At 39.6% G+C, this 72,089-nt stretch overlaps 4 protein-coding genes, 1 long non-coding RNA gene and 1 pseudogene across 6 annotated transcripts; 1 reads left to right on the top strand and 5 right to left on the bottom strand.

Annotated features, from left to right (window-relative positions):
* Positions 1-15,115: 15,115 nt before the first annotated feature.
* Positions 15,116-16,889, bottom strand: LOC126617294 (uncharacterized). The gene is made up of 3 exons (XR_007621321.1): positions 16,514-16,889; positions 15,959-16,220; positions 15,116-15,323 (listed from the first exon to the last, which is right to left on the bottom strand). It is a non-coding gene; the product is annotated as an uncharacterized LOC126617294 (long non-coding RNA).
* A 2,188-nt stretch (positions 16,890-19,077) lies between these two features.
* LOC126616512 (TMV resistance protein N-like) lies at positions 19,078-21,106 on the top strand. Its single transcript, XM_050284591.1, has 2 exons — positions 19,078-19,581; positions 20,121-21,106. Exons 1-2 carry the CDS (start codon positions 19,415-19,417, stop codon positions 20,386-20,388), a joined length of 435 nt encoding a protein of 144 aa, XP_050140548.1. The 5' UTR covers positions 19,078-19,414; the 3' UTR covers positions 20,389-21,106.
* A 4,583-nt stretch (positions 21,107-25,689) lies between these two features.
* Positions 25,690-27,029, bottom strand: LOC126615982 (pentatricopeptide repeat-containing protein At2g37310-like; annotated as a pseudogene).
* Positions 27,030-42,889: 15,860 nt separating this feature from the next.
* LOC126614742 (uncharacterized) lies at positions 42,890-45,781 on the bottom strand. 2 transcript variants are annotated; one of them, XM_050282397.1, is made up of 6 exons: positions 45,565-45,781; positions 43,884-43,940; positions 43,735-43,784; positions 43,444-43,652; positions 43,214-43,344; positions 42,890-43,120 (listed from the first exon to the last, which is right to left on the bottom strand). In XM_050282397.1, the coding sequence occupies exons 1-6, from the start codon at positions 45,728-45,730 to the stop codon at positions 43,059-43,061; spliced, it is 675 nt and encodes a 224-aa protein (XP_050138354.1). In that variant the 5' UTR covers positions 45,731-45,781; the 3' UTR covers positions 42,890-43,058. The 2 variants fall into 2 exon arrangements, with proteins under 2 accessions (XP_050138354.1, XP_050138353.1); XM_050282396.1 differs by having other exon boundaries at positions 43,735-43,940.
* A 3,584-nt stretch (positions 45,782-49,365) lies between these two features.
* Positions 49,366-50,799, bottom strand: LOC126616074 (uncharacterized). The gene is made up of 3 exons (XM_050284044.1): positions 50,564-50,799; positions 50,250-50,310; positions 49,366-50,158 (listed from the first exon to the last, which is right to left on the bottom strand). Exons 1-3 carry the CDS (start codon positions 50,686-50,688, stop codon positions 49,679-49,681), a joined length of 666 nt encoding a protein of 221 aa, XP_050140001.1. The 5' UTR covers positions 50,689-50,799; the 3' UTR covers positions 49,366-49,678.
* Positions 50,800-56,397: 5,598 nt separating this feature from the next.
* On the bottom strand, positions 56,398-56,901 carry LOC126617216 (late embryogenesis abundant protein D-34-like). The gene is made up of 2 exons (XM_050285248.1): positions 56,670-56,901; positions 56,398-56,558 (listed from the first exon to the last, which is right to left on the bottom strand). Exons 1-2 carry the CDS (start codon positions 56,899-56,901, stop codon positions 56,398-56,400), a joined length of 393 nt encoding a protein of 130 aa, XP_050141205.1.
* Positions 56,902-72,089: the final 15,188 nt, after the last annotated feature.

The following is a 72,089-nucleotide window of genomic DNA, read 5'->3' as shown; positions in this document are numbered from 1 at the left end:
CATACGTTTTGAAAGTGACATGAGCACCCTTCACCAAATTCTTGGTCATCTTTTCAAAACTGCAGTACCACCAACTCTCACCGGACTTCTCAAAGAACACTGCCTATCATCCTTCCTTCAAGGATTTGAATGGTCGAAGTGGGATTTGGCAAGGCCTCAAGGCTCTTGGCCCTCGACCACTACAACCTGGGCAGCCTGGGTTGTACGAATGGAAAAATTCTTCCGCGAGCAATGGAAAACCCTAGGCATCTACGACGCCATTCACCTTTCATCTATGGACGTCGTCCTAGACAAGGAGCTCCTCCCACTCGATCCCGTTGGTCCACTCGGTCCTAGACAAGGGGCAGACGCCATTCAGCCTTATGTTTCTGGTGTTCGGCCACCAACACCATGGTCCTCCCACTCGATCCCGTTGGTCCCACCATTCTTGATATTACCGCTATTTTGAGGACTTCCCTCTCTGGAATCCCAGTTGATGCTGCCCTCTCTGGGTACCCGTCGAACCTTGACCTGAAGGCGCTCTTTGAGAAACGGGTTCTTAAGACATTGAGCGGTGAGGATCAAGCACCCTCGAAAGAAGAAGTTCAAAAGCTTCAGAAGAACTTTTTCACCTACAACACCCTCTATCTCCATTTTGCCGGCCGAGGAGAAGAGGCTCTGCGAGAAGGGGAACACGAGGCTTTCCTCTTTTATTGGTACAACAAATATATATGTTGTACCAAATCTAACAAGTGCCTGGTCGAGAACATACCAGTGCTCAAAACCCTAGCTAGCGGTCATACTCTGGCACTTAGCTCAGCCGTTCTCGCCCATCTCTTGCGCTGCTTGGCCGAGACGACCCAACACAAGATCGATCCGTACTAGAACGGTCCCCTATGGGTCTTTCAACTCTAGTTGCAAGTTTACTTCGCCTCTCTGCGGCCAGAGATTGCCGATTTCTCGCCTACGGAAGCGCTTGGACCTCAGCTGGCTTCCCGGCCAATACCTCCCCACCAAGCCGAAGAGGTATTTAAATACTTGTTTTCCCTCGATGACCTTTCTGACGACGAGTTCTTGATATGTCGTCGTCGAGAATACCCTTCATCGATCAGGCTTCCTACATCAGCGTGGGGCGCAGACGAAGATGCTGACCTTCGTCAGTCCTAGGGGTCATTCGTGTTTGCCTGCGACCTGCCCCTTGGCTATGATGGTCACCGAGCGGGCTGGGAAGTGTATCATCCTAACTTCCTCGCTCGACAGCTTGGCTACCTCCAAGGTTGTCCGGTCCCCCTTCTCTCCTCACGATCCTTCCTAAGCCATGGACGCGAACCTAGTTCTTCAGAGAATGAATGTAAGGACGCCAGACGGGAATTTCAGGAACAATGCCATAAATTCCGCCTTCGACCAACCGTTCCAGAATCTCTTTGTACTGACACTTTCGGTGATTGGTGGGAAAAGTATACCCAATAGTTTTTTGGTGTTCCAGTCGAAATTGTTCTGACCAAGATCTTCGGCGGTCGACCCAAGAAGGCCTCTGCCCCTTAACCCCAAGGTAACGGTTTATTTCCACCTTTTTCTTTCAACTTTGAACTACTGATTTGCTTTTACTTTCTCAGGTAGTCGGTCATTGAAAAAGGTGGAAGTGGTCGCTGCGGCTGAGGCTGAGAAAAAATTGGTCGTCTCTAAGAGGGCTAAGAGAAGCCGAGCCGGCCATCGAACCTCCTCGGCCCGCCAAACAGGTCAAAAAGCTGGCGAAGAAAGGAGAACGGGAGATTCATGTTATCTCGAGTCAAACTTCGGGAGCAATGACTCCCAGTGTTTCCCCTTCTCCCCCCATCGCCCAAGCCTCGGTGGAGAAACAACCAATTCCGGCCGAAGAAACAGCCCAAGTACGGCCTGCTTCTAAGGTCGCTAAACCAGTTGTTGTTCCACTGGTCGAGGCTGCACCTGTCCTGGAAGAGGCAGTCCCCTTGGCCGAGAAAACTCATCCTGAAAATCCAAAACACACAGCAGTCGTTCTGGAAGAGAGTGACGGGAGCGACGAGGTTCCACTGGCGAGTCGCCTTCAACCACGCAGTCAACCTCCTTCTGCGTCCGAGGCAGCTGTCCAAGTCGGCCCTTCTACGGCCGACCATGGCAAACGACCTGCCGTAGAGCCAGAAGTGATGGCGGAAACGCCCGTTCATCCGCAGGACCAGGACCTCAACATTCCTCCACAGGAAGCCACTTCGGCCTTCGTAAGTACCCCCTACCGCCTTTCCTTGGTTATTTCTCTGCCTTAGAACTCTAAACCAGGAAAATACTAAATGTCAGATGCCTGCCCACTCTTTTCATCAAAAATTCTATGCGCCGAAGGGTGTTATCTATATTTCTTGGCCGCCACAGTGGCCATCGAATGTAGATAACCTCCATCGGCCGCGTGAACTGAGAAGCAGTTTAAGACACTGGGCTCGGCTATTAAGTTCTTTAGGTTCGAGCAACGATCCTGAAGACATGGCCGAAGTCTCATCTCGGCAGGTTTAAAACAAAACCTTCTTGCTATCTTTTTCGTGATTTCCTTGAGCCTAAACTGATTTTTGTGTGCAGTCTTCATGGGAAGTCGAGTTTAAAGCTCTCTTGTCAAGCACTACCGGAGCAGTTGGTCCTTCGACCACTACAACTGAACCCGCTGATTCAACTGCTCTGGTTCGGTTGCAAGAAGTCTTGTCTCTCTTGGCGTCGCAAGTCCTTGAGCGCAAAGGTCTTGATACGTTGGGTGCATGTCTAAACGACCTCGGAGTCGATGGTCAACTGAGCGCCGAGGCTATCGTTCAGGCATCATCCGCCTTGGAGCGAGTTCGGGAAACTTTTAGTGTCTTCGAGAACGCTCTGAGGGCTGAACAAGATCTGCAAGCTCCCACGGTCGTCCAAGACACTCTCCATCTGAAGATTGATGCTTTAAAGGCAAAAGGGGAGGCCTTGGGCGACCTCGACCGTCAAATGGCCGAATTGGCAAAACGAAGGTCGACTATTGCTTCTGAGCTTGCGAAGGATTTCGAGTCAGGCGACAAAGCTTGTTTAACCGAATATGCGGCGAGCACAAAGCGAGTCGAGCAGTTGAAAATGGACAAGAAGAACCGGCAGGCCGAGGTCATAATGGGCGAGGTGCGAAGGCTGGAGCTGAATGCACTTCTTGGAACTATTCTTCCTTCGTCGCCTTAGAATGTTTTGATTGTAACTCATATTATTAGTGAAATGAAACAAGCTTTTATTCTTGCATCTCCCATGTGACTGGGTAATATTTCTTTAAGAACTTTCCATTAATTGGCAACCTGTGAATAACACCGGTTTGATCTTTAAGATGGTATGCCCCCTTGCCGAGGACTTTATGGACGACGAACGGCCCTTCCCAATTCAGTGACCATTTGCCAAACCTGGGGTCTTTAATCCCCACGGGTAAGACAGTCTGCCAAACTAATTCCCCCTCGTCGAACATTTTTGTTTGACCCTTTGATTATACGCTCGCTCGACAATTTTCTTTTGTGCCATTAGAAGGTTGTAAGCGTCAAGTCGATCTTCTTCCAAATCTTCTAACTCTTGTAACATGGCCTGGTTGTATTCGGCACTGGACAAACTACTCTGCTCGATCACGCGCAAAGAATCTACACTTAGCTCGACTGGTAACATCGCGTCATGTCCATAGGTTAGCGCGTATGGGGTGGTCCCTGTTGCTGACCGAGGTGAAGTTCAGTATGCCCACAAGGCTTCATTCAATTTTAAATGCCACAAGCTAGGTCTTTCTTTTATCATTTTTTCGAGGATACTGATCAAAACCTTTTTACTTGCTTCGGCTTGGCCATTCGCTTGTGGATAGTATGGTGTGGACTACTCAAGCCAAATTTTTAAACTTGCTGTATACTCTTTGAACCTTTCAGCTGTGAAAACTGTGCCATTATCAGTTATGATCGTTGCTGGTACGCCGAACCTGGTCACAATATGTTCCTCCACAAAATCGCAAACCTCATTGGATGTTAATTCGGCGTATGATTTTGCTTCAACCCACTTAGTAAAATAATCTGTTGCCACGAGTATCCATGCATGTTTCGCTGCTCTAGAGGATGGTGTGATTTTGCCGATCACGTCTATTGCCCATCCTTTGAACGGCCAAGGTTTGGTGACTGAATGAAGTAATTCGGCCGGGGCCCTTTGAACGGGTCCATGAATTTGGCATTGGACGCATCTTCGTGCGTACTCGATACAATCTTTCAATATGCTTGGCCAAAAGTAACCGTGCCGGCGAAGTAACCAACGCATCTTGCGTCCTGATTGATGGCCTCCACAAACTCCCTCATGTACCTCTGTGACTGCTTGTGCGACTTCTTACGGGCCGAGGCATAACAGTAATAAACCGTCCTCGCCTTTTCGATACAACTCATTCTAGTATGAGACATAATTTGTGGCATGGACCTTTGTCTTTCTGTCGTGTTTGCCTCTGGGATTATCAAGGTATTGCATAATTGACCTCCTCCAGTCGTTTGGTAGCGTCTCGACCTCGCAAACATCTACAGGATCCTCTCGTTCCAACAACGAAGGTAAAGACATTACCCGTGTACGGATGACTTGGTCTCGCTGAAGGACTTGTTGATTAACCAAAACTGGACACGATTGCCGTATAACGGGTATCATTGGTCCACTCGTGCCCTCCATGAGTTGTGCTCCGGAGGCTATCTGAGCGAGTTCGTCTGCGACGGTGTTCCGGCCACGGGAAATATGATTGAATGTGATACCATCAAATGACTCGGCCAAGTAACTGGCCACCATGTGATAAGGCGCTAGAGTACAACTCATGCACCGAAAAGTTCCATTAAGTTGGTTAATCACAAGCTCCGAACCTCCAAAGACGAGGATGCGAGCGGCGTGCAAATCATGAAGTACGCTGAGGCCGATAACAAGGGCTTCGTACTCGACTTGATTGTTGGTACAATCGAAATCCAACTTGAGGGAAAAGAACCAACGGTGTTGGTGGGGAGACTGGAGCACGATCCCCACACCGGCCAATGTTGACGTGCTGGAACCATCAAAATACATCGTCCAATAATTGTCCCGTGCTTCTACCATTCCGATTTCAACATCGGTGCCCCCGAACCCATATGGAGAAGGATGGTGGGCTAAGAAATCAGCAAGCGTTTGTCCTTTGACGGCTTTTTGTGGGACGTACTGCAAACTAAACTAGGATAGTGCCAGCGTCCATTTCCCGATTCGGCCTTTGACTATTGGCCGAGTAAGCATATATTGAATAACATCTGTCTGGGCGATGACCTGCGTAACGGATAGGAGCATATAGTGTCAGAGTTTTGATGCAGTGAAGAACAAAGCCAAACAAAGTTTCTCGACGGGCGAATAATTGTTCTCTGGCGGGTTGAGGTGTCGGCTGAGATAGAAAATAGCTTGTTCTCGCCTAGCATCCGTATCTTGTGCAAGGAGGCAACCCATAGATTCTTCGGCCGCTGAAATGTAAAGCTTAAGGGGTTTATCACGTCGAGGCGGTATGAGGACAGGCGGAGTCGCAAGAGCGACCTTGATTTGTGTGAAAGCCGCTCGATGTTCGTCACGCCACTCAAACTTGTCTGAATCCTTAAGTTTCAAAAGTGTGGAAAATGCCGTCATTTTGCCAGCGGAATTAGCTTTGCAGTGACGAAGAAAATTTATTTTCCCCAGCAAGGACTGGAGTTGTTTTTTGGTCGTCGGGTGTGGGGCGTCAATAATCGCACGAGCTTTGTTCTCGTCTACCTCGATGTCGCGATGGTGGACAAGAAATCCTAAGAAGTTGTCGGCCGACACACCGAAGACGCATTTGGCCGGGTTCATCTTAAGGTTATGCTGACGCATGCAAAGGAAAGATTGCCGAAGATCATCAATATGCGTTCGGTGACTTTTTGATTTGACCATGACGTCATCAATATATACTTCTACGGTGGTGCCGATCATGTCATGAAAAATAGTGTTCATCGCTCCTTGATAAGTGGCCCCGGCGTTTTTTAGACCGAATGGCATGACTACCCACTCGTAGGTTCCAAGGGCCTCCGGGCAGCGAAAAGCAGTTTTATGAACATCAGCATCGGCAATGAATATCTGGTTATAACCGGCATGTCCATCCATGAATGACAATGTCTCATGGTTAGCCGCGGCGTCGATTAGAAAATCTGAAATCGGCATAGGATATGCATCCTTAGGTGTTGCCAGATTCAAATTTCGAAAAGCAATGCAGATGCGAATGGCCCCACTTTTCTTTAATACTGGTACGATATTCGCCAACCAGTCGACGTATCGGGCAGTGCGGATGAATCTGGCATTCAAGAGTTGAACAATTTCATCTTTAATGCCGAGCTGTACTTCGGTCGAGAACCGTCGAGGAGGTTGTCGAAAAGGCTTGCATCCAGGTTTGATACGTAACTTATGCTTGACAAGGGTTCGGTCAAGGCCAGGCATCTCATGATAGCTCCATGCAAAACAGTCTTTAAACTCGTGAAGTAATTGACGGAGTTCAATTTTCATGGTATAGGGTAGTAATGCACTAATAAACAACGGCTGAGGATAGTCGGCAGTTCCAACATTGATTTCCTCTAGAGGATCTTTCACTTGGGGCCGACTGTCTTTGAGTTCGGCCGGTGCGGCCTGAACTTTGTCCAACGATAGGACTGGGCCGTTATCTTCCTCGGCCAGGAATTCGATCAGGTTGATGCCCGAATGCGGGTGCTTAGAAATAGCATACCAATGGGCCAGCAGTCGTTCCATCGTGGATGAAATCGCGGCCCGACGCCTTTCGCTTTTGATGTCAATCATCAGTGGTTGAGAGCAAATTAGCCAAACCGAGTCTCGTCGAATCCTGGTGGACAGTCTCAGCACCTACCTCGATGGCTTTCTGGACTGAGATCCGAGTTGGCCGACCATCTTCATTGAAACCCTATAGGGTAATATAGCCGACGTGATCATCATTATAGCGGGCCTAAATCATGTTGGTTTCAAATGGCTGAGTATCAGCTGGGTGGACCACGACCGATTTACCATCCCAAAAAATAAGGACTTGGTATAGAGAAGAGGGAATGCAATTCGTTTAATGAATCCAATCCCTACCAAGCAAAGCATTATATTCGGTCTTGGAGTCGACGATAAAAAATGCGGTCATGTGATCGCGTCCTGCGACGTTTACCTCTAGAGGGATTACTCCTTTGGTCTGAGACTTGTCACCGACGAAGCTACTCATGGTTATGCCGGAAGGAATGAGTTCGTCGGTGGATCGTCGTAATGCTTTCATGACAGAGACAGGCATGATATTGACTGTTGCTCCGCAATCGACGAAAATCTTGGAGATTGGGTAGCCTTCAATATGGGCCGTGACATACAACGGTTTTAAATGTTGAAGATTAGTCGAGGAGGAACGGGGAAACAAGATGTCCAAGGCTGTTTTAAGTTTATCCTCGCCATTAGTTGGTTCGTCCTCAAGAGTAGTAACGAAATCAACTTATGTTGCCTCCTCGGCGACCACATCGCCGTCCAAGGAACTTGGTTGGTGCGTAGTCAGCTGAAATTCGGCAGGAAGAACATAGACCATGCTGATTTCCATATTTTCAAGGACTGAAGGGCCCATTGAATCCTGGTCGTCATCTTCCGGAGTGGGGAGGACTATATCATTGTGTGTTGGAGCATTTGCGACCAGTTCGCTATGTGTCTCAACACAGTCAAGTGCTTGAGTTACACAATTCGACGTTGTATCCTGGTGACTGTCATCTTCGGACTTGCATACATCTGGCGTCGGATTCTGCTCCTGCCGTATTTGGAGAGCTCGTTCCTCATAGGCGATCCGGGCATTCCTGGTCTCCAGGTAAGCGTCCAGACGTGCCACCCGCTCTATCTCATCGGTCGTTAAACCGAATAAGGAGACGGCCGAAAAGACTTCGAAGTTATATCGAAGGTGTTGAAGGTCTTCGAGAGAAAAAATGGAGCTCGACTATGTCAATGTCCGTGTATGGATCGACCTTGAAGCCGAGAACCTTAGCCTCTCGAATGTGCTGGAATCTAGCTTTTATCGCCGGATCGATGGTTTTTTGGATGATCTGCTCAGCATCGGGGCAAGTTAATGCCAGGTCAAGAGCTTCTTGGCAGGCCTTGGGCAATCCATATAAATCATTGGCGGAATATTTCTTGTGAAATTCTTTCATATATTCTAATGATTTGCCAATGAATGGGGGATGCAGATTCCGCCGAACTTTGATTAGGGGTTCTTTTGACGGTAATAGGGGCAGTTGGCTTTCGGCCTCTTTCTTGAGTTGCTCGAAACGAGCTTTCATTTCCCGGGGCTGAAGAAGAAGTTTGATACGCTTCTCGGCTGCTTCAATGGTAGTTTCGAAGTCTCGATTGGTTTCCTTTTGCCCTTGTAATTCAGCCATGATTGTTAGGGTTGGCCGATCATCTCCACTCCCTGCTGTCCCTTTCGGCTGCCATTTAGTGGCCGAAACAGGCTGGGCCACTTGCCGTCGAGCCAAGCAATCTATTCGCTAACGTCGACGTTTCTGAGACTTGGATAACGCGGTATACATACCAGTGGGAGAATTATAGCTATACCAACGTTGGTCGCGCTGTTCAGGCGGCTTGAAGCTTTTTGGATTTGTTGATGAGCTTGAGCTACTGGAATTACGTGAATAATACTCCTCGTTATAAAATGGTGCGTCGAAATCAAGGTGCCGTCTGACCGAGGTAGAGCCACCCGTCTGTTGCTTAGGGCCGAGCCTTTCGAATACTTTGACACGCTGGCCTTCACTTGGTTATTTTGAAGGTGTTGTTGAGATCGCCGACTGTTGCCGAGGCGTTGGCGTCTGAGGCAATTTCTCCTTGGGCTCGGTTAAGATAACGCGTGCTTTATAATTGCTGCACAAGACTACCGGCCCGCCATTTTCTTCATCGCTGGAGTCTGACATGGATTGAACTATGGCCGATCTTGAGAATTCGGTAGGTAGTGCATTGGAAAATAGATCAATCTTGAGTCGAGGCTGAGAATTTTTCTTTAGGATGTGTTGCACTAGGGCAAGCTCGATCTTCTCTTTCCCTTTGCTTTTGGGCAAACGGGCGTCTACCATGCCAACTGTTGCCAAAGGGAATGGGTCCGTATCGACCGTCATGCGTTTTTCAGGAAATTTTAACTTGCCTTTGTCAATTCAGCTCTGGATATCATCACGAAATATGACACAATTATTTATGGCATGCTTGGTCAAGTTATGATATTTACAATATGTCTTTCCTTTAAGCTCTTCGGCCGTGGGAATGTTATGCCCTGGCAGAAGTTTGATGATCTTCGCTGATAGCAATTGATCAAAAATTGCTTCGACCTTTGTAAAATCAAAGGTGTAAACTTTTGAAGTTTTCGCTGTTCCTTCCGTGGCCGAGCGAATTTTGGCATCCTTGGAATTAATTTGAGTCAACGCCTTGCAAATGTATGGTTTATCTATTACTATCTCGGCTGCGTCCACGCTGACGTACTGAGATTCTTCGCCTTCGGTCGAAGCATAATTGACTGTGGGATTTTTGTAAATCGTCCCTCGGGATGGGGATTTCGAGATCTTCTCCTCTCAGAGCAAATAGTCATATTGCTCGACATGATGGGCTAATTCATACATATCTCGAAAGTTTGCCCCCAAGAATTTCTTTTTGTATTCCACATCGAGGCCTTTCAAAGCAAGTCTGACAAATTCGACTTCGGGTATAGGCACTCGGCACCAATTCCTGGCCGATTTGAATCTGGTAAGATAATCCATTGGTGACTCATCAGATGCTTGAGCCATCCTTGATAATGAAGAAACTGACATTTCTATCCCTGGGCGATAGAACTGCTCGTGAAATTTCTCGACCAACTCCTCCCAACTTTGGATGGAATTAGGAGGGAGGTTGATATACCAGGCAAATGCTGAGCCGGTCAACGAAAAGTTGAACAGCCGTATCTTATGAAAGTCACTATTAACATCTCCGCATTGCACGGTGAAACGAGCCACATGTTCCAACGAAGACAGGGATGCTTCACCGGCAAAAAGGCTAAAATATGGGATTTTGAAACCTTTAGAGTATTCGAATGTTTCCACATAAGCTAGATACGGATGGATAAATTTAGGGAACTTTGGCCCTTTTTTCATGGCCGAATCGATCATCTGCTGAACCTCGGTCATATCAACGGGTGTTGCTTCTACTATCTGGTCGGATCTGTCTGACCTACTATTCGATCCTCCTCCTTTTTCCAAGTCAATTGGTTTGAGCCGAGCAGGGATTGACTCGGCCTGTACAATTGGTAACAAATTATTTCTTGGTGGCAAGTACTGGGAAAGATCAAAAGACCTGCCGTTGCTGACCTTACTAACCAGTATTTCTAGCAATCTGGTTTGTGTCTCACTGGTACTGCGTATCACGTCATGCAGTTTATCGATTCCTTGACTAAGAGTCTGTTCAACCGTCTAAGACTTCTCGTCAAGTCGCCTTCGAAGAAACAATCTTGTTGGTGGATCAGAGCCTTCACCACCATCCTCGTCACAATCCTCCACTATCCCTTCATTGAGAACGCAGGTGTTTCTGTTAGGGATTTCTAGACTGCGAAGCTGACCGCCGATATTAACTTCCCTTTCTTGGCGAGTCGCGCTTGTAGACTCAGGTATCACGGCGCTAAGGGGATTCTGCGCATGTGGCATACTTTGTCCTATGTTCTGAATTGGCAAATCAGTTGTTGATTTTCCCATAGCTGTTTTCTTTTTTACCGATCCCGTTTCAATTGGCATGAACTTCGTAGTTTAGCACTGGGTCCCATCGGGTGTGCCAAAATGTTGACCCTAAAAACTACCAAGCCTACGTGGCGCGCAAGCCGAGTAATCTATAAGCTAACTACGTCATTCGGTGAATGTGGGGCGTGCCAACTCGTCGGCCGAGCTCGGCCGAGGAGTAAAATTTGTTGATGTTGCGTTGGGTGCGCCGCTGACTTCTGTGTCTCGCGATTGCGACCGAGGAAGGAACACGTCTCAGCCTCTTGGGTTCTCGAACCTGAAGACAAGGCTACTATTCTTACGAAGTTCACAAATCGTCGTCGTCGGATTCGGTCACAATGATGGTATTCGTCAGAGTAAACTCACGCCGAATCGACACCAAAGTGTAAGGGCATAAATACTCAAAACGGATATATGTCTTAATGATAAACGTGGTTCGGTTGTCTGAATGCCGAACTCTAAATCCCACTTGAGAGTATCCAATCATAAACTAACTCGGCGTGCAATGCGTCGAGCCTGATAAACTGTAACACCTCACTTCGCCGAGAAGGCTAATGAGATGACCTCGACCAACAAGGATTCGAAAATCTTTCTCGACCGAGACTTGGATAGGTAACCAGTCACCCTCGACGTAGTGCTATCTATGCCGACTGAAGATGCTGCGAGACCGGCTGGTTCTACGGTGACAGTGTTATCTATGCCGACTGAAGATATCACTGGTTGCCTCCACAGTGCTGTTTATCCAAACTGAAGGTGTGTCGACGGAAAAGAAAAGGAAAAAATCTCAAGGTTGTTGAGAGAATTTGTGCAGGGCAGTTGTGTGTTGAATTGGAGAGGGCTTGAACAATGCACATCCCCCTCTACTTATAGCATTAGGTACTTTCTAGGTCGAGTTAGAACCTTACTCGGATTAGGACTTCTTCTTCTAATCAAACATCATCTCGACCAGTCATATTTTCACTATGACTTTGAACCCAGTCCTTTATCAAGCCGGATTCACTTCCAGGTTATTAGTATCCTTATCTCGCCGAGACTCTTTACCACGCCAGGATTTCTACTAACTGCAGACTTCTTCCCGCCTCTTCCTTATCCAGGCCGTTCCTTTTCCTACTAGGATTCAAACAACCCTAACCACACGGCCCATGACCAAGACGACCCCTAGGATTTTATAAATAAATTCTGCCGGGCTGAGAATGATTCTATACTCGGCCCAAACCAATATTTTGGGCCCAAACAATTGTAGATGCATAATCCAATCATTTACAGTTTTGTCCATCTAACATTTGACACAACAAACAAGGGACTAGACTCAAGTTCATTTAAATTGATCACAACCAATCTCAACTAGCCCACCAAACAGTCCTAATCTATTTAGGATTTACACTATCACATTGGTAGAATACTTACAACGCCTCATAATTTATGCATAACAAGTCATTGCCCAAGTGGGCCGGCCATAGAAAAGAAGGTTAGTAAGTGGATCGGTATGTATATTAGTATGGTCCAATTGGTATAACACGACCTACAAAGAGCCCACCCTCTCTCGTCGACTGTCGAGCAAGTCTATTCCATTTTGCGCTCTAAAATTTTAATAAACTTGAATTTTTTTTTATTCTTATATTTTCTTATAACTTGTTGCCCTAATTCGTCCAATTATTCTAATAATGTGGCTTATTTGAACAAAATGCGACCAAAATGGTCAACTCCCTCAAAAATTCAACAAAAAGTTTCATATAGAGACATGTACATTTTATTTTTATTATCTTCAAGCGTAATAAGTCATATGTCACTCAGTAGCACTCCTCTTCATTTGGAAGTTAGAGGTTTCAGGTTTGAATTTTGTGGATGACGAATTTCATACCAAATTAGGTTGTTCATTGTGTAGCTTAGTTGAACTCTTCCTCTCTTTAGTGTAAAAATACCAATGTACTAAAAAAATGTAATAAGCCATATAGTGAGAGGGCAAAAAGGAAAAGGAATATATACTCTCAAGTATTTATTTATCACTTGAAGTATTATCCTTGATGAGACTTTGGGTGTTTAAATATCAATAGTAAATTGTATTTAGGATTTCTATGTAATACAGAATATCTTATTGCTTTTTAAATTTGTATTACTGTGCAAGGCAAGTAAACCTAGCAATCGGAAACATATATCACATAAAAATAGAGAAATGCTATGGTCATTGTGAAGGAACCAGAAGGCCACGGTGGCATGATCAAGATCGTCATTGTGGTTGCATGAGCAGATAATCTTTCTATCGTTCTTAGTTCCCGCATTTATATGTTATTGCATCATATTTTGCTTTACTATTTAGCATGTGAGTTTGTTCGTTTATGTAACATATATTGGCATTGAGTTATTTTGTTTTTTGTGGTTATACTAGTGAAAACTATGAAATAACCTTAATCTTATCTGTATCCAATAATTCAAAATTTTGGATGTGAATATGGTTTCTTTCAAGAGTTTTGAATTTTTGGACTTGGGGGTTATATTGTTATTTCACTATCTGTGATGGAAATGTGATTTCGTGTAAGGGAAGGTAATTCGATAACAGCACAATATTTTGTATATATGTGAGAAATCCATTTTCTTGTCTTTTTTTCCGAGAAGAAATGTGATTAGTGGAGCGAAATATTAGAGGGACAAATAAATGGATGATCTAAGCATGAGGGCTGCTGATGCTTGCTATATATCAGTGGTGATGGTGAACTCAATGAACAGATCGTATTTTGGCAATGCTAACTTGGTGTTTGTAGGGTTGATGGTGATGGTGTTTTAGTGTTAAGTGAATTGACAGCAGTTTCTTATTTCATTGAGATTCTACCTTAAGATTAACTTGCTCTTGCATTCTCTTTCTCACCACCAAGTTCATTTTCAAGAATTCGTTAGAATAATCTTCTCTCTAATCAACTAAAGTCAAAGACCTTGAAGCGGTTCGGATGTTGGAGGACATTTTCCTCAAAGAAGATAGTAGGATGTACACAAGGGTATGATTAGCCCAGGATTGGTGCTTCAATAAAACCAAGTAAAGTAGCAAAACCTAGTGGAAAAAATGCTCCAAGTCGTAGGGAAAAATAGTACATTAAAATCAAGCGAGTATACTTCAGGATACTCTCCCTGAGTTTAACATAATTCCAAAGAGAACTAACAATGCTACAACTCGGAAAGTTTATGCATACCAATTCCTTGAACAAGCTTTTGAAATGTCGTATTCGACAAAGATTTGGTGAAGAGATTGGTCAGATTGTCCTAGGAATGGATTTTTGCTTGACTTTAATCTTTTGATGATCTTGTTGCTGATGAGAGAAAAAGAACTTTGTCACAATGTGCTAGGTGTTGTCTCCCTTGATGTATCCCTTCTTAAGGTGTTCGATACATGCTGCATTATCTTCAAAGATCGTTGTAGAAACGTTAACGACAGAAGAAAGTCCATAGGTGCTTCGAATGTGTTCCACAACTGCTCTTAGCTAGAAGCATTTCTGAGTAGCTTTATGCAAGGCGAGAATTTCATCATGGTTCAAAAAGGTGGCAACTAAGGTTTGATTGGTTGACATCTAAGATATTGTGGTGCGTCCAATGGTAAAGACATAACCCATTTGAGAGCGCGCCTTGTAGGGGTCGGATAAGTACCATGCGTAGGCATAACCAACAAGGCAAGAATCGTCTCGAGGACCGTAGAGTGAGGCACATCTCGAGGATTTGTAGGGATAGAATAAACCCAAGTCCGTCGTACGTATATTCAATTATTAATGAAATATCGATAAAAGATTCTACGAAGTCTTTGAATAAAAAAGACAAAGACAAAGTGAGGCCCAATGGGTTGGAGTTGGGCTATTTCCGTTTTTACCTGTTATGGCAAGCAGACATAAAAATGCAGTTTTCCGTCTCATCCAAAATTAGTTTCGCATTGATGTTGCCTGGGCTATTACAAATGAAGTATTTTCTCTAATGATGAGTTACCTCTAGGCCCTGTTTATTGAGCCTTGGATGTTGTTGAATGGCTGAGATTAGTACGTCGGTATTTTTACACTAAAGGAATAAGGAGTTCAATTAAATCACATAATTGACAACTTAATTTGGTATTGAATTCACCATCTACGAGATTCAAACCTAAAATCTCTCACTTCCAAATGAAGAGGAGTGCTATTGAGTGACATATGACTTATTACGCTTGAAGGTAATAAAAATGAAATGTACATGTCTCTATATGAAACTTTTTGTTGAATTTTTGAGGGAGTTGACCATTTTGGTCGCATTTTGTTCAAATAAGCCTCATTATTAGAATAATTGGACGAATTAGGGCAACAAGTTATAAGAAAATATAAGAATAAAAAAAATTCAAACTGAATGTACGCGGATCTATGTACGAACCACTAAATTGGAAGTTGATGGCAACACTCGCTTCCCTTGGTGTCTCATATCCGCCTTCCCTTTGCCTTTCGATGAAGGAGTCACCCCGGAGTCATCGTCAACATCTGCAAAACCTTTGTATTCTTGCTGCGGTGTTGCTTGCGTAGAAGGCTCAACTTCGTCAAACATGTTATTCTAGTAACGTGCAGTAATGGGCTGGACGACAAGCAGCATTCAACAAAATTGATGTTGCATAAGTTAGTACAATCAATTTTTTTTTTAAATGCAGTAAGTTTATTAAAATTGCAAGAACTTGCTGCGGGAGGATATGAAAAGGACATGTACATTTCCTTGAGCAAATATACCCTTCTTCAGCTTCTCATGTGACGGGTTTATATTGGTGTCCTAATGGCAAATTCGGGGCAAAAACTCAAGATTTTATAACGACCTTACTCGTTATAAAAACACGAAAGAGGATTCTCTCCGGATTCTCTTTGTGAGGATCTCGGGGATCCTCAAATTGTATCCGTTCATTGTATATCGTGCGATCAGTTTTTGTCATGTATTGTTCATCTTTAATTTTAAATAAAAGTATTTAAAATAATTTCTGATCGCACAATGTACGATGAACAGACACGATTTAAGGATCCTTAGGATCCTCACAAAGAGGATCCAGATATGATCCTTATTCTAAAAGGAACTTTAACGAAAAGCTCCTGATACTGTTCATTTTAACGAAAAACCACATTTTTACACTAAAAGTCTATCATGGTACTATTCACTTTACCTTTTATTTTGTCATTTTTGTTAAAACTCAAAGTTTTCAAGCTCTTTTTATTAGTTTTCCTTACTCTAATAAAAACGCAACCACTCCCGATCATGAACTCTGGAAGATTCCTCTTCAAAACAATCCAAATACGGTACGACGCCGGGCAGCCCTTGAAGCTTCCCCTTCAATCATGGTATTATTCACTTTATCTTTTATTTTGTCATTTTTGTTGAGTTGACTTGAACAAGGGCAGCCCTTGAAGCTTCCCCTTCAAAACAATGGGAAGATGACGTGCTCCTGAGCTTCAGAGGTGAAGACACGCGCCGGACCTTCACCGACAACCTCTACATTAAAGAGAGAAGGCGTCAATGTCTTCATAGACGAGAAAAAACTTCCAAGAGGCGAAAATATAAGAGACGAGTTGGTGGAAGCGATCAAACACCGATCCGCTAAGTACTAAAATTACAAAAACATGCACATAGTAAGACAAACATTGATCCGTTAAGCACTAAAATTACGATAACATTTAAACAAATAAATCGCAAAGTGTACGTAACTTAAATTGCAAAATTTAACAAAAAAATATAGTCAGATAAATGTTGTCTAGATATGACTTCACAAAAACGCACTATCTCACATAAACTATTTATCCATCGCTCTCTGGGTTAGGTTCAAATCAGGCCGTGCCTTCTCGAATCCCATCACCTTCAGAAGAGCGGGAATTGCAAAACAGAGATGTGCAAGTTCTTTCTTAATTTTTGGCCACCGTGACCTCGAGAAATGTGAATCATAAGTCATGATGGTGCGACATACAAGGTGGATATGATCCAATAATCAGTGGTCACCGTTCACGTGACATAGGATAAATACTTCGTCAACTTCCTCCCATAGACGCTCGTGTGGCGTAACACCTGCAATGCCTAACACGATATTGATCAAGTGCCTCGAAGGCATAAAAACAGGAGCATCTTTCGCTTTTGGCTTCCCCTTGGCCTCAACCATTGGTTTGGTGTTCTCAAAATCCGCAACTTCGTTTTTCAATTTTTCCTAGACCAATGCATTGCAACAAAAATAAAGATCTTCGCACATAAAACAAAAACAAAAGACATGTCCACCTATTTGTAAATCACAATGTATTCGTATTAGGAACAAAAGTAAACGGAATCGAGGGTAAGAATAACAACATAAAACTTACCCAGAAAAAATAGTCAGCAATTGTCCACCGATCTCCAAAAACTTTAGGATGGTCCAATGCTCGCTTCCTCAGAATGTAAAGGCCAACGTCAATGTGTGAATCCTAGTTGAAATGCATAGTAAAAGGCAATACTAAACACTTCTACTGACTTATAATGTGTGAAACAGAAAGTAGTTAAAAATTCAGAAAAAATACTTATGTTGCTGTGCAATCTACCCTCCGAATGGATGTGTGGTAAAACATTGCCGACCCACAGTAGCCAATGTGTATAAGTCCACTTTATCGCTAGTACCACACACAAAAAAGGTTGTTATTCCAACATGGATAGTTGTGGAATATTCAATTTTTTTAATTACCATCGAAAATGAATGTACCTCGGCGTTTTTTTTTTTTTTTTTTTTTTTTGTAGCATTAGAAAGGGGTGAAAGGGTGCACGAGTTACATTCCTTTACGCTTCCGCCACATTCCTTTACTGAGATCGGACAGACCGGCGGGCTTGTTCACTTCAACGGTTCCTCATTTGGCCCATTTTGCTCGCTCACCTCAGTTTCGTCATCTCCCTCTCGAAGATACACAATTTGCCCTTCTCCCAAGTCGCCATCTAATTTTAACTCTAATATATGCATGAGTGATTGGGCGACATCATTTGCATTGCAGGCTGAAACTATCGTGGGCAAGTAGACATCAAAATCTGGAAAAGTAACACCTCTTATCGATACGCCTTTGTCATTTCCTGCAGGCGAATTTTGTTCGGCGGTAGAGGTGTGAGTTGGAGTGAACGATGCATTTAGATCTTCGTAAACCAGGTCATGGCCTTGTGGAGGGGTATCAGATTTATCCAACTTGGTATCCGCCACTTCTTTTTTGCGTCCCGTTGTGTTTGTACCAACTTATTAGGGGTCGGGCTCTTCTGAAATGATTGACCGGCTGATTCGGCTCGTAGATGCTCAACCTTGGTAGCCAAGGCCCTTCCGGCACCCCGCTCGAACTCTAATTCCTCTAACATTGTCGTTAACCGGACCTTCATCGACTGTACGAACTCATCAAACTCTCTCCTTGGAACAAACTCATAATCCTATGTACGAATAATAATGATTTCATCAATTACCCTCGAAAGCGATATTCATTCACAGAAACAGTACAACAATGTGTCTAAATTCAAACTGTAATGTACGCGGATCTATGTACGAACCACTGAATTGAAAGTTGATGGCAACACTCGCTTCCCTTGGTGTCTCATATCCGCCTTCCCTTTGCCTTTCGATGAAGGAATCACCTCGGAGTCATCGTCAACATCCGCAAAACCTTTGTATTCTCGCTGCGATGTTGCTTCTCGAAGAAGGCTCAACTTCGTCAAACATGTTATTCTAGTAACGTGCAGTAATGGGCTGGACGACAAGCTGCATTCAACAAAATTGATGTTGCATAAGTTAGTACAATCAATTTTTTTTTTAAATGCAGTAAGCTTTTTAAAATTGCAAGAACTTGCTGCTGGAGGATATGAAAAGAACATGTACATTTCCTTGAGCAAATAGACCCTTCTTCAGCTTCTCATGTGACGGGTTTATATTGCTGTTCTGATGGCAAATCTGGGGCAAAAACTCAAGGTTTTATAATGACCTTACTCGTTATAAAAACACGAAAGAGGATTCTCTCCGGATCCTCTTTGTGAGGATCTCGGGGATCTTCAAATCGTGTCTGTTCATCTATATTGTGCGATAAGTTTTTGTCATGTACTGTTCCTCTTTAATTTTAAATAAAAGTATTTAAAATAATTTCAGATTGCACGATGTACAATGAACGGACACGATTTAAGAATTTCTAGGATCCTCACAAAGAGGATCCGGAGAGGATCCTTATTCTAAAAACACAACCACTCCCGGGTCATGAACTCTGGAAGATTCCTCTTCAAAACAATCCAAATACGGTACGACGCGTTTTTGAGCTGTTGAGTTGACTTGAACATGGTATTTCTCTATCATTTGGGCAAAAACCACAACCTCTGCCGGCAAAGAAGGATTGATTGATGGATGCCAGGGCAGCCCTTGAAGCTTCCTCTTCAAAACAATGGGAACATGACGTGTTCCTGAGCTTCAGAGGCGAAGACATGCGCCGGACCTTCACCGACAACCTCTACTGCGCATTAAAGAGAGAAGGCGTCAACGTCTTCATAGACGAGAAAAAACTTCCAAGAGACGAAAATATAAGAGACTAGTTGGTGGAAGCGATCAAACGGTCTAGGATCGCCGTTATTGTCTTCTCAAAACAGTACGCGGATTTGAGATGGTGTCTTGACGAGCTGGAGTATATCATGGAGTGTAGAACAAGCAAACGGTTTTGCCAATGTTCTATGATATTGATCCTTCACATGTTAGGCGTCAAACTGGCAGTTTTGCAGAGCCATTTCAGAAACATGAACAGCTCTTCCCTGAAGATAAGGTGCTGAGGTGGAGATTTGCTTTGAATGAAGCTGGAAATTTGGCTGGTGGCAATCTTGAAAACAATGATGGGTAATTCCTTGCACAGTCTACTTTTTGACTTCCTCATATTGAAAAATTGGCGGACATGATCATTTTCCAATCACAGAGTTGATTAGTATTCAGTATGTCGTACATATATGATGGACATGTTGTCACTATTTGATTGCCATAGAGTCGGTATTTGATTTTGATAAGTTCAGCAATTGAAACTTACTTTTTATCATTCTAGTCGATCTACTTTCTTTTCCATACCCTTTTACATCTCTGCATTTACGAATGTCATGTGTTGGCTTCTCAAGGAGGGCTTATAATTTTTCATATGACACATTGCAATGAAAATAAGTGAGAATCTGCAAACGCTGATCTAACTATCAATGTGGACGAATTGAGCTAATCACATGGATCAACATAATTTGCCGTTGCATTTGTTTGAATGACTGTTTTCAGAAGTTGAACAATGTATTTATTGAAATCTTATTCGATTCCAAAATCTGTTATCATACTAATGAATAATGTGTTAGTTGAGTTAAATCCTGGAGTTACATTTACCTTTGTATTTTAACTGCTAGGTATGAAGGACAGTTTATATGGAAATTTGTTGACGACATCACTAGAAGACTGAACAACACACACCCAGATGTAGCCGCCAACCAAGTTGGAATAGATTCTCGTGTACAACCCATCAGCGATGAGTTTGATATTGGAGGATCAGATGCTGTTCGTGTTATTGGAATTTTGGTTATGGTTGGAACGGGTAAGACAACAGTTGCACAGGCCATTGTCAGCAGATTTTGGGCTGGTTTGTTATTGCTGTGCTTTGAAAAAAAACTGCTGTGAGAATAAGCGGCTGTGCTGTGAGAATAAGCGGATGTAAAATAAATCAACAGAGTGTTTGGTAAACTTTTTCGTAAAAGTGTTTTTGGAAAAAAAAAGCAGTCTGATAGTGAGTCTTTTCATTAAAAGAGCACTGTAGCTCCGTGTGCTTTGAAAAAAAACCAGTTTTCCAAAGCTGCAAATAGCTGCTTCAGTTTTTTCCTTTAATTTCAGCTTATTCTCACAGCAGCTTCCAAAATAAGCCATTTTTTTTTTAGTTTACCAAACACCTAAAACCCTCACAGCTTTTTTTCATGGGTGCTTTTTTTTTAAGCACCTCACTCCCAAACCACCCCTTCATCAAAACTTTGAAGGTAACTGTGTCCTTTCAAAAGTGAGGGAAGGGGATATGGTAAAATTGCAAAACAAACTTCTTCGTAATATCTTGAAATTAGCCAAAGTAAAGGTAAGTACTGTCTATCAAGGGACCAAGGAAATAGAAAGAAGACTTGGCAGCAAAAAGATACTTGTTGTAGTTGATGACGTTGATTGTGTGAAACAATTACAAGAGTTAGCTATAAAACATGACACATTTGGTCCAGGGAGTAGAATTATTGTAACAGCAAGAGACGAACACTAGCTAAAGATGCTTAAAGTGGATAATATATGTAAGACACAATTAATGAATAAAGAAGAAGCTCTTAAGCTCTTTTGTTGCCATGCCTTTCCTGATAGTGGTCCTCCTGATCCAGAATTTCATGAACTCTCTTGCAAACTTGTTGATTACTGCGGAGATCTGCCACTAGCACTTGAGATTTTAGGTTCTTCTTTGTGTACAAAACTCAAAAGTGAATGGAAAAGTGCCTTGCGTAAATTGAAAAGACGTCATAATATGCAAATTCACGAAAAGCTTAAAATAAGCTATGATGGGCTGATTGACAATGTCGTGAAGGATATAATCCTTGATATATCTTGTTTCTTTATTGGAATGAACCAGGACTATGTCATGACAATATTGCTTGTACAAGTCTTGCTCCACACGGTAAGAGATGGAGTGCGAGTAAAAATGGTTGCTTTTTTTATCCTGGAAATGTTTTTCCTTCGTGGTGTAGGGGTGTCGACCTTAAGGATGAATTAGTTGTGCCACTAAGGGGTGGTTTGGGAGTGAGGTGCTTAAAAAAAAAGCACCCATGAAAAAAAGCTGTGAGGGTTTTAGGTGTTTGGTAAACTGAAAATAAAGGCTTATTTTGAAAGCTGCTGTGAGAATAAGCTGAAATCAAAGGAAAAAGCTGAAACTGCTATTTGCAGCTTTGGAAAACTGGCTTTTTTCAAAGCACACGGAGTTACAGTGCTCCTTTAATGAAAAGACCCACTATCAGACTGCTTTTTTTTCCAAAAGCACTTTTACAAAAAAGTTTACCAAACACTCTGCTGATTTATTTCACAGCCGCTTATTCTCACAGCACAGCCATTTATTCTCATAGCAGTTTTTTTTCAAAGCACAGCAATACCAAACCAGCCCTAAGTTTATTTAAAGGCGTTGACTGTATGCATCATCTTCTCTTCAGATAACTCCCAATCTGGTGATTATCTTTGCATTTCGTGTTGTGGTTTCTACCCAGCGCAAGGAGTTTTATCTATTGAGTCATAATTTATCCTATTATATCTTCCAAATTATACAGCATAACTCAATTGTGATTCATATTGGTGTCCAGATGAGCATAATTCCCACTCTTTTGGCCTGAAATTATACACCAATAAAATTAGTTAGGTCACCATTTTGGTACATTCCACTCTTAGGTTTGCAAATTCTACAAGCTGAATATAAATGGATGTCTATTTTGACATATTGTCCAATGAACCTACTTCTCAGGATGAGTGGACATCAATGTTTTAAAAGGCAAAGGCGAAGCCAAAGCATTTCATCAATAGCTTCACCTAGACGATATTACAATAATTTTAGGTACTGATGAGAGGCTATCCCATAGGTGAAGTTATCGATCAAACGCCTTGGTTTCACCTTCACCTTTTAAAACAATCAAACAAACATACGTACCAAACAATCAAATTTTTTTTTTTCTAATGCACATCATAATGAACTTACAAAAACTAACACTTTGTTTGGATACAGTAAAATAAAACAGAATTTCACTTAAACTAGGGAATTAGGATGGGAAAGCAGTTTTCCCACGTTTGGCAACCCTGCTGCGAGAGAAACGGCAAATTCCACGGGAAAAAAAGGGGGAAATCGGGGATGAACAATCCCGAGTTTAATTTCCATCAAAATAGGTGGAATTTCACAATTCCAACAACGGAGAGAATCCCAAATCCATCGGATGGAAATCTTGCAGGCGGCAAATTTCATGATTAGGGTGCCAAACTGGGATGATTGGCGCCAAAGTTTACAATAAAAAGGGCTTCACTCTGTTATAACTCACCAATCTTAGAAGGGACGCTCGTGCTTCATCTTCTTCCTTCATTCTAGGTCAGCCTCTTCTCTCTTCTCTCTTCTTTCTTGAATTATTACGGTTCGAATTATTATAGTATAGTCTATCTCTGCGTATAGGTTCAAATCATCAAGTGTATTATGTTTAATGAGTTCTGGTGATACTCATATGCTTGGGTGTTTATTAATTGGGTATACATATTAGTTGCGTTGCTTCGTCTGCGAATATGTGGGCTATTGTCATGGATGCAGGGACTGGCTTCACAGTTGTGAATTTTGGTGATACTCATATGCTTGGGTGTTTATTAATTTTTTTTTCCAATTGAATTGTGTATTCGGTCTAACCTTATCTGGGAAACAACTCAAGTCAAGAATCGGATTATAATCGTCTTGTTAATTAGTTGAATTATGACCGAACCTACATTTAAAACGAAAACAGGTTTATTCCGTTTGAACCTTAAAACTCTCCATTTGAGAAGTTCTGCCTGTGCTTCTGACTTTGTTGTTAGCCCACTTTAAAATATCAGCATCCGTCATCTCCTTTCCTTGGGAGTGAGATCGTAGATTTCTCAAAAGTTGAAGCATATTAAACCTCATCAACTACCATAGGAACGCTGAAAAAAAGATGAAAACAAACTTTAGTATTTGATAACAAATTAGATTTAGCACATAACCAGTTACTCCAGTAGATCTGTTAAGCTCAAAAGCTAAGGGAAAATTACCAAGTATGAGTTTCTTGTTTCCCTGCACTATATCATTTCCAGCTATGTTCACTAGTGAGAATTCTTTGTTCATATATTCAAACAGGTATGGAACATACTGATGTTGTAGACATGCTAACGAGGTTAAAGCGAAAGCGTGCTATAAATGAAGAGGAAAATAGGAAAAAGAGGAAAATTATTGTCGGTACGATTATATATTTTATTGTCATTGTCATGCATTGGTATAGTAAAAGTGTTCTTCTTAAAGAACCTTCAAATGATTGGGATCAAGAAAGACAATCTTTCCTCGGCCGATTGTTTAATGGAAAAGATTCAACTTGCATTGAACAATTACGAGTTAGCAAGAGTGCATTTAAACGGTTATGTGAGATTTTACAAGGGATTGGTGGATTAGTTTGCACTAGACATGTGTCCATTGAAGAATTTGTTGCAATTTTTTTGCATATACTTGCCCACAACTTGAAGTTTAGAGTTGTCGGTTTACACTATTATCGTTCCAAGGAAACAATTAGTCGGCAATTTCACAATGTGTTGCATGCAATGATGAAAATAAGTCAAGCATATGTGAAATATCAACCATGCGTTATTAGTTAGAATAAAAGTACTGCATGTCAGGAAAGTTCATTCACATTTGCACGTGTGCTTTATTGGGATTTTTCTACTTCAATCAAGTTTATCATATTATTACAGACTCATCACATTATTGCAGCTATTAATTGTTGGAACTTTTACTTTGATTATATTGTCTTAGTGAATGCTAATACTCTGATTCTTGATATGCTAGTGATATGCTTGATAGCTGTGATTGATTCTTTAGCAAGGATGTTTACATAAATACTTTCATTAGATTGTGCTGTGAATGCTAATACTCTGGTTGTTGGTCAACTCTGCTTTCTGGTTGTTGGTTTTGACATCTGCTTTCTGATTTGTAGTCATCTGCTTTCTGCTTTCTGGTTCAAAAGATGTGGAAGAAAATTTGGTGGTCTTTGTGTTAGGTATAGGATTAAAAAGAATTTGGAAGTGAGATGCTTAATGGCATTTGTGCTGCATTATCAACCTTGGTGTTGTTTATTAGGTTGGTGAAAGTAATAGTACAAATAATATTGAACATAGCAGTAACCTGTTTCCTTTCCCTTTTGATAGTTGCTTATACCAAGGTTAGGGATATATGGAATCAGCTCGGGAGTTGTTTGAGGGGTTGCCTGTAAAAGATATGGGTGTCATATTTTCTTAAGTAAAATTAGAGTGTAACTATATGCACTCTGTGGAATAACTGCCGAAGACGAAATTTAGTCTGTTTCTGGCATCAATGGTTACTGCAGAATCATTTTTCGTGCACCAACTAGTTTGAGCAATTCTTGAAAGAACCAAACATTCAAGCATTAATATGGCAGCTCCTGCCACCAATTAAATTTTGTGTTTTCAATAGATCAAGCACTGTGGCAACTTATTTCCCAGTTACGTATAGCAGTTGCCTTATTTTCCTTTTACCCATCTCCTTTGGCTTTCCTCTTGGCAGTCATATGAAAGCTCTTGATATCAATCCAAACGACGAATGGATAAGTGTAAGCAAGCACTCACAGACTAGACCTAGCTTGCCTTCATACCTTATTTTACTTTTCCCTTTGCGTCTGTAGTTCTGTTTCCTTTTGATAATGCTCGCAACATATTATGTTTCAAATGGCCATCTCCACAGATATATATCCTTTTCTAATTTTTTTTCTGCAATCGAATAATCTGATACGGTGATTGGTGTATTTCGTATGAGGGAGTGATAGATTTATAACCATTTTAACTTTTGATTCAAATTTGTATTCCTCTATTTAATACAAATTCTAGAGAATATCCAAACAATGAAATTTGGAATTCCCGTCATTTTGTAATTTCTATGTATCCAACATCCAAACGATGAAATTCATTTAACGGGAATTTAATTACTGTCAATTGTAATTCCCGTCATTTAAAATTCTGTGATAATTTAGAAATTCTCCATCCAAACATAGTGTAAAGGTGTATAGTCGATTTGGATTTTAGATGATTTTAATAGACTTTTTAAAAGACTTTTTTAAGTGACATGTTTCAAAAAAAAAAAAAATAATACACTCTACAATTCTTATATGGATTATGATAGATTTATATGGATTTCAATGGATTTGTATGGATTCTTTCATGGAATTCTTAGGATATTTAAATTCTCTTTCAGTAACACTATGTGTTTCAGATTTGAGAAATACGATATTGTAGGAAGAATGTTTGACAATGTCATAGTATATTGTATTTGGTTTGCAATCACATGCCTGCATTTCACGAATTAAATCCAAGGCTTCTTCATGCCGGTTATTCTGAATCGGAGCTGAAATCACAGCATTCCAAGTACTTAACTTTGGCTTCTTATTATCTCGAAGAACATCCATGGCTTTGTCAACAAACCCGTGAAGCATGTACCCGAAACTAATGAGCCATAAGTGACCTCATCCTTTTCACTCATCTCACTGCATAATTCGTGAGCACCCAAGCTACCACATCTTGTATTACAAAGAAAAACACACGTCTCGATCTGATACTCATTCACAAACTGATGAACTTCCATACCGAGCATAAGGTCATTTGACCGTAAACATGCCTGCAAGAAACTTATCAGTGTCAACCCAACATGCCTAAACATAACATCTCCCTGTACAACTCTTTACACTCCTCATTATACCCGGCCTGAGAAGGCTCCAAAAGCATCTTATTCCACGACAGAATATCTCATTCTGGCATCCTATCAAATAAAGCTATCGCCAAACCAACCTCATCACATCTCGAGTAGTAAGTAATTAAAGAATTAACAACAAAAACATCCGAATCAAACCCAAGACGCAGAACAAAACAATGAACCTCCTTAGCCAATTTTGAACCCGGAAGCAAAGCGCCCAGAGCCTTCAACACACACGTCACGGTAAACTTCGGGCACGCTTGATCCGAACATGAAGATACCATAGCCGGAAACAGCTTCAGGGTGTCGACGTGCGCATTGTTAAGGGAATACCAATGAGCATGGCGTTCCAAGAGAAGGCGTTTTGGTGGGGAATTTGGTCGAACACCTTGCGGGCATACTTGAAGTTACTGGATTTGGAGAAGAAACATATGAGCTTTGAGGCCAGCAAGTTGCCGGGTGTGACGGAGAAGAGGACAAGGCGGACGTGGAGCTGCTTGGCCGGACCAACCAGGCGGCGCACCGTACATTGTTGGATGAGGTGGCCATAAGCTCTGCAGTCGAGCCCGTCGAGTCCATGGAGATTTTGAAGGGCTCGTTGGACGTTTGGTGGCCGAGATTTGAATGTTCAATGGCTTTGTTGACAACATTCATTTGTTTTTTCTCACAAAAGCCCCATGGAGGTTTTGAAGGCCTCTTTGTTCCGACCTTAGCCGCCGCAATTGGATTTGGAAATCGGTTGGATTCTTGGTATTTGGTATTTATAGTACCCAGACTTAAATCCATCAATATTCTTTGCCTATTAATATTCTTGCAATCTTTAGCATTTTCACTAAATCTAGACATTTATAGACTTTTTTTACTTTTATTTTTAATTTTTAATTGGCTACCTCTGATTTCGATTTAAAATCCTTTTGAATCCTTATTTATATGGATGCAAATTTCCGTCATTTCTTCCTTTAATGAAAATGCACATACAAAATAATAACACATTCGATTAAGGCCAAAAGTCTTACGCGTCCATGATGAATGGGGGGGGGAGAGCTTTGGCTGAAGAATCTTTGATGTCAAAGTTAGAATTCTGAAAAAAAAAAATGTGTTTTAGGAGTTTGTGGGTAGCAAATAACTTAGCATTTTAGTGGGATAAGAGGGGTATTTATAGGAGAGTGGTTGGCCCTTTGGGTGGAGAGTGGCCGACCATATTTGGTGATAATGGGTGAATAATTGCCAGATATGATATAAATTCAATTGGATTCAATTGTCAACTGTTCCTATCGGAATTGGAAATAGGATTGACTATGGATTCGAGCCATAACACATGGTTTCAGAAAATCGTACAATTTAAGTTTTGAGAGTTACATTTTGAATAAAATCAAAAAACATTCAACAAGAGATCGTAACAAACGATTTCGTGTACTTGTCATTTGTTTTCTGCTATAAAATTACTCGTGTACTTTTTCTATGAATAAAAACCTTTAATATTAGTAAAACAGTGTACAATATAACTTTGATAATTTGTTTCCTTCGATATTGTATAAGTTCAGTTCAGTGTGAATGTCCTACAGAAAAGTAGGAAGTTAACAAGATAACTTTGATGACCATGAATATTGTGAATGAACATGTTGTTACAAACTCAGTGTCCCCTATAGAGGTATTGCCTTGTATGCTATCCTGTTTAAATACACAAAAAAATAGTATCAAATCCTCGTTTATTTACAAAGAATCTTACACCTCAATTATTTGTTAACAACCATACAACTCAATATCAATAGGCAGAGTAGTACATGCTAACAAACCTGCGATGCATTTTCAGGTCCAACCTCCAAAATATTTTGTCGCTTTCCAATGTTCATTTCAAGGGACATAACCAAACCTTCTCTAAGACGATCAATGGCTGGATTTGTAACCTGCAAAGAAGAAAATGAATAACCAATGGAAGAAAAAAAAAAAAAAAGAATATGAAATTAACATTAGAAAAAAAAAAACTATTACTTGCAAACGATCCTCAATAAAAATAAATAAATCAATAACTATAACATCAAAAACATAATTATTCATTATCCACAATAAAGAATGCATAATAAAGAACTATCACACCAAAAAAAATGAAAGTGAAATGAACAGAAACTCTAAGTTTCTCACAATTTTCATGAAAGACAATAAACTTTCATGAGATCAGTCTCTCTTTCTTGCTCGGTCCTCATGACAACTGAAAAGATGGACAGCTATCCCGCACCACCGATGAAACATAGTTGAGGCCATAAGGGTCATGCACCCCCCTTCCTCCCCACACCCAAGGTTTCATAGTTCCCTTGACACCATAGCCATGGGATAATTGTATTTCACAAATGCTACTCATACAAAACTTTCATACAGTACATAAATTGGGAAGAATCAACCTTGTGACAACTTAATTTCTGGCATTATACTGACTAATATGCAGTAAACTTCATATATGGTTTACTTTGAGAATAAATATTTCGTGTAACAATCGTCCAGCTTCAATTAAACACATACTCTCCCATGCATTTGAATGTACACATAGAAACTAAATAACCGCCACTTGTGTATTAAAAACCCTACTATTGGTGTATTAAATATAAATGCTCACTTTTTGTATCTTTCACCCAAAGATACACACGTAACCACACGTATGTTTCATCGGATTACCAAAAATATTATGAATTAATCAAATAAACACACCAAAACTAGCAATGAAGGATATCACCTGAACAAAATCCAAAACTCTTTTACAATCCTTATCGACTATAAGTATATGCTCTGTTATTCTCATGCTTTGAGCAAATTTGTTCTTTTAAATAATCTTAAGCATTTTTAACACGTGTTTCCTTCTCTTTTTTCCTTGATGACTCCATAAAATAATCTTAAGTTTCATCGCTACTACAGTGTCGCACTTGCTGTGGACAGTCCTGAATTGTTCAATCGGATTGTAGAAGCATTTTCGTCCAAGGTTGTCATGAAATTTGTAATTTTGCTTTGGGGGGAGAAGTCAAGCCTGGGTCGAGAGAGTCGTAAGAGTATGCTCGACTTTAATGATGCCCGTGCAGGGATGAAACCAAAGATTTGTATGAAGTGGGGCATCCTCATACAACAAAGTTACAATTATAAGGCTAAAAAATTTACTAAACAAACACTTATATATTAATCTATAATGTTTTTCATACAAAACACTATCATTGTTGGCGAAATCAGTCATATTGATACTAGGAGAAATGCTAAAGAGACTCTCTCAAAGTGGGACTCTCCGCCACCTCATGTTTTTGGCGCACTTTTTAATAATGTTGGTATGGGGATTGTGCTAAAAATATGAGGTGACGGAAAGTCCATGGAGAGGTCCATTTTTGGAAGAGCGTCCTTAGCATTTCTCTTGATGCCAATTAACATATAGGGTTTAATTTTTATTTTAATTAGGGTTGGTCATTGAGATGCAAAATTGTACAATTTTTCTGCACCCACACACACACAAGAGTGGGGGCATCCGCCCCCTCTAGGCCTATAGTGCCTTCGTCCCTGCCCGTATGTCATCCCTCTGTCTTTGCTAGCAGTTTCTTTTTTGCTTTAAGATAGTACCAAAGATCTAGGATGCTAGGGCTTCAGTAACCTTAGTTTAAACAGTCTATTAGGAGACCTCGTATTCAGTCTATTACTAATTTCATGCCAGTAATCAGATTATAGAGTTTCTCAGAGAAAAACAAACCCAAAAATCAACAAAACCCTAGCAGCAAAGAAACTGATGAACAGCCGTAGGGATCCTTGTGATCCCTAAAAGATGAATATGAATATAGAAGTTTAAATAACGCAGCAAATGCAAGATTAAATAATTATCGATGTCGTCGAAATCACTAAAATAATGAAAACTATGAAGTCATACCTCATGTAAAACTTCCGAAACATAGATTTCGTGTTCCATTTGTCCAAATCAATTTTTCTCAATCAACATGTTTGTAGTTTCATTGGTTAGGGTTTTGTTCAACAATGGAGGGTGAAAGAGTTTTGATAGTTGAGAAGATAAATAATACGCTAAAAGTGATTTGGGGTGTATTTAGAAATATTTTTTTTTAAACCTAATAAGGTCAAAATTGTCATTGTATAGTGGGGTAAAAAAGTCATTTAATATTAAATTTTAATGTGGGGTACATTCAACATTTTGTGAGGTGCTAATAAAAAAAGTCATATCTTATTCCTTTTTAAATTTGAATTACTGTGCAAGGCAAGTAAACCTAGCAATCGGAAACATCATCACATAAAAATAGAGAAATATATATTAACGAAGCAGAAGCTATGGTCATTGTGAAGGAACCAGAAGGCCACGGTGGCATGATCAAGATCGTCATTGTGGTTGCATGAGCAGATAATCTCTCTTTCGTTCTTAGTTCCGGCATTTATGTGTTATTGCATCATATTTTGCTTTACTATTTAGCATGTGAGTTTGTTCGTTTATGTACCATATATTGGCTTTGAGTTATTTTGTTTTTTGTGGTTATACTAGTGAAAACTATGAAATAACCTTAATCTTATCTGTATCCAATAATTCAAAATTTTGGAAGTGATTATGGTTTCTTTCAAGAGTTTTGAATTTTTGGACTTGGGTTATATTGTTATTTCAGTATCTGTGATGGAGATGTGATTTCATGTAAGGGAAGGTAATTCGATAACAGCACAATATTTTTATATATGTGAGAAATCCATTTTCTTGTCATTTTTTCAGAGAAGAAATGTGATTAGTGGAGCGAAATATTAGAGGGACAAATAAATGGGTGATCTAAGCATGAGGGCTGCTGATGCTATATATATCAGTGGTGATGGTGAACTCAATGAACAGATCTTATTTTGGCAATGCTAACTTGGTGTTTGTAGGGTTGATGGTGATGGTGAGATGTGTTTTATACCAGCTAGTAGATGGTGTTTTAGTGGTTGCATTGAGATTCTACCTTAAGCCTAACTTGCTCTTGCATTCTCTTTCTCACAAAGGATGAAATAGATCCTCTATATTTTGTTCTATATACCGAACTATCGACTATGCTGATCTCTGATAGGATAGCAGATTGAACTCATATATTTATCACTTGTTTTTACTTGAAATATTTGTTTTTTCCTTAATTCTGAAATACTATTAAAATTGTTTATTCAACATCCGGAAAATCTAATGCAATTGCAATGCTTTAGTTGTGCGTAAATCATTTTTGCCAGTCCACGTTTGGTATGTGGTCCTAATGCAAAAATACATTGTTGCACTTTATTAGAATTAGACTAAAAATTGTTAGGTTCGCTTGATGTAGATGATGAAAAATAAATGAAATTTCAGATCGAGCAATATTTTCAGTTCTATTTGCTATTTTTGATTCAGAATTTGATTTTGGTTGTGCTTATTTCACTCTTTTACTAGTTGCGTAATGTAGGAAAGGATGAATATGGTTGGAGTTGGGTTGATGAACATTCCATTCCCCTTATTTGTCCCTACTACCACTATCTTTACCATCTTCTCACAGTTTTATCGCTAAATTGAATGGTAAACTGTAACGCTATCTAGTAAACCTAAAAAACATGTGCTCAATTGCACATTGACTGGACATGATTTTGTTGCTAATATGATTGAACAATCCCATTACTGGAAACGGAAGCAAAAGATATGAACACTGCTTTTATCTACTAATAAGTCGAAGACTTAAGAATGAAAAGCAACATTGCTAATGCAATAGCCGTGACAATGGCATATTGGCAATGCATACAATGCTAATTTGGTATTGGCAGTGTGAGAGTCAAGGATGGAGATGTGATTTTGCAGCTGTTGGTGTTACCTTGGTTGTAAATGAGTCGGTTGTAGTTTTTTGCCTATTTTTTGACGACGTTTTTGTACACTTTTCTTTATGAAGGATGAAAACACAGTTATTTCTCAAACTTCAGGCGTAGCAGACTATGTAAGATGAAGTACCCATAAGTTTTCTCACCAAAAAGAAACGGGTATATAATTGGATCGCTCGTTATAAACACCTTGAACATTTTTTATTTTGCCCTGAAATTTTCCATTATCTAAGTGTCATTTTATGTACTCGTGCTTTTACTGTTGTTAATTTTGTGTCCTTGTTATAGTGTGGATGAGGGACCCTAAATTATTATGAAACTTTAGACTCAATTGTTAAAAATACATTATGGGAACACTATGACTCCAAACTACTCAAGCACTACAAAACTACTACTTGAACATTATAAATGCACTACGTAAACACTTTTCCTACCAAATGTATTGCATCTAGTCATTTTTTAAGTTCCTATATCCGTATTTTGTAGTGCATTCCTACCAAATTAGGCTTAAATTCCATGCAACTTTAAGTCCCTCTTCCAAACGCCTTTAACTGGTATATCGAACATTTCCGCTGCAACTCTAGTAGTTGCAAGGGAGAGGTAAAGTATCTAATTATGCACCAAGTAAAAACTCTCTCCTTTTCCATAATGAAAAGTTTATTTCCCTCCAAACAAACAGTCGAAATAGGAATACTGGTGCATGCATTCAATCCTGTTGGAATTAAATAGAATTTGGTTTTGATCGAATGGTTGAGAAGGAAGAAACCAACAGTTAAGTGAATGCTTAGTCTCATAGGACAAGTGTATGCTTTAGATTACTGTTTGTGAATCAAGGGCTGATATTGCTCTAGAGTAGCTTGTAAGACGAAAGTCCAATGTGTTGATATAAAATGAAAATATATGTGCTTGCTCCAGAGAGAGAGCACTGCACATTCCTCTGAAATTCCTAATTCTTGTTCCTTGTCAATTTCCAGAAATACATCATACCAACTACAAATTAACACACAAGAATTTATCATGGTATCAGAGTATAGGTTCTGATCAATTTCAGGACTGGGCGTTTTGTGTGCTTCATATCTCTGAAAAGAAAAGGGGAAAAACAAACCCAGGTTTTGAAAAACCTCATCTGTTCTTACAAAGTCTCACATGGCTACCTCGAGCAATGGAGGAGATCTGAGGGCTCCTATCTTTAATGGGTCCAACTATGATTTTTGGTCCATCAAGAAGAAGACCATATTCAAATCACATGATCTCTGGAATTTGGTGGACAAGGGTTTTGAAATCGCAGAAACTGAAGATGAGTCTAACGATGAAGATCAACAGTCTGTGAAGAAAATGTCAATGAAGGTTAATGAAACCAGAGATGCAAAAGCTCTTAGTGTCATTCAAGGGGCAGTGTCTGATGAGATTTTTCCTCGAATCTCAAACTTTGAAACCTCAAAGGCTGCGTGGGATGTTCATCAACAAGAATTTCGTGGTGATAAAAAGGTTAGATCTGTCAAACTACAATGTTTAAGGAGAGATTTTGAGTACACTAGGATGAATGATGGTGAAGCTCTATCTGTTTATTTAACAAGAATGACTGACATTGTGAACCAAATGAAAACTCTTGGTGAAGAACTGTCAAACCAAAGATTAGTGCAGAAGATACTTATTATAGCTTGCCTAAATCCTATGATTCCATCGCATCTATTATAGAAGAAACTAAGGACCTTGACTCCATTGAGGTTCAGGATGTGATTGGTACATTGAAAGGCTATGAGCAGAGGTTAAACATGCACTCTGAAAACTTAGCTGAAAAGGCTTTTGCTAGCCTAAGTGTGGCTGAGGGAGATAGCAGTTACAAGGCTCAGGGGAACAACTCAAATCAAAAGAAATTCTGGAAAGGAAAAGGGAAGAAAGTTTTTGTAGGTGAAGCTTTAGTGTTGAAGTTTTTGTATTGAAGCTTTGTAGGTGAAGCTTTGGAGTTGAAGCTTTTGTTAGGTACCATGAATTGATTTTGCTTCACACTTTCTTGATCAAGAGTGTTTGAAGCTTTTGAGAATTGCAGTTGCCCTCCATTTGTTGAAGCTTTGTAGGTGAAGCTTTGAGGTTGAAGCTTTGTTAGGTACCATGAATTGATTTTGCTTCACACTAGCTTGATCAAGAGTGTGTGAAGCTTTTGAGAATTGTAGTTGCCCTCCATTTGTTGAAGCTTTTGTAGGTGAAGCTTTGAGGTTGAAGCTTTGTTGGGTACCATGAACTGATTTTGCTTCACACTATCTTGATCAAGAGTGTGTGAAGCTTTTGAGAATTGTAGTTGCCCTCCATTTGTTGAAGCTTTTGTGGTGAAGCTTTTGTGTTGAAGCTTTGTAGGTGAAGCTTTGAGGTTGAAGCTTTGTTGGGTACCATGAATTGATTTTGCTTCACACTATCTTGATCAAGAATGTGTGAAGCTTTTGAGAATTGTAGTTGCCCTCCATTTGTTGAAGCTTTTGTGGTGACGCTTTTGTGTTGAAGCTTTGTAGGGTACCATGAATTGATTTTGCTTCACACTATCTTGATCAAGAGTGTGTGAAGCTTTTGAGAATTGTAGTTGCCCTCCATTTGTTGAAGTTGTTGAATTTCCCAATTTCCTCTTTTTTTTTTCTTTTTTTTTTTTTTTTGGGAAAACTAGAAATTTTAAAATGTGGGAGAGACAACATATACAAATTTTTCTTCCACATTGTTGAGCAAGAGATTGTGATGCAAGCCACACCTTGTAGTAGTCGAAGGTTTGGATGAACCATATAAATTGAATTTGCTTTGAACAGTCTTGATCAAGAGTGTGTGAAGCTTTCTACGAGTTGTAGTGTTTGCATTGTTACAAAGGAGAAATGTCTGAAGCAGATGCAAAAGGGCTGAAGAGTTTGATCTTCGTATACCATGCACTGAATCCATTGTTGGCTTGCAATAAGACTTTGTTGGTGACTATAACTCTTGTTAGGCATAAGTGCTCCCCTAGTTGACTTGTAAAGCTTGAGGGTTTTTGATTATTTGTGAATGCTAGGAGTTACATGTACAAGTTGTACCACTCGTCTTCTGGTTGGTGGAATGAATGGTGAGTTGCTTTCATCACTTGGTTGGTGGTACAAGGTGAGTTCCTTCATCACCTTTCATCACATTTCATCACCTGGTTAGTGGCACGAAGATGAGTTCCTTCTTCACCTGGTTGGTGGCATGAGTGGCAAGTTGCCAAATGATATTAGAGTACGGGTTTACATTTCATCACCTGGTTGGTGGCATAAAGGAGAGTACAGGTTGTAAATTTCATCACCTGGTTGGTGGGATGAAGATGAGTTCCTTCTTCACCTGGTTGGTGGCATGAGTGGCAAGTTGTCAAATGATATTAGAGTATGAGTTATACATTTCATCACCTGGTTGGTGGCATGAAGGAGAGTACGGGTTGTACATTTCATCACCTGATTGGTGGTATGAAGATGAGTTCGTTCTTCACATTTCATCATCTAGTTGGTGAGAATAAGGGCAAGGTGTCGAGGCACATTGTAGTAAGTGTCCAATGACACAAAGTATGTTGAACCCTTTCGAAGCACAGTTGGCTTATGTATGGATGTGTTGGAATGTATGATGTTTATGTATGAATGTGTTGGAATGTATGATGTTTATGTTGATTGACATGAGTGATGCTTATGAATGTTTTGCTATTCTTTCGATATGTGAACCATGTTGGTTGTAACACTTAGTATCACATACTTTGTGTCAAAGTACGCATGTTGAAGCTCTGAGTTGGAGTATAGGGGTAGGTCAGCATAGACCAAGTGCTCTAGTGCTAAGAATGCAAAAGACTCAGAAGAAGTTGTCTGAATTCCCTCTTCTTTAAATATTTGCCGAATGGCTTTTGTGACAAGAGATCTCAATCATTTGTAATGTGTATGCCTTCTTATAATAGCATTTCCTTCAATACCTATTCCTCCACTTTGAAAGAGTGAGGCTTGGCCCCATAGTCATAATAGTCGACGGTACGTTCACCCCTGGTTGTCTTGATACGAATTTTTATCCCTCTTGTTGTAATGGGCTTGCTGAGAGTAAAAATCATTCCTCTTACCAATAGACAAATACGTTTGGTGACTTAGCGAGTAGCTAAATGAGGCAAGAGATGATGCAATGGGTGTCTGAATGGCCAAGATCTCCTCACTTGGTAAAACTTGACTTCCACTTCCCACTTGTTGATAGGGGTTAACCATATGGGGGTTCCCTTGGTATGTCCTTGCTTCGGCGAATGCGTGGTTGTAAGCATGTGCCATCACCTCAGAGTAAGTCTTCCAAGTGTTGGCATTGATCATGTACTTGAAGAAACAATCACGTAGGCCTGCCGTGTAGGCTTTGAGGGCGGTCTTGTCATCTGCCTCAGCGCAGCGAAGATACTCATGGCTGAAGCGACCGGCATACTCTCGTAGTGACTCGTCCGGCTTATGGCGAATAGTGTACAAGTCATATGCAGAATGTAAGTGATCGGTCTGGAAGATGTGTTGAGAGACAAACAGTTTCCTTTGTTCCTTAAATGAGTCTACTGTCTTGGGTGGAAGACAACAATACCAATTTAGAGCTCCGCCAGAGAGGGTGGAAAGGAAGAGAAGACATCGCTCTTCATCGATGTGCATCCGATATGCCATGGTGGACTCAAAGAGGTTAAGGTGTTCAATCGGGTCCTCCCTTCCAATGTAGAGTTGTAAACCAAGCTTTTGTTTTATCTTCATTTGAAGGGGGGTGTCAAGGATCCTCCTTGTGAGAGGGCCAAGCGTGGGTTGGTTCCAGTCAGGTATCTCGGCCTTACGTTTAGCCTTCAACTTGTTTACTTCCTCAATGAGCTGTAGGACAAGGGGGTCTTAAGTGGAGTCATGTACCACTGGAATTTTCTTCCGTAAGTCTTCATCATCTCTCGGAAGTAGGAAAGTTTGAGCAAGAGCGTGTGATTTTTCCTTGGACTCGCCGTACTGACTTCTAGGGCGAGTCTGTCAGAATACCTCTGAGTCCCCTGTACATTCATGTTCCTCTGGGACCTATCGTTCCTTCCTTAGATGGGCAGCTGGCTTGGCTCGTGGGAGGGAACCGAGTCTTTCAGAAACCCTTGGGTCATTGATCTTCGAGCTTATGTGGAAAAGATTCTCTCGACGTTGCTTAAGGAAGTCTCGGCAGTCACGATAAACGACTTTCGATCATTCCAACCCTTCTGCAATGAGCTGTTTTCCTCCACTTCTTCTGCTTCGGGTTGAAGCAGCTGGGTTGAGAGAAGTCTCATGTTGATCAATGTTTTGATGATTAGCTCGCTCCTCATCAGGGATACCCATGTCGAAGGAATGTGACCCTCCGTGTTGGGGGGGCACCCAGATGATGGTTGATGTTCGCAGGGGCAACAAGCTCGCATGTTTGAGTACGCCTAGTTTCATGGAACGTCTCGAAGAGCTTTTCATAATTGTTCTTGGAGGATCTCATTCTTTATTGCTATCTTGTTGTTCTGAGCCTCCAGCTCATCGACTTTAACTTGAAGAGTATGCTTCTTTCCTTCCTTCTTTCATTGCTTCGCACTAGGTGCAAAAGGGGTGTCATTCTGTGTGCCATGGCTTCCTCCGCTCCCCATGTTGGAGAAGGATGCCTGGTCAAAAGAGAGTGTACGAATGGTGGAAACCAGCTTGACAAAGCTGAAGAAAGTGGGAATAAGTGTCGTTCCCACAGACGACGCCAAATGTTGATGCACAAAATCAGTGGGGACTTTGGTACAACAGAAAGTGTTAAGTTTGTGACCTTCGCTAGATTGCTCAGGTCACTAGTGTGGATAAGTATGCAAATTGATAGAGACAGGGAAACAAACACAAGATGTACGTGGTTCACCCAGATTGGCTATGTCCACTGAGTAGATGAGTTCTCATTAATTGTGAAGGGTTTACACAAGTACATAGGTTCAAGCTCTCCTTTAGTGAGTACTAGTGAATGATTTAGTACAAATAACATTAGGGATTATTGTGGGAGAATGATCTCCTTTTATAGAAGAGAGTTTCTAGCTTTGTTCTGGCCTTGACACGTGTCATGCTGGGATTGGCCTTTGATGTTAACATGTGTCGCCCTGTGATTGGCCTCTTGGTGTTAACACGTGTTGCGCTGTGATTGGCCTCTTGGTTGGAGGGAAACTCTTCTGGGTCCTTGACGGTATAACGTTGACCGGTGTTTGGTAGTTTCGGGATTGATCAAGTATGGTACAAACATATAATTTTCCCAGAAATAGAATATAAACATATGCATAAATATATATGTAAATATCTCAATTCAAATCTTGCTTCACATAATCATATTTAAGTATGTCATGCCAAAACATAGAAATAGAATAAGTAACTCAGGTGAGAATAAATTCATGGAAAATAACATATTAGTCGGAACCCCTGCATAAGTTTGTACGGCTGAATTCATAGCTCATTATTCAATCTAGCCGGAGTCACTACAATGACCTATGCGGCACTACACTGCACATAAGTCGGAACCACTAAAAGGAGTCTGTACTACAAGACTGGGTGTAATATAATTATGCTCAATACCACGCTCTCATGATAGTTGGGCGATAAATCGCTAGTCCCCTACAAGTCGGAACCACCTATGATGGTCTGTACGACAAGACTGTGCACCTAAATTGGATCCAATGTGAGCATATGGTGCGGGAGGTGACATTATAATAACAGGCCTGTGTCATATATTTGGCTAAATCACAATCACCCTAGGTGCAGGTTTATGAGCTCAATGTTTCTCAATCACAACTTTAATCACATTCATAATTCATAACTCACCTGAGCTTACCTGAGCATCCACAGCACCACAATTATATATTATACATCATATACCAATTCATATACAGAATATAAATTTATATGCATGGCATTTCAAGGCATACTTTCATTTAAATGCATTTTCTGGAAAAAAATATCAAGTATATAAGTATATACTAACAATCAAAAGCCCACTCACTGGTATGTAGAAAGGTCGTAGCCCCGAGTCGCCCTTGACTGCGCTCGTCCTCGAGATAAGTCTCCCCTATATACGAAACAACTATAAAAACGTTAATTTAAAGCACATAACCAATACAAGCTAATAACTTCTCATACATTGCTCAAATGGGATGTTTGAATATACCAACGTGATCTACACAACCTCACGAACATCCCCATATTTTTAGAAAAACATTTCGACGTCCCACGCGCCGCCACGTGCCGACCAAGGCACGGCTAGACGCGCCACCCATGCGCGGGCATGTGCCAGGCACATTGACGGCGGCAGTTAACATCGTCAGGAATATTTCGTCCAAAATTAAGCATATACCGTTAATTATTAACGGCATCATCTAACGCCGTTAGCATATTCCGTCAAAACTGACTGAATATGCCTTCATCTTCTCCGACGAGTCGCCGGACGCCGGTGACTTCGCCTATTTCTGGGTTTTATTTCAAAACCTTATATCTCTCTCAATTTAACACCAAACTTCATGAAACTTGAACCATTTTGAAGATCTCACCAAGACGAACAAAATCATACCTGAGTCGAGCCCTGAAACCACCGGAAAAAAGCCTCGATATTCAGGCAATTCTTAAAACTCGTCGTTCTCGATAATTCGACGTCCAAATTCTTCCAACGAACCACTCCGATCCTCGTGAGGACCTCCTTAAGCTACCTATAAGCTTGAAATCCCCAAAAACACACGATTTTACGATTGCATGAATAGTGACATAAATCGGGTTAGGGTTTTCACGAGTTTTCGAAGAAGTTCTTACCTAAAAATGGTACCATTCAACTCGTATGAACCTCAGGAACACAATGGTGCCCTCTGAACCCTCGATCTGCGCGTGAAAGGTTGGTTTTGAAGTTCGTCCGTACGTTTTGTACGGATTTTCTGAAAAATCCGAGAGGAAGGAGAGAGAGAATGCACGGGAGAGAGAGAGAGAGGAAGAGTTTGTGTGTGTATGTGAGTAGTCCACGTGGGTCACCAACCAAAACCACAAAAACTAAGTTCTAATTTGGTCCAAAAATTAAGGAAAAATATAAGTTTGGACCACCACTAACATGCATAATACACACCACAACACTCACGTCCAAGGGTAAAATAGTCAACTCACGTCATCGATAATTTATTTCGGGACGGGCTATGACATTTATAGACTCTTTTTTTTAATTTTAATTGGCTACCTCTGATTTGGATTTAAAATCCTCTTGAATCCTTATTTTTGTGGATGCAAATTTCCGCCATTTTTTCTTTTGACGAAAATGCACCTGCAAAATAATAACACCTTCGATTAAGGCTAAAAGCCTTACGCGCCCATGATGAATGGGGGGAGGGCTTTGGCCGAAGAATCTTTGATGCCAAAATTAGAATTTTGAAAATAATGTGTTTTAGGAGTTTGTGGATAGCAAATGACTTAGCATTTTAGTGGGATAAGAGAGGTATTTATAGAAGAGTGATTGGCCCTTTAGGTGGAGAGTGGCCGTCCATATTTGGTGATAATGGGTGAATAATTGCAAGATATGATATAAATTCAATTGGATTCAATTGTCAATTGTTCCTATCGGAATCGGAAATAGGATTGACTATGGATTCGAGCCATAACACATGGTTTCAGAAAATCGTACGATTTAAGTTTTGGGAGTTACCTTTTGAATAAAATAAAAAAAAACATTCAACAAGAGATCGCAACAAACAGTTTCGTGTACTTGTCATTTGTTTTCTACAATAAAATTCCTCATGTACTTTTTCTATGAATAAAAACCTTCACTATCAGTAAAACGGTGTACAAGATAACTTTAATAATTTGTTTCCTTCGATATTGTATGAGTTCAGTTCAGTGTGAACGTCCTATAGAAAAGTAGCAAGTTAACAAGTTAACAATATCAGTAAAACGATGTACAAGATAACCTTAACCATCCCCTGTTTGTCGCTGTTTGACTACCCTACCACAGCCACCACCTATGCTACCTCCACCGAGCCCTGCAGATCCATTTCTTGATTATTCGTACTCTCAACCTCATCAACATGCATTGGAGTTTTCATGGACCACCCCTGCGATGGATTCAACCCAAATCGTTTACCTTGTGGCTTACAATAATTATCACCCAAAACATCATTCTAAAACCAACAACCGTACGGCTTCAATAGGTCATCATCGTTTTTACCCTTAAACTGCATACATCGTTCTTCCATATGTCCAATGATCCTACATAAGAAGCAGAATACTGGAAGTTTCTCATAACGCAAATCAATCCCCACCTCGGTGCCCTCGAGTAATAACAATAAACTTTGCCGTAAAGGTTTTGTAATGTCCATTGCAACTCAAATACGCAATAAGCTTCCTTGGAGATCACCCTTCCTGCTCTAATCAATTAACACATGTTCTCCTATCTGATTTCCGATGAACTGTCCCATATGGCGAGTCATATATGAAAGAGGCAAGCCCTTAACCTGAATCCAAAATTCCTGAGAACACAATGGAATATTGGCAGGGTGCTCCAGATTATTAGCCTCCGCCAGCACCAACAAAGCGCCATCATACAACCAAGGACCACCCTTCTGCACCAACGCTCTTTCTCGTTTATTATCAAACCCAAACGAAAACAAACCATCCTTCAATTCCACAATCGCAACTCTGGCCTTGGGGCCCAAAATTGACTAGGCTATTTAGTTTTAGGGGTGGAGATGCATTTGGCCAATTACTGTTCATTGAAGTTAATTACTATTTATTTAGGTGCATTAAGTAGATTTTGAGCCATCTCATTTTTTAAGAGTGCAGTTGCTCTAAAGTGTGATGTTAGAAATTGAGAGGAAAGGGTTGGCTGCACGGCGGCTTGAAATTGGCTAATGTGGGTGGCTCCCAGACGTGCTGCCTTACTTATAAGTTGTGTTTCAGTGAGTTGAAATTGGCTACCACAATTAATTTAAGGGTGATCCCTGGCCATTTGGACCACCACAATTAATTAAAAATCCCTTTTGTTTTAACTCACTGTTTAACCTTATTTTGTTTCATGTTTTGTTTCGTGTGTACCAAACAAGTTGAAGAATCCAAATTACGTGGCTCAATGCTTTTTTTTATTCTCTTTAGGTAGTATAAGAACGTACCACAGAAAATTACATTAATTCACCAAATTTATTTTGTACTTTCATCACCATGCTAACCCCTTCCGCAAGTTGCAATTAGCCTAGTGCAACGAAAGATTTTCAGGTGTCACTGGATAATGATAGACATGTAATTGTACAAGTACATATTATTTCACAAATTTTTAGCATGTTGAGATGAATCTTACATTGATAAAAAAAAATGGAACTTTACATAAGCTTATAAGTAAGTTTGGCTACTTCATATATTGCTAATTAGTTTTATGGTAGAATTTCAACTTCTTTCATGATATCAAATCAGCAGTTTGTCCCATATGTGAAACTCAATGTCATACATCCTCCACGTCACGCCAATTATGTTGTTCACTTGTTTGGCTTAAAAATTCGTCATATGTGAGAGGGTGTGGTGAGATGAATCGCACATTAACGAGAGGATGGACCTTGCATAAGCTTATAAGTAAGTTTGACTACTCTATCGACTTTGATTGCTTTAAATCCAATGTCAATTTCATAGTTATTTTAAGTGGGTGTGCATCGCAATCCATGCATAACGTCAATTGTCCTTTTCTTCTTCATTTTTCTTTTGGTGTGAAAATAATTGATTAGACACAAATACTTAAAGTCTGCCTAAAAATGAGAGATAACTTAAATAATACAGAATACTAAGATGGCGACATGCTTTGTGTAATGGAAGTCCTTCTCGGAAAGACATGATATAAACGAAGATATGAAATCAATTAAGTCAACCAAGATATGAAACCAATTAAGTCAACGAAGACATAATATTCATGAAAACCCTAGAAACCCTAGCATCAATACATAAAATTGGTCTTAGTTTCAATATTTGATGCTATATGTAGACATGGAATGCGATTTTGATTCTGGTCAAGGTCCATAATAGTTTTTATAGCACACTTTTGGGGGAGTGTCTTTCTTCAAGATCCTTCCTGCAAAATAAAATACAAAAACAACATTTTTTTGCAGTTGTAATTGACAGTTATAAATTGAATTATAAAAGTCTAACTATAATAATATTATACCTAAGACAACCCCACCGCAATGGGGATCCAACATTGCAGCATGTGTTAAGAGTGACATGGTGTCGTGAACGACGTGCCCTAATTGTTCATACGGATGGTCTCTCAGATGGTTTAGATGGTCGATTGGAATGCTGAAAATTATTAAAAAAGTATTTAGACTCTTATATATATATATATATATATATATATATAAACAATTAGTTAAGTTATTTTTAAAATAATTCACTTACTCATTTGCCCCTGATCCTATGGCAAATGTATGGTCGTCAATAATTCTATCATCCGATGTGGTAGCACAATACATATGCGGAAGTACGCTCGTATTGTCCCAGCCCATCACCAGGGACTGAGCCGGTAAATGACCAGGAGGAACCAAATATTTCGAAAAATGATAAGCAATTTCATATACTGTACGATCAGAATGTGGGAATGTTTTAACCTGACAACATGATTAAAAAGTTAATTAGCACAAGAATAAACTATTTTAACAATTTATTGATACAATCCCACAAAATACTTACCATAGTGCTTAATGTTTCCAAAATTGTATGAAAAGTAGCGGCGGAGCCTGCTGCAGTCATATAGATATTATCTGTCACCCTATAAAATTTTAGACTATCATAATTAACTACTTCTTTGGTTCGAAGATTTGTAGCTTGTGAATCCACACCTACACAAATGCTATTTCCCCAAATTTTTGCCAGGTTTACAGTGCCGTGACAATCCCCTATAAAAGAATTACAAATTAGAACAATTTTTTAATAGTTAAATTACAAGGTAAAGTGAAACGTCTGCAAGAACAATCTCCCAAATATGAAATCATTTACTAGCTCCGTTTAAATATTTTTCCATCTGAAACTGAAAATCAAATGGGGTTTATGTAATTAACTCCCAAAAACTCATGGAGCATGCTCTCGAAAATTCATAGCGCATATTTTCTTAATCCTACACTAAGGATACTAGAGGAAATATAAGGACTGAAACCCAAATAATTCAGAAAAGCATAGGACAGCCACATATATGGGATAAAATGCATAATCCCTTGAAAACTAAAGTATTTCCTATGAAAGAAAAAATGAATAGAACAGCCATCAATGTAAAGAGGATATGTAAACAGAAAACCTTCAATTTGTTCTAACTGGAGTGTGCATCATCGAAATGTGATCACGTGGGTCCCAAAGAGGGAGAATCGTGGAGGATATGGTAGTGTGGTCTAGCATCCATTTTACCAATGCCCCAAAGACTTGGTGTTAGGATGCCAAATGGCATCATCTTGTGGTGACAGCTAGAGTTGAGTATTAGCATAAATAGTACATTGTAAGAGAAGAAAGACGGTTAATAAAATTGTATTGTTGTTCTCATGTTCTGTTACTATCTCTCTATGCAATTGTGGAAGATGTAGAGTAGGGTTCTAACACTTGGTAAGAAAGGAAAATAAAAAGCAGCTTCAGAAAAACGTTTAACAGTTGGATAACTTAGCCTGGTAAAGATTAGTTATAGTTACAATCATTTCAATTTTCAACGCAATAATTTACTTAGTTACAATCTTTTGGTTTGATTATCCATGATGAATTAGCAATATGATTTTATGTTTATATTTAGTTATTATTATCTCAGAGAATTAACAATGCTTACCCCATAACGTGTCAACTAATTTACATATACAATAACCAACTATGATACTTAAATAATATTATCCTTGGACAAAGCGTCCAAAATGACCTCCCGTACAGTAGTCCGTTCGGAGGCTTCATCTATTGTGACAGTTTCAGAACCTAGTATTAGCCAAAATTCTTCGAATCTTGATGTTTTTTTTTTCTTTCTTTATTACACAATGATTTTCTATTAAGAAGGATTCAAAACTGAGATAAAAGTTGCACATTAACTTTGAGATACCAAATCAAAAGCTCTAGTACTCCCTTGCTATTTTCAGCTTCTTATGTGTTACTGACTACTACAAGTTTTAAAATACGAGTCTCGTTGTCTTTGTCTTAGGTCACTAGTGTGACCAAGGATTCACAGTAGAAAATTGACTTAAAAGAACAATACCATAACATATTCAACTGCAAAATTGGCATCAAATTTACTGCTAGTGATGAATAAAAAGGTATATCTTTGGTAAAATTAGCATCTAAATTATGAACAATTAAGCTAGCATGAAAAAGGAAAATAGTATTGTTTAAATTTCAGATAGTTTCGCTGTTAACTTGATATTTTTAAAATCAAAATACTACTTTTTATTATTAATGCTATGGATGGAGATGTAGAAACTTGTAGTGGCACTACACACATATATATAAGAAAAAGAGGAAAAAAAAAATAGAGAGAGAGATTGGGGCCGAATTAATCACCTTCAGGGACAAACGGTGGCGTAAATCCACCAGAAGCTACATTTTGTATAGGGAGATCATACCAAGGCGTCTCCGGCAGCGTTTCCCTCTTACCATCACCGTCCGACAGAGGCGCTGGTAAAGGTGGCCCGCCTGAAATTGGCCTTGAACCTGACCCTGACGCCATTGCTCTCTCTCTTTCTCTGAGAATGCAGAACTCGATCGGGACTTTTAGGGTTTAAAGATTTTGACTGGTAGGTGGGGGTTCCGGGTTCCCTTATAAATATAAAATTGGGCTTGGCCCTTTCTTCTTTCCCTTTTTCCTCTCAAATGGGCTCAGCTTTTTTTTTTTTTTTTGGTAGGAAAACTAATAAAATGCCTTGAAAACTTTGAGTTTTAATGATAAGGATAAAATAAAAAGTAAATTGAATAGTACCATGATTGACTTTTTAGTGTAAAAATGTGATTTTTCGTTAAAGTGAACAGTACAGAGAGTTTTTCGTTAAAATTCCCTTTTTTTTTTCGTCAATCAAATGAATTAGCAATATGATTTTATGTTTATATTTAGTTATTATTATCTCAGAGAATTAACCATGCTTACCCTATAGCGTGTCAACTAATTTACATACTACAATAACCAACTACGATACTTAAACAATATTATCCTTAGTAGCCTACAAGCAAAAGATCGACAAAATTGCCTTCTCACACATTTTATTTATTTTTTGCGATGTTGGTGACATTGCAGCGTCATAGAGCCATTGAGCTCTTATGTCGCAACGGGGCCTACCACTACACTCTACGTCCGCTCACTCTCCCCCTCGAAGCGTTTGTCAACATTACCAAATTAAATAACGTGGCTGACGTCCGCCTTACCCGCTGACGCAAGACCATTCTTATACTTTTGGGCGAACATTGCATGGCCCACCACTTGCCCTCTTCCATTTATCCCATTGGTGGGTTTTTTATTTTTATTTTTTTTATCATTGTTCTTAGTTTAAGCCATGTTTCGAGTCCTTGTCAAAGCCCTTGTGTACTTGCTCTTACAACCAATCAAACATTATTATACATACAAGTGACATTGTAACATGGACCAGACAACGAGACCCACATATGCCTAGCCAATGATATCATGGGCCCTCCAAGTGTACCTTCTTCCCCTTCTTCATTTATGACGAAACCGAAGCCAATGAGCTCTCAAAAGGTATCATGCTATATGAAGGTGGGTATGTACATATAAGGCACATCACCCCCTCTCCGTTGGTCGATGTGGGATGTTACAAATACAATGAACAAATTCGAAATATCGCCGATAATATCATTTTTTTAGAGGGTGATATTTTCAAACGTATCCATTTAATTATCGTCAATATATCGCGATATTATCGATAATATAGCCGAGACTAGACTTCGTCCGTCGTCGCAACTGCAGCCGAGGCTCCGTCGTCGCAGCTGCCAAGGAGAGGAATGAGGGAGAAGGTTCGAGGGATTGGGGAAGGGGGAAACACACAAAACCTTTCTTGAGGGTTTCGATCTCAGCTCCGGAGCGGGGAGCGGCGTTGACGGCTTTCTCATCCTTCTTGGCGGCGGCGTTGGGTGCCTTCTTCCTGATGACAACGGGCTCTTAGTCCTGTGTGATGGGTCCTCCTGACATGGCGATCGGCTGTGGGAGGGGTGTGCGCAGTGGCGAAGCTACGTGAGGGCGAGGAGTGGCGGCCGCCCCTCTCCTTGCTGGAAAACACGCCTAGGAGCACTGGTCTAGCCGGTGTTCATCTATCTGCTCCCATCTCCACCTTGGTCTCGTCTGAGTCCTCATCCTCTCCAACCAATAGTTTCATTAACTTCATAATTTTATATGTTTTCATGAGAAAATATCAAAATAAAATTTCTTGGCAAGGATTGGGGAAACGGTGGTGCAGGCGATGGGAGGGGAAGGATGAAGGGATGTGGGTGGGATGATGGCAGTCATGGCGGTGGGTGAGTGGTGAGTGGTGAAGATGTGAAATTGAAGGAGTAAGTATGCTACATCATAGAGTTTTTTGGTGAGAAAGAGCCCAGCTCGGCCGTCGAAATCCTTGTCGCTGCGTTCTTGGTCAGTGGTGGCAACCCTGTTCAGGAAACCACTGCAGGCGAGCAGGCGAGAAGGCGAGAGAATTCGAGGATGTAAACGAGTGTTTTTTTATTCCCAAGATGTAAAAGAGTTAAAGAACGGGTCTTTGTTTTGCGTGAAAAGTAGAGAAAATTCCTGGGTGTAAGATGTATTTCGAACGGTTAGGATTTGTTGATCCCCGGATCCAGATAGAGTTGATTCAAAGAGGATCTCGTTCCTTTTTTTAATTTTTTATTCTTGAATGTATTATTATTTTCTCTTTTAAGACTCCCACCGTATTTATCTTAAACTTTCACATTATTTATAAATATTGTATTACTTTTTAAAAACAATGTAAATATTGTTTAATGCTTATTTTACGATAATTTAAATTCATCTAGGCTCCTGCCTAGATTTTGCTTAGGCACCTAGCTGCTAGATCACAGTTTGCTGTTTGACTGGCGCCTAACATTTTTTAGGATCTAATCCTAGCCAATTTAAGCTTCTTGCATTGACTTTGATATTATTGCTTACGACCGCTTTGGTGGAGAGACTATCTTCTGCACAAACGTAATGTACCTACAATATATAATTCCTACTAAAACTAATATATATTTGCACATATATATATTAGTAGTAAAATGTGCCCAGTATATGTAATAATGCTTTAAAAAAAATTATCTACAAAATAAAGGAAAGTAATTTGATTGAAAAGATAATATATCTACTACTTTTTGTTTATAAATTTCAATTTTTCTTTTTTTATATAACAAAACATAATGTACCTACAATATAATTTACCTACTATTTAATTCTTATAAAAAACTAATTTACTTATACTTTACATATAAATATAGATAAATTATTTTTGACACGCATATATAATAACAAATCAAAATGGCTAATGTATGTAATAATCTGTGTAAAATAATTTACCTATAAAATAAAAGGATATTAATTGATTCTTGTTTTTTTTATCAAACAATATTAGTTAATATAAAATAACTGATTATACAAGGGATCCTTTTTTTATACGAAAAATTTGCCTATAATTGTTTATGAATATGGGTAAATTAATATATATATATATATATATATATGAAACAAAAAAGGTAAAATTTCCATATGGGGTTAATTGCTAATCATAATTAGGGTTTTGTGGCATAAGTTGTAAATATGTTGTAATAATTGGTTATATATTTATCTACATGGTAGTCTATTTGAAATTTGGGTTTTATTTGAATGTTTAATATTAATTGGGTTTTTTGTTTGAAAAATAGGAATTTCAAGGGCCTTTCTCTAAAGAACCCTTTTTTTTTTGGTACAATGAGTGGGGTGCATAAAGACTAATTTAGTTTTATCCCATTTGGAAAAGGGCGGATTTCAACCATTTAGGATGATCTTTGTTAGTCATGGATGGTGGAACACCATGATCTTGCTGCACCACTGTTGACCTTTGACAAATGATCAAAACAAATATTTTTATACGAACATATCTCCCGAGATGGATTTTGAGGAGTGTTTTTCGTTACAAATCCAAGTGTTGAGACTCAAAAATGTCACATGCCATCCCCTCATGTCAAGCCCAAGTACATGCAAAAGTGCGGAAACCAGAAGAAAAAAAATATTTACAATCATGTCACACTACGGTAAATAAGCCGAATATTTATAAATAAAAAAAACACTTAAGAAATAAGGAAATAAATAAAGCAACACATTTAGAGGGGCCCGTGATGAAAAATGCCTCTTGCATGCGCGTGAGCGGGTGCGAGAGACTAGTTTCACATTTTATAATAACTTCTAAATTGTACGATATTACAATTTTAACCCTAATTTTATTGGACAGTTCAACATTGGTATAGTGTATGAAGTGAGGACATTTTTGACATTTTAAAATGCTTCACCTATTTGGACTTCTTACTTTTTATACATATAGGCCCCTTTTGGCACACTGTATAAAACACCGGATAGTACTAATAATACGGAGTACGGTGTTTGGTGTCCGTTTGTATTAAATAGTCACCGGATTAAACAATCTGGTCCCACCTACTTTATACGGTAAACACCCACTTGTTTATCCTCTCCAAAACCACGGTACAATTTAGTGTCCTTCCTCTCCAGACGCAGCCGCTGTCTCTGCTCTAGGATAGTCGTTTTCTCGACGATGATGATGTTGCCTCCCACCCGATCCCTAGCTTCCGTGACTATGACATTTGGGACGACGTCGCCGTGCTTGGTAGCCAGCACCTGAGCGATGCAGAGCCCATTGATTCCACCACCCACCACTACGCAGTCAACAAAGATGAACTTCTTCTTCTTCGTGTTCCCTCCCTCTGTTCTTCCCCCTCCTTCCCACAAATCCCAAAACCAAATTCCTCCACGGGCAAACCTGCAAAGCAGAAACGCAGGTTCCCTTCCATCGTATTCTTCTTCTTCTTCCTCCTCAATTCTTCCAGCGAACCCAGTCCTCCTACTCTGATTCTTCTTCTTTCCGCAGCTACTGTTTGACGGGTTCAATATCACCATCTGCTCGATTGGAAAATTAGCAATTTGAAACGTGAATTCTTGCAATGATTCAGAAAGTTAGCAATTTGAAAGAAAAAAAAAATTCCTCCACCTGCATCTTCTTCTGCCTACCGGAGCTCCCTCCCTCTTCTCCGCCGCTGCACCTCCGACCCCTACAAACAAACAAAGATTTCTCATATTTTTTTTCTTTTTTTTCTTATCTGTTTCAGTACCAAACACAGTATAAATAAAACGATCGTTAGTCCGATACTGCACCAAACACCCGACTAATTTAGTCAGTACTATTCGGTAGCTAGTTATCCTATCCGACAAAAACAATCAGTACAGTCTGAGCTGCCAAACGAAGTCATAGATTCTAGCTGGTGAGCAAGGAATACAAAGACAAAGAAATTTTTGGTTGAGTACCTGATTTCTTCATGGTGTGGATTATTTCTGCTATAAATTCCAGATCTAGGAGTAGTTGGAGCTCCATCTTCTTCATTAATTGCAAGAGCTAGTTGTAGGTAATAAAATCCCCCAGACCCACCCATTGTGGGTAGTTGGGGGTAATAAAATCACCGGACTTTTCCAAAACTCTTGGTCGAAAAGGCCACTAACTTCAAATCAGGGTAGATATGGTGATAAATGGGAAGGGCACGACACTTAATTAGATTCACAAGGGCTTGTCTATTGATACAAAGAGATTTATACAAAGAAAAATACTTGACAAAGAAGTAAACTATCTTACTTTCTAGGTATACAACAGGAAAATAAACTTACACAAATCAATTACAAATTTGTTTCCTAAACTAAGCCAAGATATCAGGAATGATATGTTGACTTCTCTACAAAAGTTGTCTAAAAATGAAATACTTACACTATCAACGGGAGAGAAGGACATTGCACTGCCAGAAAACAAAACTAGCCGTGTATGAATGATCAACATCACCTGAGGTTTGTACACGATCACTAGTAAAAACTTAACTATTAGTGTTACATTAATTAGTTGGCCAGTCAGTGTTCACTTTTTTTTTTTAATTTAGTTAAAACTTAAAAGTAATGCTAAGTAGATCGATTTTTTAAATTGAATTTATAAATTATATAATGTGTGACCAATAAATAATAAGTACATTTGTTAACACTCAAATAATAATTTAATTATTTACAACCATGTCATGTGTTTTACAGAATTATGTTTAAATTTTTTATTTCCCTAATATTACATGTTTATGTTATTATTTTACCCGAAATGTAAATATTTGGCATTCTGTTTGTTTAATAACCATAAATGGCTTCTCTTCCACAATTAGGATAACTGACCACTTGCTTAAATTTCTCCAAATCTCATGTCTTTAAATTCAGAGTTCCGCGAGGAATGCCATATAGACCCTACTAGGGTTTATTATTCATAATATGGATAAAATTAAGTTAATGACGATCAAATTCGGAATTTATTGCATGTTACCTAATATTTATTAGATTTAATTGCAGTTACTTTTCTTATATATATATTCATTTTCCATCTAATAATGTTTGGCTACTCAAAGATGAGTATGAACTCATACTCAAAACTCTTCATATTCGAATACATATCTTTGTGCTTATGATCAGAACCGTTCATATTATAAATCATACTGTAAAGATCATCTCTGTAAAAAATGAATTAAAACTAAGGTGGTTTTGTTAATCTATTTTAGCAAATACATAGACGGTTCATAATGGTTTTACCAATTCTGTTAATTTATTTTTATACAGTTTGATGACTAAAAGACCTTAGTTTTAATTGATTTTTTACATATGAGATCTTTATAGAGTGATTTATAATATGAACGATTCTGATTATAAAAATGGAGCTCTATAAATCGACAACGAATAATTTTAAGTAGGAACTCCTATTCTTTGTTTGAGTAAGAAAGTATTGTTCTTTTCCGTCAACACATGGTCATACTTCTGTCAGTTAATTGGGTTAAATATAAGGAGAAATTAGTTTCACATCATTCTTTTTGCTACTCCATTGATTAAAATCCTATTCATTTTCAATTTTTGATCAAGGTCCTTGATATTAATAACATCATTAATTCTTTGAATAATAAAATATTTTTATTTTTAAATATATTCTTTTAGTGTTAAAAATGTTACAATTAGTATATTTATATTTATGGCTAAATTTTTATCATATATTTTTATTTTTAGTTTGTACCTATTTTTAATTTGTACCAATTTTTTTTTTCATTTTTAATTTGTACCCATATATTAGTTTCTTTTTGTACCCATATCTTTTAAAGTTTTATTTGTGTTTGTACCCATGTGTTATACTCATGTGTATACCGTCACATGACATTGTATATTTAATCAATGATTGAAAAATTACATATGGTATATTTATGTTTTATGCCTAAACTTTGTATCATATATTTATATTTTTAGTTTGTACCCACTTTTAATTTGCAACATTTTTTTTTAAATTTGTAGTATTTTCTTTTTAGTTTTATTTTGTACCCATGTATTAATTTCTGTTAGCGCCTATATTTTTTTAAAATTCATTTTTACTCATAATTTTTTAATCTTTTATCTGTACCCTAATTTATTTATAATGTACCCATTCTTCTTTATTAATGTACCACTTTGTTATATGTGAAATGTACCAATTTTTTGTAAAATGTACCAATTTTTTAAAAACTATGGATACATTCTTTTGCCATTTATTATTTCTTATTTTTACATAGTTTTTATCCATTTATTCAATCAAATTGTTTGAATTTTTTTTATTGTAACCGTTTCTAATAGTATTATAATGAGGAATTTTAAATTTATAGGATTATAAATCTCATAAAATATCAAACAATTAATGTCAAAACTATAAAAATATAAATATTAATTGTAATATAATGAGGTGTACAAAGTCAATGGACTTTGATCAAACTTTGAATACCATTAGGGTGCGTTTGTTGCACCGGACTATCTCGGACTGGATTAGCTTCAGGGACTAAGCTGGACTGGCTTAGACTAGACTAAGCTGGACTGATTTAGTGAACCGTTTGGTGCAGTGTCGGATTAAGAAGCAAAATAATTAATAAATTTTAATATTATATTTGTTTAATTCATAAAAATTATATTATATTATTAATTTATCTTTTTCTTTTTGGAAATCTCTTCCTATCTCGAAACTTCTACCATTTTTTTCTTCTTCCTTCCCACTCTCTCACTCCACTCTCCCTCATTTTCTTCCCTTTTTTTTCTCCGCCCCATCGTTTTCTTCTTTCTTCCCACTCTCTCATTCCCCTCTCCTTCATTTTCTTCCTTTTTTTCTCCGGCCGACCATCTCTCTCCTCTCTCTCTTTTTCTCCCCCATTTCTCCCAGTTTTCTTCCTCAAAGGAGGATCTGTGCATTTTGCTCCTAATTTGGATCGAAAGACCTGCAGGTATTTCTTCTTGTTCCTCAAAGCAGAGAGAGCACTGCAAATTCAAAATCACATATCAAATATCTACTATAATTTATGTTTTACAACTCCAAATTTGATTTCGTTTTTTCCTACAAATTTCTAGAGAAGAGCACTGCAACCCAAGGTAATATATTTCTGGGTTTATCATAGATTTTGATATTTTCTGTAATTGGGATTTTGATATTTTCTGTAATTCGAAATCGCATATCACAGATTTCTGGGTTTATCACAGATTTTGATATTTTCTGGGTTTATCGCAGATTTTGATTTCGTTTTTGCCACAAATTTCTAGATAAGAACAGCCTTTAATTGGGGTTGGATTCGTGGGACAGAGACGGAACCGAAATCTCGTACCCGATTTCTGGGAAGGGAAGGACGGCGAAGCAGGGAAGGGTGAAGCGAAACACAGATTGGGCGAAGTGGGGAGGGGTGAAACGAAGCAGAGATGGGGCGAAGCAGGGACTAGTAGTCTGCTTCTTTTCGGGGGGTCTTGCTAAGACCCCCTAGCGAGCGTTTTTGTCGGAGCGAGTGAGACTTAGTCTCATTAAACCTAGTCCTTGTCGAGAACAAACATGGGATTGGACTAACCCTTAGTCCAATCCAGTCCAGTACTCTTTAGTGAGGGAAAACAAACGCCCCATTAAGGTTTTAGTCAAAGAATGTTAAGGATTAGGGACCGCATCCAAAGTATCACTAAATATAATTTATTTCCTGTCGAGTCAATATAATTGATATGGACCCCTCTTTCCTTTGGAGGCAGATTGTCTGCCATCCTGTTTGGGTGCCCTTCCCATCCCCTCCTGTTTTGTGCAGTCACGGTTAAGCCACGTCAACATTTTATATTAATTTTTTTATAGAGATAATAAGACAAAAAGCAATAAGAATATAAAATGTTGACGTGGCTTAACCGTGACCGCACAAATAGGAGGGGATGAGAAGGGCACCCAAACAGGAGGGCAGACAATCTGCCTCCCTTTCCTTTTCCTTTCTGCATTCTGACCTTATGAGCAGACTTGGATTGTCTACCCTCCCCATCCCATCCCCTTCCCATCCATTCCTATTTGAACGGTCACGATTAAGCCACGTCAACATTTTATATTCCCAATACTTTTTGTCTTATTATTTTTATAAAAAAATTAATATAAAATATTGACGTGTCTTAACCATGACCATTCAAATAGGAGGGGATGGGATGGGGGAGGGCAGACAATCCAGGTCCCTTATGAGGTGTGGTGGTCATCAGGATATTACAAGTAGGGGTGTTATTGACGTGTCTTAACCATGACCATTCAAATAGGAGGGGATGGGATGGGGGAGGGCAGACAATCCAGGTCCCTTATGAGGTATGGTGGTCATCAGGATATTACAAGTAAGGGTGTGATATTCACACATTTTTTTTTATTCTTCACACACTTTTTGAATTTTCAGTCGTCGGATCTGATGAATTGAAGAAGATCAAAGGACAAAAATTAACAAGAGGTGTGTGAGAAGTAAAAAGGAATGTGTGAATAGCACACCCCTATAAGTAAGCCAAAGTACATAATAAACTAAGCCTATTTGACACGAGGCATTCAATAATTTATACATGCATGATCTCTTTTATTAGAGAATAACTTGCATGTGACACGAAAATATACCAATGTTCTAAAAATTCCCGCCTAGGCCCCCGTCTAGGCGCTAGGCAGTTGGTCATTGCTCCGATTAATACCTAAGCATTTGAAAATTAAAAAAGAGCGCCTAGACCTGCTGAGGCACCCGCCCAAACCTGCCTAGGTTGCATCTCACTTAGACAGGAAATAGAGAACTTTCATTTTGCATTTTATTTTTTTAGTAAATTGTAAGAAACTTGTTGAATACTTAAAAGAACACACATTATATGCTTGTTCTCCATGTTTTCATTATGTTGTAATACTACATAATATATATGTCAATTATTTTGTAGTTTATGATGAAATTATATATATTTTAAGTATGAACAGACACTTAATACACGAAATATAATAGATTCAGTTAAATCCACCAATCCGCCTAGGCACTAGGCCCCAGCTCGCCGCCGAACTAGCATCTAACGTATTTTAGAACATTGAAATATACTGTAACCGTGAAGTATCGTGTTAATAATACGGTGGCATGTAAAAGAAATCTAAAAAAAACCAAAGTATCAGTATATACCTATCATAACGTTTCTCTCAATCCACTGACTTAAGGATTGTGCGAAGCAAGGAGGAAAACACAAGAAGAATACAATAGAAGCAATTTCAGTGGAGGTTCTTTTGGCATACAAGATCTTGAGATCTTGCTGGATCAAATTATGTTGCCGAAGCCAAATACCAACAGCCAACCAAGCCATATGTAACGGGCAACAGCAAGAGAAACTTCCTCAAACAAGGGTACAATTATTAATTGCAAATTATTAGTATTATCCGATCCTTCTAAATTATTTGGTTTTATTATAAATGATTCATCTACTTGCTGCTACACCCAACAGAGTCTCACTCTTCTGCTACTAGTCTTGAACTTCAGTTTTGTGCCTTAGCTCAAGGTAGACGTGCAGTTGACTAGAATAGCTATAATTGCATTTTACCAGCATAACATTATAAAGTTAATATTTCTAACAAAACAAGAGAAACGTGTTGACATTAAACGAGATATTTACATTACAAGGTTGATTTTTTATGTCTACATTCTTGTAGAAACGTAGTAGTACAACAAAAGTAACCGCGACTTATCCACACAGAAAACTTTCAACCCATATTCTTACGCCCAAACTTCAACATGCATGCATAAATGTACAATATTGAAATAGTAGTAATAAGTTTATCCCCCATTCTGGTTAAGCCCAGCCGCTGCCGCCAGCGATTCAACAACTCCGCCTGGAGTGGTGGCCATATTTGGACTGTTCCGTATCTCTGCTCCTATCACCGCCTTTGCATCCTCTCTAGTCACAGGTTTGTCCGCAGGCAACTTCTCAGTTGCATCTTGCATTATTTTCACGAAAAGAAAAACGAAATTGATTAAACACCCTAGAATGTTAAACATAATTACTGATGTACCAAATTAAATGTTAATTTGTACCTCTAACACGTCACCAAGTTTCGTTTTATTGACGTCGCGCGGGTTAACAGAGGCTGCATACTGAGCTACAGCCGCCACACCTCCGGGTGCTATCTCATTGGGTCCAGTGGCTCTCATTTCAGCAGCTTGTATTGCAGCGGCGTCGCTTTGTTCAATTGGTTTGTTTCCTGCCGTCAGAGCACTGACCTCCAGCGCTTCACCAATTGTAATTGCATCTCGATCAAGCGATCCTCCTGGAGATGCCATCGGCACCGGTGGCTCCACATATTGGGCCACAACCTTCAAACGAAGGTAACCAATACATACAGTCATATACATATACATAAACGCTCACTTTGTTTTTTGAAGCCAACAACGTTCACTATCAATTAGATGTTCCAATTCTTATATTCTTAAAATATAAAGGGAGACAGAAAATAAACACAACATGTAAAATATCTGAAGATAACATATGTACAAAGTTAAAGAAAAAATTGCAAGTTATCTGTTGAGATCCAACGGGAAATTAGAGAAATTACATGTACTTATAAGGAGTTTTAGTTATTGTCAATATCCCTAATTAGTTTTATATCGACAATTAGATATGCAAAAAGAGTTGAGTTACTCTTGATACTCGACTTTTTGTGATTATTGTATCAGAGCAGGTTAACTTCTATTATATGTGAAAAACCCGACATGTTTGTTCGTGATACACATAAAATGACGTGTGACATGTGCTCTTTATGTGCTTACGAAGTAAGACTCCTTTCTATGTAACCAATATGGTTTTACGTTGGAACTGTTAGACGAAGCCAATATGCTGAGCGCATCATCGCAACTTGAGGAGTTTGACTTAGTTCAAACTCCTTATCCTTTCAGCCATTCCTAGTTTATAGAACTTGTTTTGAATTTCTGTTGTAATCTGTTTGTATTTTTTGATTTTCAAAAACTCCTTGTATCTAGGTTTTCAAACCCAAAACTGTAATCATGAAAGTATTATAAATACATGCATCCCACGATTGTTTTGGGTATGCAATTGAAGTGAAACACTGAGTAAGTTTTACATGGTATTGAGCCCTTTTTTTGTCTAACGACACTAATCTTTTTTTTTTCCACGCTTCAATGGCTGAAAACAATGTTATCTCCTCATCCTCCGATCCCACCCCACCTCCTCCTTCCCCCACTTTCAATAATTCATTCCACCCATTCTCCACTGTTGTCAACATCAAACTCGACAGGACCAATTACCCACTGTGGTTGGCCCAAATTCTCCCAATTCTCAAAAGCAGAGATCTGATGGGATACGTTGATGGTACCTTAGTGTCTCCTCCAAAGCACCTGCCTGGTACAACAACCGTGAACGCTGTGTACACTGCATGGGTTCAACAGGATCAAATGATCCTCAGTTGGATCAATGGATCGTTGATTGCTTCTGTACTATTTGTCATGGCGAGCAAGAGGGCTACTCGAGCCACCTGGGAAGCACTCGAGCAAAGGTATGCTTCTACTTCCCAAAACAGGATTTTATTTTTGAGAAATGAATTGCTGCAGACAAAGAAAGGTGACCTTACTGTGGCGGATTACCTGGATCGCATGAACGTGATAGCTGACAATCTTGCCCTAGCCGGGCAACCAGTGAGTGATGATGAACTGGTCTAGATTGTGTTGAATAATCTTGGACATGCCTTTGAGATGACTGTCAGTGCTGCTCAAAATAAGAAAGAGCTAGGTAGTTCCTGGGATTGATATATGAAAGAATATGTGAAGGAATAATATGGCTGAATGCTTTTTCAGTATTGAACAGAGGCTATGTAGCCCATATATATACAAGTACAAGTGGTAAAGTCAAACCCTGATTATAATCCTATAAAGCCGTGATCCGCACAATACATGGAATAGCCTTTCCTAGTTTAGACAAATACAATATTATACATTAATTACAATATATTCTTAATACTCCCCCTCAAGTTGGAGAGTGAAGATTACGAACGCCCAACTTGTCTCGCAGCTTCACAAATTGATCCTTCCCTAAAGCCTTCGTGAATATATCAGCTAACTGAAAAAGCGTAGGCACATACGTATGACGAACTATACCAGCTTGTAATTTCTCTCGAACTATATGACAATCTATCTCAATATGCTTGGTACGTTCGTGAAAAACAGGATTTGCTGCGATGTACAAGGCTGCCTGATTATCACAAAACAATGAAGCGGGAGTTTTCTGGGGAACTCGTAAATCTTGTAATATGTAACGCAACCAAGTTATTTCCAAGCAAGTGTTTGCCATAGCACGGTATTCTGCCTTAGCTGATGATCTGGACACATTATCTTGCTTCTTGGACTTCCACGAAATGAGTGAATTGCCAAGAAAAACGCAATATCCCGTAACTGATCTTCGCGTAGTACGACATCGTCCCCAGTCAGAATCACAAAAAGCTTTCAAGTCTAGATTATTGTTGGCAGAAAATAGTAAACCTTGACCAGGAGTCCCCTTGATATATTTAAGGATTCGCATAGCTGCATCCCAATGCGGTTTCCGTGGCTCGTGCATAAATTGGCTCAAAGTACGAACAGGATAAACGATGTCCGGTCTAGTAACAGTGAGATATATCAATCTCCCAACTAACCTTCTGTATTTAGTTGGGTCATTCAACAATGCTCCATCTGTGGATGTAAGTGCCAAGTTTTGTTCCATCGGAAAAGAATCTGGTCGTGCACCAAGTAACCCTGAGTCTTGTAAAATATCAAGTGCATATTTTCTTTGTGACATAAAAATTCCCTTTTCTGAGCGTGCAAACTCAATACCCAGAAAATACTTTAGATCACCAAGGTCTTTGATGCGGAAGCGCTTGAGAAGAAATGCTTTGAGTTGTTCCATCTCTTGGATATTATTTCCTGTGATAAGTATATCATCCACATAAATAAGAATGACAGTGATTGAAGTACCTTGGACCTTGGTGAACAAAGAATAATCCGCTTTCGATTGAAGATATCCGGCGTTCTGAATAGCATCCGAGAAGGTGGTGAACCAAGTTTTGGATGCCTGTTTGAGTCCGTAAAGAGACTTGTTGAGCCGACATACAAGATTCTCCCCCTGTCGGCGAAGACCCGGAGGGGGATCCATGTAGACCTCTTCATGGAGAGTGCCATGAAGAAAAGCATTTTGAACGTCTAACTGGTGAATGAACCAAGTGCGGGCAGCAGCAACGGTAAGGAGACAACGCAGAGTTGTGAGTTTGGCAGTGGGTGAAAATGTTTCCTGGTAATCAACTCCCTCAACCTGTGTGTATCCTTTGGCAACAACACGAGCCTTGTAACGATCAAGAGAACCGTCAGACTTGTATTTCTTTTTGAAGACCCATTTGGAGCCGATAGGCTTATGACCAGCAGGAAGAGGAACCAAGTCCCAAGTGTGATTATGATGTAATGCATCTAATTCTGTTTGCATAGCTTGTTGCCAGTTTGGATCAAGGATAGCTTCAGCATAGGTGGTGGGCTCAGATGGACCTGTAATGTTAGCTAAAAAAGAGCAATGGGCAGAAGAGAATTGAGAGTTGGAAAGAAAATCAGAGATGGGATAACGGGTACCTGTCGCAGAACGTGGTGCCAGAGAAGAGTGATTGACCTGGTTGGACATGTGGTAATCTTTAGTCCATGCTGGTGGCTGTGTGTGACGAGTGGACTGCCGGAGAGAAGGAATAGTGGGTGGGGAAGAGATGGGAAGTTCAGGGTCGGTATGAGAGCCAGTGAGATGGTTAGGAGAAGGTGCGGGGGATGCAGGAGGGGTGGGGACATGTAGTAATGGAGGAGATGTAGGCACGGGTTGGGGAATGATGTCTGAGAGAGGGGAAATATTTGGGATATGTGGAGTGGGAGTGTCGGCCGGTGAGGGGACAAGAGTGGGGTCAGCACCATGTGGAGTGAAGGGGGTGTGATCGGTGATGGTGTCAGATTCATGAAGAGGTGGGGTTAAATGAGAAATGGGGGAAAGAGAAGTGGGGTCTGTATTTATGGGGTTAGTGGTAGGAATATGAGAATCATGAGAGGAAAGATTAGAAAATGGAAATGAAGTTTCATGAAATTTGACATCGCGACTGATCAAAAATTGGTTAGTTTCCAAGTTATAAAGTTTATATCCTTTGTGGCATGTGGGATAGCCAACGAAAACACAGCGGTGAGCTCTAGGTTCAAATTTGTGGGTAGGATGGACAACGGTAGCATAACTGAGACATCCAAAAACTCTGAGATGTTCAAGGGATGGGGGACGGTTGTATAAAAGTTCAAAGGGTGATTTTTGGAAATGAGGGGTGAAGGTAAACGGTTGATGAGATAGACGGCAGTGAGTACGCAATCGCCCCAAAAGATGAGGGGTATGTTGGACTGAAAGCGTAAAGCACGGGCCACTGTAAGAATATGGCGATGTTTGCGTTCAACGACCCCATTCTGTTGGGGGGTGTAAACACAAGTGCGTTGAAGTTCAATGCCGTTAGATTGAAAATAATCTCTCATGGAGAGGAATTCAGACCCATTGTCTACTCTAATGGTTTTAACTGTAGCATGGAATTGAGTGTGAGCAAAAGTGATAAAAGACTTTAAGAGATTTTGTGTCTCAGATTTTTTAGACATTAAAAATACCCAAGTACATCGGCTAAAATCATCCACAATTGTAAGGAAGAAACGAGCCCCAGAGTGAGTGGGAATTTTGTAAGGACCCCATATGTCACAATGTAATAAAACAAACGGGGCATGAGTTGATATTGAACTTAAAGGAAATGGAAGTCTGGTCTGTTTGGCTAAAGGACAGACACTACAATTATTGTCAAGGGAAATAGCATTAGAAAGTAATAAAGAAGAAGCTAATTTAAGACGAGAAGGGAATGGATGTCCGAGTCGTTGGTGCCATAAATTGGAAGGATGAGAGACATGATGAGAGGCAGGTGTCCGGTGGATAGGCGACATGTAGTAAAGACCACCACGCATCTTACCCGAACCAATCATCTTCCCTGAAGCCAAGTCCTGCAAAACACAAAAGGTGGGAAATAAAATGACACAACAATTGAGAGAGTCAGTGACTTTGCTAGCGGACATGAGATTGAGATTAAAAAACGGAACACACAAGACATCGGTTAAAGTTATATCAGAATTAAATGGTATTGTACCAGTGCAAGTGATTGGGATGGAAGAACCAGTGGGCAAATTAACGACGGGTACAGAAGGAGATTTGGTGTTAGAAAATAAAGTGGAATCAGAAACAATATGATCAGTAGCTCCGCTATCCAAGATCCATGGCTTAGTAAACACATAATTAATGGAAGTAACAGAAAAAGAATTCGAACCTGCGGCGTTTGCATAAGTGTTCCCATTACCAGAAGAAAGCAAAGAGAGAGCATGAGTTAACTGTTGAATTTGATCCGCAGAGAGTGCACTCAATGGATTGGAAGATGCAGGAGGATGTGTTGGCTGCGGCATGGATGGCCTTTGAGGGCCTGGAGTTGTTTCCGCTGCATGGGCAGCAGGACGGGAAGAAGAGCCTCCTTGAGGTCGTTGCTTTCGACCAGTTTTGTTGCCATGGCTTCCATTGGGATTGGGCACCCATGTTCCATTCTTAATTTTGCACCTGTCCTCTGTATGTCCTCTTTTGTCACAAAAATTGCAATGGTATTTTAGAGTGCGGCAATTGTCGATGGTGTGTCCATCGCGGTTGTAATGATCGCAGCGCTGATCAGAGCGAGTTTGTGCCGCGGCAGCAAGAGAAAAATTGTCGGATGGCAATTGGTTGCGTTGTTCCGAAGACAACTGGCGTTGTTGTTCATGATTGCTGACGAATGAATAAGCTTGATGAATATTGGGCAATGGTGTCATCATGAGAATGCTGGTGCGAACAGTGTCATGAACATCGTTGAGGCCCATAAGAAATTGCATAAGTCGGTATTTTTCTCGCTGCTCATGATGCTTATCCATCAGGTTGCAGATGATGGGGTCTTCATATGCATCGAGTTGAGTCCAGAGATGCTTGAGTTCTGTAAAGTACGTTGAGACCGTCATGGAGCCTTGGGATAGAGAAGCAATTTGTTTATGGATTTGGTAAATTGTTGGTGTGTTTTGCTGTGAGAATTGATGCTTGAAATCCTCCCAAATCTTGTATGCAAATTGAGCATGGACAACGCCTTTAGAGAGATGAGACTCTACTGAATTTGAAATCCATGATAGTATCATGCTGTTGCATTGTGCCCATAAGGCATAGTCACCTGGTTTTTCGTCTTCTGAAGGGGGTTTGATGGATCCATCAATGAACCCAATTTTATTTTTGGCTCGTAGGGCATGAAGCATAGACTTGCTCCAGGAAGAATAATTAGTCCCATTCAGTTTTTCAGAAACAAGCACATGGCCAGGGTGATCTGAAGGATGAACATAGTATGGATTTGATAATTCGATACTGGGGTTGCAGGAATTGTTTTTGTTGGGATTGGATGTTTGGTTGTCTGTCATGGTATTTGTATTTTGCTAGGGTTTGATGAAGTGGATCGAAGAGCCTGTGATGATACCAAAATAAGAAAGAGCTAGGTAGTTCCTGGGATTGATATATGAAAGAATATGTGAAGGAATAATATGGCTGAATGCTTTTTCAGTATTGAACAGAGGCTATGTAGCCCATATATATACAAGTACAAGTGGTAAAGTCAAACCCTGATTATAATCCTATAAAGCCGTGATCCGCACAATACATGGAATAGCCTTTCCTAGTTTAGACAAATACAATATTATACATTAATTACAATATATTCTTAATAGCTCAAGCTCGTGATTCACCAATCACTTACCCAACTCTTGAGGCGCTGCTATTAACCACTGAGCGTAGAATGGCTGAGCACACTGCTCCCTTGGTGGAATCTACATCAAACGAAAATAACTTGTAACAATAATACAAATTGAAATAGAAAAATATATAACTGTCCAGCAACTTTTTCAGTGACAACGCGGTTGCCATCGGGATTAATTGTTTCAGTAACGGTGACGCTTTCCTCTCGGGCGACTTTAGTGGCGTCAAGGTGGCCAACAAGGCCAAAGCGCTCGTTGTACGTAGCTGCCGACTGCATGACAGCAGCTGGGCCACCCCTCGGATTCTCTCCAAGGACTAGGTTTTCAGCAGCTTGGGCAGTGGCGGCATCGCGTGGCATGACGGGCCTGTCACTGTCAGCCAATTCGCCGGAGACATTGAAGACGTCTCTGTATTTTATGGGTTCCTGAACCTCGGACTGGTCCGGTCGGCGTCTATGTGGCTGTCCCTGGCTCATGTTTTGTACTTGAATATGACAGATTAGGTTACTTAGAATGTTATTTTACAAGTAGTGCAAGTATAATGAATAGAATTTTACGGCTTAATTTTTATTGTATTGCATAAAGGAAAAATATATACAAGATACAATCCTTGTTCTACAAGGTAACAATAAAAGACTCACAAATCCTTCCTAATAAAGGATTCCTAATATTTACAATATATTTATATGCCATTTTTTACAAAAAACCCCTTACGGCAACACTTCCCCTCAAGTTGGAGCATAGATATCACACATGCCCAACTTGACAAGTGAGTCACCAAACAACCTACTGCACACGCCATGAGTGAGGATATCTGCGAGTTGCTTTTCCGAGTTCACAAACGGTATTGACACAATTTTCTTCTCAAGCTTTTTCTTAATAAAGTGACGGTCAACCTCCACATGCTTTGTTCTGTCATGTTGTACCGGGTTCTCTGCAATCTCCCGTGCGGACTTATTATCACAATACAAGCTTATTGCCTCATTTGCTTTGAAACCTAGACCGCCAAGTAACTTACGTAACCAAAGAACTTCACATATCCCATGTGCCATACCTCTGAATTCGGCCTCAGCTGAAGACCTTGACACCACATTTTGCTTCTTACTTCTCCAAGTAACTAGATTTCCACCAACAAACGTAAAGTATCTAGAAGTAGAGCGCCTATCAGTCACATCACCTGCCCAATCAGAGTCAGTAAATCCCTCAACCCTCAGATGACCTGAATTTTTATACAAAATTCCTTTTCCTGGAGCCGACTTCAAATAAGCCAAAATTCGCATAACAGCTGCCATATAATCCACACTCGGCGAGTGCATAAACTGACTCACCACACTTACTACATAGGCTATATCCGGACGAGTATGAGCTAAATAAATTAGTCTTCCTACCAGTCTCTGATATCTGCCTTTATCCACTGGTTCTTGATCCGGATAAATTCCCAAGTAATGTTTCTCCACAATAGGAGTATCCATGGGTTTACACCCAAGCATACCTGTTTCCTTCAATAAATCTAGAACATATTTTCGTTGAGACAAGAAAATACCTCTGGACGAACGAGCAACTTCAACACCAAGGAAATACTTTAAGTCACCCAAACTTTTCATCTCAAACTCGGCAGAAAGGTTCTTCTCTAGCTTGATAATTTCATCTGAATCATCACCTGTTATTATCATATCATCTACATAAATAATCAAGGCTGTTACTTTACCGTTTCTCCGCTTCATAAATAAAGTATGATCAGAATGACTCTGAAAATACCCATTCTTTCTCATGGCCTGAGTGAACCTCCCAAACCATGCACGTGGTGACTGTTTAAGCCCATAAGGGGACTTCCGCAATCGACACACTCCCATTTTTCCTCCGTTGCTATACCCTGGAGGAAAATCCATATACACTTCTTCTTCTAGATGTCCATGAAGAAACGCATTTTTTATATCAAATTGTTTCAGTGGCCAATTCAAATTTGCAGCTAGTGAGATAAGGACTCGTACCGTATTCATCTTAGCCAAGGGAGAGAAAGTTTCCTGATAATCAACTCCGTATGTTTGAGTATACCCTTTCGCCACCAACCTTGCTTTATACCTGTCGAGTGATCCGTCAGCCTTGTATTTGACTGTAAAAACCCATCGACACCTAACTGGCTTTTTTTCCTTTTGGCAGCTCAACTACTTCCCATGTATTATTTTTCTGCAATGCCTTCATCTATTCATCCATTGTTTCAGTCCATTCTCGACTCTTCAAAGTGTCTTCTACTCGAGTTAGTACTTGAATTGAATCCACATTATTCACCCAAGCTTGGCGTTCAGATGAAAGGTTTTTGCAGGACATATAATTGGCTATGGGATACTTTACTTTTCCTTCCGGAGAGAACCTATCAAGAGGTACACCACGATTTTGCCTTGGTGGCAATTTATATGTACTTATAACATCATTAGTTACATAAGTATCACTAGTACTTACCTCAGGGATATCCAGAGAAGATGTATTAGACAGCGGCACTGTTGAGCTAGAGAGAGGAGAATAAGCTTCTTCGGCAACAGCTGGCTGACCATCAGTGCACTCCTCTTCGGCAACACCAACACACGGACTGGCAGCCTCTTCTTCGGTGAGAAGTTGCTGACCACTCACAACAGGCTCTTCTGCAGGAGGAGATCGAGCATCAACTGCATCACCCGGCACGGCACCATGCATTCCCCCTGACACAGTTACCTCTTGTACATCCAACCATTCAAAAACACCATCAAGATCACAACTAGAACTCTCCCCTTGTGATCGAAGGGTGGTGATACGGGAGCATAAAAAAATCCTTCCTAATAAAAGATTCCTAATATTTACAATATATTTATATGCCCTTTTTTACAAAAAAAAACCCCTCACGGCAACATAATGTACTTTCCAAATTAAGCAAAATATTTAACTAGATATATATGAAATTTGTTGAGGAAGGATGAAGATGTATGAGTACGGATTGGGATAAGTGAGAACTGAACAGCAGGATTCTTCAAGTATACAGGTGGCAGATGGAGAATGAGGGTTTTGGATATAGCTCACAGGTGGACACCATGTTTCATGTTGAACGCAATCTCCGGCGACTCTTGGACTTGGGTCGGTGTACGGCTTTATACTACTATAAGAACTTTGACACGTGTTATAATTGGCCTTGATAAGTTAGTTAGGGCAACTCTTACACGAAGTGAGTTACAACAAAGCTGAGTGTTATAGATGACATAATCGGGCACCGATTTGAACACTCTCAAGACACAATCACATCAATGTAAGAGGAATGAAGTAGAAAATAGTGGTCCAAGTGAAAAGGATATCAATGATTAAACCAATGCCACATGTCAAGAGACTACAAAGGCTGGTATATTAGTTGGAATCTTGGTTGTTAGAGATATAGTTAGTTGGAATAAGGAGATATTCGGTTGACATAAGGAGGTAGTTAAAAGGAGGTTTACTTACTCTGTAAGATTGAGTTTTGGAAACACTTATATAAGTGTGGATTGTAAAACAATACAAAGTAAGGAAAAAGAATACATTTACATCTATCAATCTCTCTCAATATTTCATACAATTTTTCTGTTCTTCTCAAGTTCATACATTCTGCTATCTTCATATGGTATCATCGCCGGCCGATCGATCCGGTGCTTCCGCTCAATCTCTAACACATTTCTTTCTCTTCTACACCTTCTAGTTTGCATTTCTGTGTGAATTTTGGCGTCAGGAAATATACAAGGTGCTTAGAAAGTTGGTTTCTTTTTGTCTGCCCACCAACTGTTTGATTAAACGCATCAGTGAAAGTGTTCTTCAAGAATTTGCAAAAATGGTTATAGCTGCTCAGTTACAGATTGTTCAATCACCCATCACCAATCTTCTCTCCACAATCTCCACTTCGGTCACAGTGAAATTGGATGACTCCAACTATCTTACTTGGAGTTTTCAGGTTCGGTTGCTTCTGGAAAGTCATGGGATCATGGGATTTGTGGATGGTTCAAGAAAGTGTCCATCAAGATTTGATAATGATTCGAATGCTGAAGGGATCGAAAACGATGAATACCTGGTCTGGAAGATGCACGATCGTGCATTAATGCAGTTGCTTATTGCTACACTGTCTTCGACTGCCATGTCCTGCATCATTGGGAGTAAGAGTTCTTGTGAGATGTGGCTCAATCTCACCGAAAGGTTTTCTGCTGTTACAAAGGCTACAATCTTTCAGATGAAGACAGAACTTCAGAACATCAAGAAAGGGTCAGAATATGTGTCTGTTTATCTTCAAAAAATCAAAGATGCAAGAGATCACCTTGCTGCAGCTGAGGTAATTTTTTATGATGATGATATTATCATCATAGCGTTGAAAGGTTTATCTGCAGATTTCAACACATTTCGATGTGTGATCAGAGGAAGAGAAAATGGTATATCTCTCAAAGATTTTCGATCTCAACTATTGGCAGAAGAAGCTATCATTGAGCAATCTTTTGACAGTTCCTCTGGATTGTCTTTTGGCAGTGCCATGGTTGCTAGCACCCACTCCGATAAAGGGAAAGCTCTTGTTCTCGATCAAGATCAACCAAGGTCCTCTTCTGATCAGTCATTCAAGTCCAATGGAGGATCAAGTTCTGTTAATCATAGTCATGGACATGGGTCATATAACAATTTCAATGGTGGTTATTCTAACTATGGAGGATATGAAGGGAATAATTTCAGAGGAAAATGCAGAGGGAGATTTCAATATACTAGTGGTCCAAGATTTTCAAATGGTAATCCTGGTATTCTTTGTACTCCCAAACCATACCAATCTCACTGCCCAGATCATCCAGCTGACATTCTTATTTGTCAAATATGCAATAAAAAGGGTCATGTTGCTGCAGACTGTTTTCAAAGGCATACTACTCCAACCTCGAGTTCTCCTACTCCTACTCAATGTCAAATTTGCTGGAAATATGGGCACACAGCAGTTCAATGTTATCACAGAGGCAATTTTGCATATCAAGGAAGGCCTTCAACTGCTCATCTCTCTGCAATGCATGCAAATCATCAACCATCAGCACCATCTGAACAGTTTTGGATTGCAGACACTGGTGCTACATCACATATGACATCTGAGTTGGCAAACTTGGAGCTGTCCACTCCATATCAAGGCACAGACACCATTACCACTGCAAGTGGTGCAGGTTTGAGTATTTCCAATATTGGTACCTCTAAATTGGTAGTTCCACAACACTCTCTTACACTTAGGAATGTTTTACATGTTCCAAAACTTTCACAACACCTATTATCTATCTATCAACTCTGCAAAAACAATAAATGCAGATTCATTTGTGATGATGTTTCTTTCTGGATTCAGGACAAATCCACAGGGAAGATCCTACTCAAATGGCTGTGTAGTGCTGGTTATTACCCTATCTCATTCAACATTTCACAGAAGACATCATCTACCCTACCTGCATCACATTCATGTTTTCTTGCAAAACCAATTCAGTCAAGCATATGGCACAAAAGATTAGGACACACATTCAATGTAATCACTTCTGCAATTCTACATCAATCTCAAGTCTCTACATCAATAGATCCATGTTCATCGATCTGCACACCATGTTTAGAGGGAAAATTTACCAAGTTACCATTTGATTTTCCTGTACACAAATATGTCATACCATTGGAAAAAAATACACAGTGATGTATGGGGACCTGCCTCTTTACTTTCATATGAAGGATTTAGGTATTATGTAACCTTCATAGATGATTGTACTCGATACACATGGATTTTTCCATTAAGAAATAAATCAGAAGTGTTTGCAACCTTTGCTCATTTTCATGCCTATTTGTGTACACAATTCTCTGCTATAGTTAAAGTTTTCCAATCTGATGGGGGTGGTGAATTTACAAGCATTAAGTTTCAACAATTTCTATCACATCATGGTATTTTACATAAAAAATCATGTCCTTACACACCTGAATAGAATGGATTGGCAGAAAGAAAACATAGACACATTGTAGAAACAGCAATTACACTTCTTCAAACTGCAAAATTATCAAACCAATTCTGGTTTCATGCATGTAGTACTGCTTTTTATTTGATTAATAGGATGCCTTGTGCTTCTTTACATATGCAATCACCATTTCAAAAACTATACAACATAGTTCCCGATATTAAACATCTCAGAGTTTTTGGGTGTGCATGTTTTCCACTCTTAAAACCTTACAACACTTCTAAACTTCAGCCTAAAACTGCAACTTGTGTGTTTCTGGGATATGCAGGTCAATATAAGGGGTTTATTTGTCTTAACATTGCAACTGGTAAAATTCTGGTGTCTAGGCATGTCTTATTTGATGAAAATAGCTTTCCATATTCCATTTCCAGTATGTGTCAACAGTCAAAATTGATTTCTGCATCATCTCCATTGAATGAATCCCATGCACACATCCATTCCTCATCTGTCACTCCAGTCATTACATTAACCAATCAAGCATCTACACCTTCATCTCATTCATTGTCATCTCGAACTACAAACTCCTTGTCTATGCATTCATTTAGTGCCTTAGATTCCTTGTCTGCAAGCAGAGCCTCAGATTCTTTGGAAACAGTTGCATCTAGTGCTCCAGAATGTGTTTCTTGTCCCACAAATCATATTCCTCCATCACATATATATTGTGATCCTGCAATACATCCAACCAGCTCCACAACACAACATCCTTTCCATGTGGATCCTGACTTTCAACAGGAGCAACTAAGTGTTGTTCTACCAATACCAATGAATATACATCATATGCAAACCCGATCTAAGAATAGGGTGTTCAAAAAGAAAGCTTTTACTGCTACTATTGCTTCAGAACCCAAAACATTCAAAGCTGCATCTCAAGTTTCAGAATGGCAGGTAGCAATGAATGAGGAAATAGCTGCTCTTCACTCTCAAAAGACTTGGTCTTTAGTTCCATTACCACCTGATAAGAACTTAGTTGGATGCAAATGGATTTACAAAATAAAGAAACATGCAGATGGGTCAGTGGCAAGGTATAAGGCTAGACTTGTGGCACAAGGGTATAGTCAAGAGGAGGGTGTTGATTACCTGGAGACATTCAGTCCTGTTGTCAAACCTACAACTATAAGATTTATTTTTTCATTGGCTGCTCAATTCAAGTGGTCTCTTCGACAGCTCGATGTAAATAATGTCTTTTTACATGGCATACTTCAAGAGGAAGTTTATATGGCCCAACCTCCAGGATTTGAAAGTGCCACACATCCTTCAGATTATGTGTGCAAGCTCCAGAAGTCATTATATGGGTTAAAACATGCTCTCATAGCCTGGAATGAGAGATTTACCTGTTTTTTACCAAGTCTCGGATTTCAAGTCTCTCCTGCATATCCTTCATTGTTTGTGCAACAATCTTCAAAGGGGACAGTGTTATTGCTCTTATATGTTGATGATGTTATTCTCACTGGTAGCAGTTCACAATTAATCAGTCAAGTCGTCCAAGCTCTTACTCAAGAATTTGAAATGAAGGACTTGGAACAGTTACATTTCTTTCTGGGATTGCAGATTACTTATACATCTGAAGGCTTGTTTGTATCACAAACAAAGTACATCACTGAGTTGGTTGATAAAGTGGATTTACATGATTCTAAACCATGTAGCACACCATGTCTACCCTATCACAGGTTACTCAAGGATGATGGACAGCCTTATCACAGTCCTGAGCAATATAGGAGTGTTGTTGGTGCACTTCAGTATCTCACGTTTACAAGACCTGACATAGCATTTGCAGTTAATCAGGCTTGTCAATTTATGCATAATCCTATGGTCTCTCATGTCATTGCTGTAAAGAGAATCATTTGATATCTCAAAGGAACATCTACCTATGGTATTCATTTCAAACCAGGACCACTACATCTGCAATCTTATAGTGATGCAGATTGGGCAGGTGATCCAAATGACAGGAGATCCATTTCAGGTTTTGTTGTGTTTCTTGGTTCAAACCCTATTTGGTGGGCGTCGAATAAACAACACACTGTGTCTCGATCTTCCACAGAAGCTGAGTACCGTGCCCTCGCAATTACAGCTGCTGAACTTGCTTGGATTCGACAGCTCTTTTGTGATATGCATATTCCTTTACATTCTTCTCCCATAATATATTGTGATAATATATCCGCTATTGCCCTATCTACAAATCCTGTGTTCCATGCTAAGTCCAAACACATTGAAATAGACTATCATTTTGTTCGGGAGAGGGTCACTCATGGAGATCTTCAAGTTCAGCATATGTCCTCTGCCGATCAGTCTGCAGACATACTTACAAAGGGTTTGTCTGCACTTTTATTTCAGCAGCATTGTGCCAATCTAATGCTCAGTGCTCTCGAGCATCAGATTGAGGGGGGATGTAAGAGGAATGAAGTAGAAAATAGTGGTCCAAGTGAAAAGAATATCAATGATTAAACCAATGCCACATGTCAAGAGACTACAAAGGCTGGTATATTAGTTGGAATCTTGGTTGTTAGAGATATAGTTAGTTGGAATAAGGAGATATTCGGTTGACATAAGGAGGTAGTTAAAAGGAGGTTTACTTACTCTGTAAGATTGAGTTTTGGAAACACTTATATAAGTGTGGATTGTAAAACAATACAAAGTAAGGAAAAAGAA

Source organism: Malus sylvestris, chromosome 3, assembly GCF_916048215.2.
Source record: "Malus sylvestris chromosome 3, drMalSylv7.2, whole genome shotgun sequence".
Classification (NCBI taxonomy): Eukaryota; Viridiplantae; Streptophyta; class Magnoliopsida; order Rosales; family Rosaceae; genus Malus; species Malus sylvestris.
Note: the sequence above shows the minus strand (reverse complement) of the source record. Positions and strands in the feature narration are given on the sequence as shown.

Bases quoted from the DNA above. Each gene is read 5' to 3' on its own strand.
- LOC126616512 (XM_050284591.1), top strand. From the start codon at position 19,415: ATGTTCTATGATATTGATCCTTCACATGTTAGGCGTCAAACTGGCAGT. The intron at 19,582-20,120 runs GTAATTCCTTGC...TTTAACTGCTAG, and splicing joins AATCTTGAAAACAATGATGG to GTATGAAGGACAGTTTATAT.
- LOC126614742 (XM_050282396.1), bottom strand. From the start codon at position 45,730: ATGGCGTCAGGGTCAGGTTCAAGGCCAATTTCAGGCGGGCCACCTTTA. The intron at 43,345-43,443 runs GTAAGTGAATTA...AATAATTTTCAG, and splicing joins ATAGGATCAGGGGCAAATGA to CATTCCAATCGACCATCTAA. The intron at 43,121-43,213 runs GTATAATATTAT...TTTATTTTGCAG, and splicing joins TTGCGGTGGGGTTGTCTTAG to GAAGGATCTTGAAGAAAGAC.
- LOC126616074 (XM_050284044.1), bottom strand. From the start codon at position 50,688: ATGGGTGGGTCTGGGGGATTTTATTACCTACAACTAGCTCTTGCAATT. The intron at 50,311-50,563 runs GTACTCAACCAA...GTTTGTTTGTAG, and splicing joins CCACACCATGAAGAAATCAG to GGGTCGGAGGTGCAGCGGCG. The intron at 50,159-50,249 runs GTGGAGGAATTT...CCAATCGAGCAG, and splicing joins GTAGGCAGAAGAAGATGCAG to ATGGTGATATTGAACCCGTC.
- LOC126617216 (XM_050285248.1), bottom strand. From the start codon at position 56,901: ATGGCATCTCCAGGAGGATCGCTTGATCGAGATGCAATTACAATTGGT. The intron at 56,559-56,669 runs GTGACGTGTTAG...AAATAATGCAAG, and splicing joins CGTCAATAAAACGAAACTTG to ATGCAACTGAGAAGTTGCCT.